This window comes from Lagenorhynchus albirostris, chromosome 1, assembly GCF_949774975.1.
Source record: "Lagenorhynchus albirostris chromosome 1, mLagAlb1.1, whole genome shotgun sequence".
NCBI lineage: Eukaryota > Metazoa > Chordata > Mammalia > Artiodactyla > Delphinidae > Lagenorhynchus > Lagenorhynchus albirostris.
This window is the reverse complement of record NC_083095.1, coordinates 102383694-102455782: the sequence shown is the minus strand read 5'-3', so window position 1 is coordinate 102455782 and position 72089 is coordinate 102383694.

The following is a 72089-nucleotide window of genomic DNA, read 5'->3' as shown; positions in this document are numbered from 1 at the left end:
ATATTGAAGTAAGGCTGCCAACAGCACTTGAAAGCGGGGCAGAATTGCAGGACACCGATTTCAGGAGGTAGACTGGAATTGCATGAAAAGCATAGGAAAAGAGGCAGAACGTCCACAATGATGCACTTGGCCAAAAAGGGCGTATGCGTTTTTTCCTGAATATATTCAGGAAAAAACGCATACGCCCTTTTTGGCCAACCAAGCAAGCTTGCAAAGGAAATCTGCACTACAATGAAGTCTCACTGCCCCACGGGCAAAAGGGCCATCTGAAAAAAGTGTAAAATCCAGAAAGGCAGGACAGGCCATGGAGAACTGGGAGCCTTGTTATGCTGATGGGCGGGATGTAAATTGCCAACAGCCACTCTGGAGAAGTGTATGGTGTTTCCTGAAACATCTAAAAAACAAAGCAACAGAGCCTAGGGCACTTCCACTTATGCTCCTATAGCTTAGGGAAATTCAAATCAAAAAGTCACAGCCACCCCAAAGTTTGGGACCGCTCTGTTTACAAGATCCTCGTTTATGGTACAAGTTCAATATCACAGAAAGCGAAAAATGAATAAAGAATTTGTGGTATTTACGTACAATGCAATATCACTCAGCAATGAAATCTATGTCAACAGGCCCGTAGCAGCATAATGAGTGGACTCAGGTACGATGATTCTAAGTGAAATAAGTCACACAGAAAAAGAAACATCATAAGATATCACTAATACACGGAATGTAAACTTGGCTACCCAGGAACTGAATTACAAAACAGAACAGGGTCTCAAATGTAGAAAACCAACTTATGCTTGCTTAAGGGAAAGGTGAGTTGGGGTGCTGCATAAAACCAGAGATTGAAATTAGCACAGATACCGTTCCATAAGCCAAATATGTAACAGACAAGAGCTACTCCTTGCTCAACGAAGTGGACTCAACACCCCTTATTAATCGCCTAAGAATATAACTGACTAGTAAGAATCTTAAAACCTATGGATTTATATGTCTCCGAAAAGGAATCAAGCATGTGTACAGCAGCATAAACGCAGCACTGATAGGATTGGTGAGGTTCGGTGAGCAAATGCAGACCCTTGGAGTCATATAGCATGGTACCCATTCCATGGGTCTCAACTCTCCAGCTTTAAGGGATTCTTCCTTCAGCTAAAACATGCATGTGGAACCCAGAGTATGATCCACCGTGTGATCGGGAAATGTGTTCAAATATGTCTCAGTTTAAGTCCCCTGGTACTCGGGTGCAACATTCCAGACGCTTTACTAACAGTCTCCCCACTTGGAGAGTCAGTGCCTTTAACCTCCTGTTTGGCCCAGTTTGCAATTTCTGCGGGAAATGAACAGGAATAGGGAGAACCAATGAGAGACTAGCTGGAGGTGTCTGGACGTGCAAATTTAACTCTCATTTCCCACCAGGAAGAGGAATTAACCAAAGGCTCAGCTTGCCGTGCCGGAACCACACTAGGGCCTGAAGCAATCTTGCGGTGTTGCGGCCAGCTCACAATAAAGAGAGTTGAAGAAAGGAGCTCAGGGTCACTGTAATTCACAAACCTGCAGAGTTATAAATGACAGCTATCGTCCAAAAATATATTGAAGTAAGGCTGCCAAGAGGACTTGAAAGCGGGGCAGAATTGCAGGAAACCGATTTCAGGAGGTAGACTGGAAATGCATGAAAAGCATAGGAAAAGAGGCAGAACGTCCACAATGATGCACTTGGCCAAAAAGGGCGTATGCGTTTTTTCCTGAATATATTCAGGAAAAAACGCATACGCCCTTTTTGGCCAACCAAGCAAGCTTGCAAAGGAAATCTGCACTACAATGAAGTCTCACTGCCCCACGGGCAAAAGGGCCATCTGAAAAAAGTGTAAAATCCAGAAAGGCAGGACAGGCCATGGAAAACTGGGAGCCTTGTTATGCTGATGGGCGGGATGTCAATTGCCAACAGCCACTCTGAAGAAGTGTATGGTGTTTCCTGAAACATCTAAAAAACAAAGCAACAGAGCCTAGGGCACTTCCACTTATGCTCCTATAGCTTAGGGAAATTCAAATCAAAAAGTCACAGCCACCCCAAAGTTTGGGACGGCTCTGTTTACAAGAACCTCGTTTATGGTACAAGTTCAATATCACAGAAAGCGAAAAATGAATAAAGAATTTGTGGTACTTATGTACAATGCAATACCACTCAGCAATGAAATCTATGTCATCAGACCCGTAGCAGCATAATGAGTGGACTCAGGTACGATGATTCTAAGAGAAATAAGTCACACAGAAAAAGAAATATCATAAGGTATCACTAATACACGGAATGTAAACTTGGCTACCCAGGAACTGAATTACAAAACAGAACAGGGTCTGAAATGTAGAAAACCAACTTATGCTTGCTTAAGGGGAAAGGTGAGTTGGGGTGCTGCATAAAACCAGAGATTGAAATTAGCACAGATACCATTCCATAAGCCAAATATGTAATAGACAAGAGCTACTCCTTGCTCAATGAAGTGGACTCAACACCCCATATTAAACGCCTAAGAATATACCTGACTAGTAAGAATCTTAAAACCTATGGATTTACATGTCTCCAAAAGAGAATCAAGCGTGTGTACAGCAGCATAAACGCAGCAGTGATAGGATTAGTGAGGTTCGGTGAGCAAATGCAGACCCTTTGAAGTCATATTGCATGGTACCCATTCCATGGGTCTCAACTCTCCAGGTTTAAGGGATTCTTCCTTCAGCTAAAACATGCATGTGGAACCCAGAGTATGATCCACTGTGTGATCGGGAAACGTGTTCATATATGTCTCAGTTTTCGTCCCCTGGTACTCGGGTGCAACATTCCAGACGCTTTACTAACACTCTCCCCACTTGGAGAGTCAGTGCCTTTAACCTCCTGTTTGGCCCAGCTTGCAATTTCTGCGGGAAATGAACAGGAATAGGGAGAACCAATGAGAGACTAGCTGGAGGTGTCTGGACGGGCAAATTTAACTCTCATTTCCCACCAGGAAGAGGAATTAACCAAAGGCTCAGCTTGCCGAGCCGGAACCACACTAGGGCCTGAAGCAATCCTGCGGTGTTGCGGCCAGCTCACAATAAAGAGAGTTGAAGAAAGGAGCTCAGGGGCACTGTCATTCACAAACCTGCAGAGTTATAAATGACAGCTATCGTCCAAAAATATATTGAAGTAAGGCTGCCAAGAGCACTTGAAAGCGGGGCAGAATTGCAGGAAACCAATTTCAGGAGGTAGACAGGAATTGCATGAAAAGCATAGGAAAAGAGGCAGAACGTCCACAATGATGCACTTGGCCAAAAAGGGCGTATGCGTTTTTTCCCGAATATATTCAGGAAAAAACGCATACGCCCTTTTTGGCCAACCAAGCAAGCTTGCAAAGGAAATCTGCACTACAATGAAGTCTCACTGCCCCCTGGGCAAAAGGGCCATCTGAAAAAAGTGTAAAATCCAGAAAGGCAGGACAGGCCATGGAGAACTGGGAGCCTTGTTATGCTGATGGGCGGGATGTAAATTGCCAACAGCCACTCTGGAGAAGTGTATGGTGTTTCCTGAAACATGTAAAAAACAAAGCAACAGAGCCTAGGGCACTTCCACTTATGCTCCTATAGCTTAGGGAAATTCAAATCAAAAAAACACAGCCACCCCAACGTTTGGGACGGCTCTGTTTACAAGATCCTCGTTTACGGTACAAGTTCAATATCACAGAAAGCGAAAAATGAATAAAGAATTTGTGGTATTTACGTACAATGCAATATCACTCAGCAATGAAATCTATGTCATCAGACCCGTAGCAGCATAATGAGTGGACTCAGGTACGATGATTCTAAGAGAAATAGGTCACACAGAAAAAGAAATATCATAAGTTATCACTAATACACGGAATGTAAACTTGGCTACCCAGGAACTGAATTACAAAACAGAACAGGGTCTGAAATGTAGAAAACCAACTTATGCTTGCTTAAGGGGAAAGGTGAGTTAGGGTGCTTCATAAAACCAGAGCTTGAAATTAGTACAGATACCGTTCCATAAGCCAAATATGTAATAGACAAGAGCTACTCCTTGCTCAACGAAGTGGACTCAACACCCCATATTAAACGCCTAAGAATATACCTGACTAGTAAGAATCTTAAAACCTATGGATTTACATGTCTCCGAAAGAGAATCAAGCGTGTGTACAGCAGCATAAACGCAGCAGTGATAGGATTGGTGAGTTTCGGTGAGGAAATGCAGACCCTTTGAAGTCATATTGCATGGTACCCATTCCATGGGTCTCAACTCTCCAGGTTTAAGGGATTCTTCCTTCAGCTAAAACATGCATATGGAACCCAGAGTATGATCCACCGTGTGATCAGGAAACGTGTTCAAATGTGTCTCAGTTTTCGTCCCCTGGTACTCGGGTGCAACATTCCAGACGCTTTACTAACACTCTCCCCACTTGGAGAGTCAGTGCCTTTAACGTCGTGTTTGGACCAGTTTGCAATTTCTGCGGAAAATGAACAGGAATAGGGAGAACCAATGAGAGACTAGCTGGAGGTGTCTGGACGTGCAAATTTAACTCTCATTTCCCACCAGGAAGAGGAATTAACCAAAGGCTCAGCTTGCCGTGCCGGAACCACACTAGGGCCTGAAGCAATCCTGCGGTGTTGCGGCCAGCTCACAAGAAAGCGAGTTGAACAAAGGAGCTCAGGGGCACTGTCATTCACAAACCTGCAGAGTTATAAATGACAGCTATCGTCCAAAAATATATTGAAGTAAGGCTGCCAACAGCACTTGAAAGCGGGGCAGAATTGCAGGACACCGATTTCAGGAGGTAGACTGGAATTGCATGAAAAGCATAGGAAAAGAGGCAGAACGTCCACAATGATGCACTTGGCCAAAAAGGGCGTATGCGTTTTTTCCTGAATATATTCAGGAAAAAACGCATACGCCCTTTTTGGCCAACCAAGCAAGCGTGCAAAGGAAATCTGCACTACAATGAAGTCTCACTGCCCCACGGGCAAAAGGGCCATCTGAAAAAAGTGTAAAATCCAGAAAGGCAGGACAGGCCATGGAGAACTGGGAGCCTTGTTATGCTGATGGGCGGGATGTAAATTGCCAACAGCCACTCTGGAGAAGTGTATGGTGTTTCCTGAAACATGTAAAAAACAAAGCAACAGAGCCTAGGGCACTTCCACTTATGCTCCTATAGCTTAGGGAAATTCAAATCAAAAAGTCACAGCCACCCCAAAGTTTGTGACGGCTCTGTTTACAAGATCCTCGTTTATGGTACAAGTTCAATATCACAGAAAGCGAAAAATGAATAAAGAATTTGTGGTATTTACGTACAATGCAATATCACTCAGCAATGAAATCTATGTCAACAGGCCCGTAGCAGCATAATGAGTGGACTCAGGTACGATGATTCTAAGTGAAATAAGTCACACAGAAAAAGAAACATCATAAGATATCACTAATACACGGAATGTAAACTTGGCTACCCAGGAACTGAATTACAAAACAGAACAGGGTCTCAAATGTAGAAAACCAACTTATGCTTGCTTAAGGGAAAGGTGAGTTGGGGTGCTGCATAAAACCAGAGATTGAAATTAGCACAGATACCGTTCCATAAGCCAAATATGTAATAGACAAGAGCTACTCCTTGCTCAACGAAGTGGACTCAACACCCCATATTAAACGCCTAAGAATATACCTGACTAGTAAGAATCTTAAAACCTATGGATTTACATGTCTCCGAAAGAGAATCAAGCGTGTGTACAGCAGCATAAACGCAGCAGTGATAGGATTGGTGAGTTTCGGTGAGGAAATGCAGACCCTTTGAAGTCATATTGCATGGTACCCATTCCATGGGTCTCAACTCTCCAGGTTTAAGGGATTCTTCCTTCAGCTAAAACATGCATATGGAACCCAGAGTATGATCCACCGTGTGATCGGGAAACGTGTTCAAATGTGTCTCAGTTTTCGTCCCCTGGTACTCGGGTGCAACATTCCAGACGCTTTACTAACACTCTCCCCTCTTGGAGAGTCAGTGCCTTTAACGTCGTGTTTGGACCAGTTTGCAATTTCTGCGGAAAATGAACAGGAATAGGGAGAACCAATGAGAGACTAGCTGGAGGTGTCTGGACGTGCAAATTTAACTCTCATTTCCCACCAGGAAGAGGAATTAACCAAAGGCTCAGCTTGCCGTGCCGGAACCACACTAGGGCCTGAAGCAATCCTGCGGTGTTGCGGCCAGCTCACAAGAAAGCGAGTTGAACAAAGGAGCTCAGGGGCACTGTCATTCACAAACCTGCAGAGTTATAAATGACAGCTATCGTCCAAAAATATATTGAAGTAAGGCTGCCAAGAGGACTTGAAAGCGGGGCAGAATTGCAAGAAACCGATTTCAGGAGGTAGACTGGAATTGCATGAAAAGCATAGGAAAAGAGGCAGAACGTCCACAATGATGCACTTGGCCAAAAAGGGCGTATGCGTTTTTTCCTGAATATATTCAGGAAAAAACGCATACGCACTTTTTGGCCAACCAAGCAAGCGTGCAAAGGAAATCTGCACTACAATGAAGTCTCACAGCCCGCCGGGCAAAAGGGCCATCTGAAAAAAGTGTAAAATCCAGAAAGGCAGGACAGGCCATGGAGAACTGGGAGCCTTGTTATGCTGATGGGCGGGATGTAAATTGCCAACAGCCACTCTGGAGAAGTGTATGGTGTTTCCTGAAACATGTAAAAAACAAAGCAACAGAGCCTAGGGCACTTCCACTTATGCTCCTATACCTTAGGGAAATTCAAATCAAAAAGTCACAGCCACCCCAAAGTTTGTGACGGCTCTGTTTACAAGATCCTCGTTTATGGTACAAGTTCAATATCACAGAAAGCGAAAAATGAATAAAGAATTTGTGGTATTTACGTACAATGCAATATCACTCAGCAATGAAATCTATGTCAACAGGCCCGTAGCAGCATAATGAGTGGACTCAGGTACGATGATTCTAAGTGAAATAAGTCACACAGAAAAAGAAACATCATAAGATATCACTAATACACGGAATGTAAACTTGGCTACCCAGGAACTGAATTACAAAACAGAACAGGGTCTCAAATGTAGAAAACCAACTTATGCTTGCGTAAGGGAAAGGTGAGTTGGGGTGCTGCATAAAACCAGAGATTGAAATTAGCACAGATACCGTTCCATAAGCCAAATATGTAATAGACAAGAGCTACTCCTTGCTCAACGAAGTGGACTCAACACCCCATATTAAACGCCTAAGAATATACCTGACTAGTAAGAATCTTAAAACCTATGGATTTACATGTCTCCGAAAGAGAATCAAGCGTGTGTACAGCAGCATAAACGCAGCAGTGATAGGATTGGTGAGTTTCGGTGAGGAAATGCAGACCCTTTGAAGTCATATTGCATGGTACCCATTCCATGGGTCTCAACTCTCCAGGTTTAAGGGATTCTTCCTTCAGCTAAAACATGCATATGGAACCCAGAGTATGATCCACCGTGTGATCGGGAAACGTGTTCAAATGTGTCTCAGTTTTCGTCCCCTGGTACTCGGGTGCAACATTCCAGACGCTTTACTAACACTCTCCCCACTTGGAGAGTCAGTGCCTTTAACGTCGTGTTTGGACCAGTTTGCAATTTCTGCGGAAAATGAACAGGAATAGGGAGAACCAATGAGAGACTAGCTGGAGGTGTCTGGACGTGCAAATTTAACTCTCATTTCCCACCAGGAAGAGGAATTAACCAAAGGCTCAGCTTGCCGTGCCGGAACCACACTAGGGCCTGAAGCAATCCTGCGGTGTTGCGGCCAGCTCACAAGAAAGCGAGTTGAACAAAGGAGCTCAGGGGCACTGTCATTCACAAACCTGCAGAGTTATAAATGACAGCTATCGTCCAAAAATATATTGAAGTAAGGCTGCCAAGAGCACTTGAAAGCGGGGCAGAATTGCAGGACACCGATTTCAGGAGGTAGACTGGAATTGCATGAAAAGCATAGGAAAAGAGGAAGAACGTCCACAATGATGCACTTGGCCAAAAAGGGCGTATGCGTTTTTTCCTGAATATATTCAGGAAAAAACGCATACGTCCTTTTTGGCCAACCAAGCAAGCTTGCAAAGGAAATCTGCACTACAATGAAGTCTCACTGCCCCACGGGCAAAAGGGCCATCTGAAAAAAGTGTAAAATCCAGAAAGGCAGGACAGGCCATGGAGAACTGGGAGCCTTGTTATGCTGATGGGCGGGATGTAAATTGCCAACAGCCACTCTGGAGAAGTGTATGGTGTTTCCTGAAACATCTAAAAAACAAAGCAACAGAGCCTAGGGCACTTCCACTTATGGTCCTATAGCTTAGGGAAATTCAAATCAAAAAGACACAGCCACCCCAAAATTTGGGACGGCTCTGTTTAGAAGAACCTCGTTTATGGTACAAGTTCATTATCACAGAAAGCGGAAAATGAATAAAGAATTTGTGGTACTTACGTACAATGCAATATCACTCAGCAATGAAATCTATGTCATCAGGCCCGTAGCAGCATAATGAGTGGATTCAGGTACGATGATTCTAAGTGAAATATGTCACACAGAAAAAGAAATATCATAAGGTATCACTAATACACGGAATGTAAACTTGGCTACCCAGGAACTGAATTACAAAACAGAACAGGGTCTCAAATGTAGAAAACCAACTTATGCTTGCTTCAGGGAAAGTTGAGTTGAGGTGCTGCATAAAACCAGAGATTGAAATTAGCACAGATACCGTTCCATAAGCCAAATATGTAATAGAGAAGAGCTACTCCTTGCTCAACGAAGTGGACTCAACACCCCATATTAAACGCCTAAGAATTTACCTGACTAGTAAGAATCTTAAATCCTATGGATTTACATGTCTCCAAAAGAGAATCAAGTGTGTGTACAGCAGCATAAAAGCAGCAGTGATAGGATTAGTGAGGTTCGGTGAGCAAATGCAGACCCTTTGAAGTCATATTGCATGGCACCCATTCCATGGGTCTCAACTCTCCAGGTTTAAGGGATTCTTCCTTCAGCTAAAACATGCATGTGGAACCCAGAGTATGATCCACCGTGTGATCGGGAAACGTGTTCAAATGTGTCTCAGTTTTCGTCCCCTGGTACTCGGGTGCAACATTCCAGACGCTTTACTAACACTCTCCCCACTTGGAGAGTCAGTGCCTTTAACCTCCTGTTTGGCCCAGTTTGCAATTTCTGCGGGAAATGAACAGGAATAGGGAGAACCAATGAGAGACTAGCTGGAGGTGTCTGGACGGGCAAATTTAACTCTCATTTCCCACCAGGAAGAGGAATTAACCAAAGGCTCAGCTTGCCGTGCCGGAACCACACTAGGGTCTAAAGCAATCCTGCGGTGTTGCGGCCAGCTCACAATAAAGAGAGTTGAAGAAAGGAGCTCAGGGGCACTGTCATTCACAAACCTGCAGAGTTATAAATGACAGCTATCGTCCAAAAATATATTGAAGTAAGGCTGCCAAGAGCACTTGAAAGCGGGGCAGAATTGCAGGACACCGATTTCAGGAGGTAGACTGGAATTGCATGAAAAGCATAGGAAAAGAGGCAGAACGTCCACAATGATGCACTTGGCCAAAAAGGGCGTATGCGTTTTTTCCTGAATATATTCAGGAAAAAACGCATACGCCCTTTTTGGCCAACCAAGCAAGCTTGCAAAGGAAATCTGCACTACAATGAAGTCTCACTGCCCCACGGGCAAAAGGGCCATCTGAAAAAGGTGTAAAATCCAGAAAGGCAGGACAGGCCATGGAGAACTGGGAGCCTTGTTATGCTGATGGGCGGGATGTAAATTGCCAACAGCCACTCTGGAGAAGTGTATGGTGTTTCCTGAAACATCTAAAAAACAAAGCAACAGAGCCTAGGGCACTTCCACTTATGGTCCTATAGCTTAGGGAAATTCAAATCAAAATGACACAGCCACCCCAAAATTTGGGACGGCTCTGTTTACAAGAACCTCGTTTATGGTACAAGTTCATTATCACAGAAAGCGAAAAATGAATAAAGAATTTGTGGTACTTACGTACAATGCAATATCACTCAGCAATGAAATCTATGTCATCAGGCCCATAGCAGCATAATGAGTGGATTCAGGTACGATGATTCTAAGTGAAATATGTCACACAGAAAAAGAAATATCATAAGGTATCACTAATACACGGAATGTAAACTTGGCTACACAGGAACTGAATTACAAAACAGAACAGGGTCTCAAATGTAGAAAACCAACTTATGCTTGCTTCAGGGAAAGGTGAGTTGAGGTGCTGCAAAGAACCAGAGATTGAAATTAGCACAGATACCGTTCCATAAGCCAAATATGTAATAGAGAAGAGCTACTCCTTGCTCAACGAAGTGGACTCAACACCCCATATTAAACGCCTAAGAATATACCTGTCTAGTAAGAATCTTAAAACCTATGGATTTACATGTCTCCAAAAGAGAATCAAGCGTGTGTACAGCAGCATAAACGCAGCAGTGATAGGATTGGTGAGGTTCGGTGAGCAAATGCAGACCCTTTGAAGTCATATTGCATGGTACCCATTCCATGGGTCTCAACTCTCCAGGTTTAAGGGATTCTTCCTTCAGCTAAAACATGCATGTGGAACCCAGAGTATGACCCACTGTGTGATCGGGAAACGTGTTCAAATATGTCTCAGTTTAAGTCCCCTGGTACTCGGGTGCAACATTCCAGACGCTTTACTAACAGTCTCCCCACTTGGAGAGTCAGTGCCTTTAACCTCCTGTTTGGCCCAGTTTGCAATTTCTGCGGGAAATGAACAGGAATAGGGAGAACCAATGAGAGACTAGCTGGAGGTGTCTGGACGTGCAAATTTAACTCTCATTTCCCACCAGGAAGAGGAATTAACCAAAGGCTCAGCTTGCCGTGCCGGAACCACACTAGGGCCTGAAGCAATCTTGCGGTGTTGCGGCCAGCTCACAATAAAGAGAGTTGAAGAAAGGAGCTCAGGGTCACTGTAATTCACAAACCTGCAGAGTTATAAATGACAGCTATCGTCCAAAAATATATTGAAGTAAGGCTGCCAAGAGGACTTGAAAGCGGGGCAGAATTGCAGGAAACCGATTTCAGGAGGTAGACTGGAAATGCATGAAAAGCATAGGAAAAGAGGCAGAACGTCCACAATGATGCACTTGGCCAAAAAGGGCGTATGCGTTTTTTCCTGAATATATTCAGGAAAAAACGCATACGCCCTTTTTGGCCAACCAAGCAAGCTTGCAAAGGAAATCTGCACTACAATGAAGTCTCACTGCCCCACGGGCAAAAGGGCCATCTGAAAAAAGTGTAAAATCCAGAAAGGCAGGACAGGCCATGGAAAACTGGGAGCCTTGTTATGCTGATGGGCGGGATGTCAATTGCCAACAGCCACTCTGAAGAAGTGTATGGTGTTTCCTGAAACATCTAAAAAACAAAGCAACAGAGCCTAGGGCACTTCCACTTATGCTCCTATAGCTTAGGGAAATTCAAATCAAAAAGTCACAGCCACCCCAAAGTTTGGGACGGCTCTGTTTACAAGAACCTCGTTTATGGTACAAGTTCAATATCACAGAAAGCGAAAAATGAATAAAGAATTTGTGGTACTTATGTACAATGCAATACCACTCAGCAATGAAATCTATGTCATCAGACCCGTAGCAGCATAATGAGTGGACTCAGGTACGATGATTCTAAGAGAAATAAGTCACACAGAAAAAGAAATATCATAAGGTATCACTAATACACGGAATGTAAACTTGGCTACCCAGGAACTGAATTACAAAACAGAACAGGGTCTGAAATGTAGAAAACCAACTTATGCTTGCTTAAGGGGAAAGGTGAGTTGGGGTGCTGCATAAAACCAGAGATTGAAATTAGCACAGATACCATTCCATAAGCCAAATATGTAATAGACAAGAGCTACTCCTTGCTCAATGAAGTGGACTCAACACCCCATATTAAACGCCTAAGAATATACCTGACTAGTAAGAATCTTAAAACCTATGGATTTACATGTCTCCAAAAGAGAATCAAGCGTGTGTACAGCAGCATAAACGCAGCAGTGATAGGATTAGTGAGGTTCGGTGAGCAAATGCAGACCCTTTGAAGTCATATTGCATGGTACCCATTCCATGGGTCTCAACTCTCCAGGTTTAAGGGATTCTTCCTTCAGCTAAAACATGCATGTGGAACCCAGAGTATGATCCACTGTGTGATCGGGAAACGTGTTCATATATGTCTCAGTTTTCGTCCCCTGGTACTCGGGTGCAACATTCCAGACGCTTTACTAACACTCTCCCCACTTGGAGAGTCAGTGCCTTTAACCTCCTGTTTGGCCCAGCTTGCAATTTCTGCGGGAAATGAACAGGAATAGGGAGAACCAATGAGAGACTAGCTGGAGGTGTCTGGACGGGCAAATTTAACTCTCATTTCCCACCAGGAAGAGGAATTAACCAAAGGCTCAGCTTGCCGAGCCGGAACCACACTAGGGCCTGAAGCAATCCTGCGGTGTTGCGGCCAGCTCACAATAAAGAGAGTTGAAGAAAGGAGCTCAGGGGCACTGTCATTCACAAACCTGCAGAGTTATAAATGACAGCTATCGTCCAAAAATATATTGAAGTAAGGCTGCCAAGAGCACTTGAAAGCGGGGCAGAATTGCAGGAAACCGATTTCAGGAGGTAGACAGGAATTGCATGAAAAGCATAGGAAAAGAGGCAGAACGTCCACAATGATGCACTTGGCCAAAAAGGGCGTATGCGTTTTTTCCCGAATATATTCAGGAAAAAACGCATACGCCCTTTTTGGCCAACCAAGCAAGCTTGCAAAGGAAATCTGCACTACAATGAAGTCTCACTGCCCCCTGGGCAAAAGGGCCATCTGAAAAAAGTGTAAAATCCAGAAAGGCAGGACAGGCCATGGAGAACTGGGAGCCTTGTTATGCTGATGGGCGGGATGTAAATTGCCAACAGCCACTCTGGAGAAGTGTATGGTGTTTCCTGAAACATGTAAAAAACAAAGCAACAGAGCCTAGGGCACTTCCACTTATGCTCCTATAGCTTAGGGAAATTCAAATCAAAAAGTCACAGCCACCCCAAAGTTTGTGACGGCTCTGTTTACAAGATCCTCGTTTATGGTACAAGTTCAATATCACAGAAAGCGAAAAATGAATAAAGAATTTGTGGTATTTACGTACAATGCAATATCACTCAGCAATGAAATCTATGTCAACAGGCCCGTAGCAGCATAATGAGTGGACTCAGGTACGATGATTCTAAGTGAAATAAGTCACACAGAAAAAGAAACATCATAAGATATCACTAATACACGGAATGTAAACTTGGCTACCCAGGAACTGAATTACAAAACAGAACAGGGTCTCAAATGTAGAAAACCAACTTATGCTTGCTTAAGGGAAAGGTGAGTTGGGGTGCTGCATAAAACCAGAGATTGAAATTAGCACAGATACCGTTCCATAAGCCAAATATGTAATAGACAAGAGCTACTCCTTGCTCAACGAAGTGGACTCAACACCCCATATTAAACGCCTAAGAATATACCTGACTAGTAAGAATCTTAAAACCTATGGATTTACATGTCTCCGAAAGAGAATCAAGCGTGTGTACAGCAGCATAAACGCAGCAGTGATAGGATTGGTGAGTTTCGGTGAGGAAATGCAGACCCTTTGAAGTCATATTGCATGGTACCCATTCCATGGGTCTCAACTCTCCAGGTTTAAGGGATTCTTCCTTCAGCTAAAACATGCATATGGAACCCAGAGTATGATCCACCGTGTGATCGGGAAACGTGTTCAAATGTGTCTCAGTTTTCGTCCCCTGGTACTCGGGTGCAACATTCCAGACGCTTTACTAACACTCTCCCCTCTTGGAGAGTCAGTGCCTTTAACGTCGTGTTTGGACCAGTTTGCAATTTCTGCGGAAAATGAACAGGAATAGGGAGAACCAATGAGAGACTAGCTGGAGGTGTCTGGACGTGCAAATTTAACTCTCATTTCCCACCAGGAAGAGGAATTAACCAAAGGCTCAGCTTGCCGTGCCGGAACCACACTAGGGCCTGAAGCAATCCTGCGGTGTTGCGGCCAGCTCACAAGAAAGCGAGTTGAACAAAGGAGCTCAGGGGCACTGTCATTCACAAACCTGCAGAGTTATAAATGACAGCTATCGTCCAAAAATATATTGAAGTAAGGCTGCCAAGAGGACTTGAAAGCGGGGCAGAATTGCAAGAAACCGATTTCAGGAGGTAGACTGGAATTGCATGAAAAGCATAGGAAAAGAGGCAGAACGTCCACAATGATGCACTTGGCCAAAAAGGGCGTATGCGTTTTTTCCTGAATATATTCAGGAAAAAACGCATACGCACTTTTTGGCCAACCAAGCAAGCGTGCAAAGGAAATCTGCACTACAATGAAGTCTCACAGCCCGCCGGGCAAAAGGGCCATCTGAAAAAAGTGTAAAATCCAGAAAGGCAGGACAGGCCATGGAGAACTGGGAGCCTTGTTATGCTGATGGGCGGGATGTAAATTGCCAACAGCCACTCTGGAGAAGTGTATGGTGTTTCCTGAAACATGTAAAAAACAAAGCAACAGAGCCTAGGGCACTTCCACTTATGCTCCTATACCTTAGGGAAATTCAAATCAAAAAGTCACAGCCACCCCAAAGTTTGTGACGGCTCTGTTTACAAGATCCTCGTTTATGGTACAAGTTCAATATCACAGAAAGCGAAAAATGAATAAAGAATTTGTGGTATTTACGTACAATGCAATATCACTCAGCAATGAAATCTATGTCAACAGGCCCGTAGCAGCATAATGAGTGGACTCAGGTACGATGATTCTAAGTGAAATAAGTCACACAGAAAAAGAAACATCATAAGATATCACTAATACACGGAATGTAAACTTGGCTACCCAGGAACTGAATTACAAAACAGAACAGGGTCTCAAATGTAGAAAACCAACTTATGCTTGCGTAAGGGAAAGGTGAGTTGGGGTGCTGCATAAAACCAGAGATTGAAATTAGCACAGATACCGTTCCATAAGCCAAATATGTAATAGACAAGAGCTACTCCTTGCTCAACGAAGTGGACTCAACACCCCATATTAAACGCCTAAGAATATACCTGACTAGTAAGAATCTTAAAACCTATGGATTTACATGTCTCCGAAAGAGAATCAAGCGTGTGTACAGCAGCATAAACGCAGCAGTGATAGGATTGGTGAGTTTCGGTGAGGAAATGCAGACCCTTTGAAGTCATATTGCATGGTACCCATTCCATGGGTCTCAACTCTCCAGGTTTAAGGGATTCTTCCTTCAGCTAAAACATGCATATGGAACCCAGAGTATGATCCACCGTGTGATCGGGAAACGTGTTCAAATGTGTCTCAGTTTTCGTCCCCTGGTACTCGGGTGCAACATTCCAGACGCTTTACTAACACTCTCCCCACTTGGAGAGTCAGTGCCTTTAACGTCGTGTTTGGACCAGTTTGCAATTTCTGCGGAAAATGAACAGGAATAGGGAGAACCAATGAGAGACTAGCTGGAGGTGTCTGGACGTGCAAATTTAACTCTCATTTCCCACCAGGAAGAGGAATTAACCAAAGGCTCAGCTTGCCGTGCCGGAACCACACTAGGGCCTGAAGCAATCCTGCGGTGTTGCGGCCAGCTCACAAGAAAGCGAGTTGAACAAAGGAGCTCAGGGGCACTGTCATTCACAAACCTGCAGAGTTATAAATGACAGCTATCGTCCAAAAATATATTGAAGTAAGGCTGCCAAGAGCACTTGAAAGCGGGGCAGAATTGCAGGACACCGATTTCAGGAGGTAGACTGGAATTGCATGAAAAGCATAGGAAAAGAGGAAGAACGTCCACAATGATGCACTTGGCCAAAAAGGGCGTATGCGTTTTTTCCTGAATATATTCAGGAAAAAACGCATACGTCCTTTTTGGCCAACCAAGCAAGCTTGCAAAGGAAATCTGCACTACAATGAAGTCTCACTGCCCCACGGGCAAAAGGGCCATCTGAAAAAAGTGTAAAATCCAGAAAGGCAGGACAGGCCATGGAGAACTGGGAGCCTTGTTATGCTGATGGGCGGGATGTAAATTGCCAACAGCCACTCTGGAGAAGTGTATGGTGTTTCCTGAAACATCTAAAAAACAAAGCAACAGAGCCTAGGGCACTTCCACTTATGGTCCTATAGCTTAGGGAAATTCAAATCAAAAAGACACAGCCACCCCAAAATTTGGGACGGCTCTGTTTAGAAGAACCTCGTTTATGGTACAAGTTCATTATCACAGAAAGCGGAAAATGAATAAAGAATTTGTGGTACTTACGTACAATGCAATATCACTCAGCAATGAAATCTATGTCATCAGGCCCGTAGCAGCATAATGAGTGGATTCAGGTACGATGATTCTAAGTGAAATATGTCACACAGAAAAAGAAATATCATAAGGTATCACTAATACACGGAATGTAAACTTGGCTACCCAGGAACTGAATTACAAAACAGAACAGGGTCTCAAATGTAGAAAACCAACTTATGCTTGCTTCAGGGAAAGTTGAGTTGAGGTGCTGCATAAAACCAGAGATTGAAATTAGCACAGATACCGTTCCATAAGCCAAATATGTAATAGAGAAGAGCTACTCCTTGCTCAACGAAGTGGACTCAACACCCCATATTAAACGCCTAAGAATTTACCTGACTAGTAAGAATCTTAAATCCTATGGATTTACATGTCTCCAAAAGAGAATCAAGTGTGTGTACAGCAGCATAAAAGCAGCAGTGATAGGATTAGTGAGGTTCGGTGAGCAAATGCAGACCCTTTGAAGTCATATTGCATGGCACCCATTCCATGGGTCTCAACTCTCCAGGTTTAAGGGATTCTTCCTTCAGCTAAAACATGCATGTGGAACCCAGAGTATGATCCACCGTGTGATCGGGAAACGTGTTCAAATGTGTCTCAGTTTTCGTCCCCTGGTACTCGGGTGCAACATTCCAGACGCTTTACTAACACTCTCCCCACTTGGAGAGTCAGTGCCTTTAACCTCCTGTTTGGCCCAGTTTGCAATTTCTGCGGGAAATGAACAGGAATAGGGAGAACCAATGAGAGACTAGCTGGAGGTGTCTGGACGGGCAAATTTAACTCTCATTTCCCACCAGGAAGAGGAATTAACCAAAGGCTCAGCTTGCCGTGCCGGAACCACACTAGGGTCTAAAGCAATCCTGCGGTGTTGCGGCCAGCTCACAATAAAGAGAGTTGAAGAAAGGAGCTCAGGGGCACTGTCATTCACAAACCTGCAGAGTTATAAATGACAGCTATCGTCCAAAAATATATTGAAGTAAGGCTGCCAAGAGCACTTGAAAGCGGGGCAGAATTGCAGGACACCGATTTCAGGAGGTAGACTGGAATTGCATGAAAAGCATAGGAAAAGAGGCAGAACGTCCACAATGATGCACTTGGCCAAAAAGGGCGTATGCGTTTTTTCCTGAATATATTCAGGAAAAAACGCATACGCCCTTTTTGGCCAACCAAGCAAGCTTGCAAAGGAAATCTGCACTACAATGAAGTCTCACTGCCCCACGGGCAAAAGGGCCATCTGAAAAAGGTGTAAAATCCAGAAAGGCAGGACAGGCCATGGAGAACTGGGAGCCTTGTTATGCTGATGGGCGGGATGTAAATTGCCAACAGCCACTCTGGAGAAGTGTATGGTGTTTCCTGAAACATCTAAAAAACAAAGCAACAGAGCCTAGGGCACTTCCACTTATGGTCCTATAGCTTAGGGAAATTCAAATCAAAATGACACAGCCACCCCAAAATTTGGGACGGCTCTGTTTACAAGAACCTCGTTTATGGTACAAGTTCATTATCACAGAAAGCGAAAAATGAATAAAGAATTTGTGGTACTTACGTACAATGCAATATCACTCAGCAATGAAATCTATGTCATCAGGCCCATAGCAGCATAATGAGTGGATTCAGGTACGATGATTCTAAGTGAAATATGTCACACAGAAAAAGAAATATCATAAGGTATCACTAATACACGGAATGTAAACTTGGCTACACAGGAACTGAATTACAAAACAGAACAGGGTCTCAAATGTAGAAAACCAACTTATGCTTGCTTCAGGGAAAGGTGAGTTGAGGTGCTGCAAAGAACCAGAGATTGAAATTAGCACAGATACCGTTCCATAAGCCAAATATGTAATAGAGAAGAGCTACTCCTTGCTCAACGAAGTGGACTCAACACCCCATATTAAACGCCTAAGAATATACCTGTCTAGTAAGAATCTTAAAACCTATGGATTTACATGTCTCCAAAAGAGAATCAAGCGTGTGTACAGCAGCATAAACGCAGCAGTGATAGGATTGGTGAGGTTCGGTGAGCAAATGCAGACCCTTTGAAGTCATATTGCATGGTACCCATTCCATGGGTCTCAACTCTCCAGGTTTAAGGGATTCTTCCTTCAGCTAAAACATGCATGTGGAACCCAGAGTATGATCCACCGTGTGATCGGGAAACGTGTTCAAATGTGTCTCAGTTTTCGTCCCCTGGTACTCGGGTGCAACATTCCAGACGCTTTACTAACACTCTCCCCACTTGGAGAGTCAGTGCCTTTAACGTCGTGTTTGGCCCAGTTTGCAATTTCTGCGGGAAATGAACAGGAATAGGGAGAACCAATGAGAGACTAGCTGGAGGTGTCTGGACGGGCAAATTTAACTCTCATTTCCCACCAGGAAGAGGAATTAACCAAAGGCTCAGCTTGCCGTGCCGGAACCACACTAGGGCCTGAAGCAATCCTGCGGTGTTGCGGCCAGCTCACAATAAAGAGAATTGAAGAAAGGAGCTCAGGGGCACTGTCATTCACAAACCTGCAGAGTTATAAATGACAGCTATCATCCAAAAATATATTGAAGTAAGGCTGCCAAGAGCACTTGAAAGCGGGGCAGAATTTCAGGACACCGATTTCAGGAGGTAGACTGGAATTGCATGAAAAGCATAGGAAAAGAGGCAGAACGTCCACAATGATGCACTTGGCCAAAAAGTGCGTATGCGTTTTTTCCTGAATATATTCAGGAAAAAACGCATACGCCCTTTTTGGCCAACCAAGCAAGCTTGCAAAGGAAATCTGCACTACAATGAAGTCTCACTGCCCCATGGGCAAAAGGGCCATCTGAAAAAGGTGTAAAATCCAGAAAGGCAGGACAGGCCATGGAGAACTGGAAGCCTTGTTATGCTGATGGGCGGGATGTAAATTGCCAACAGCCACTCTGGAGAAGTGTATGGTGTTTCCTGAAACATCTAAAAAACAAAGCAACAGAGCCTAGGGCACTTCCACTTATGCTCCTATAGCTTAGGGAAATTAAAATAAAAATGACACAGCCAACCCAAAGTTTGGGACGGCTCTGTTTACAAGAACCTCGTTTATGGTACAAGTTCAATATCACAGAAAGCGAAAAATGAATAAAGAATTTGTGGTACTTACGTACAATGCAATATCACTCAGCAATGAAATCTATGTCATCAGGCCCGTAGCAGCATAATGAGTGGACTCAGGTACGATGATTCTAAGAGAAATAAGCCACACAGAAAAAGAAATATCATAAGGTATCACTATTACACGGAATGTAAACTTGGCTACACAGGAACTGAATTACAAAACAGAACAGGGTCTCAAATGTAGAAAACCAACTTATGCTTGCTTAAGGGGAAAGGTGAGTTGGGGTGCTGCATAAAACCAGAGATTGAAATTAGCACAGATACCGTTCCATAAGCCAAATATGTAATAGACAAGAGCTACTCCTTCCTCAACGAAGTGGACTCAACACCCCATATTAAACGCCTAAGAATATACCTGACTAGTAAGTATCTTCAAACCTATGGATTTACATGTCTCCGAAAGAGAATCAAGCGTGTGTACAGCAGCATAAACGCAGCAGTGATAGGATTAGTGAGGTTCGGTGAGCAAATGCAGACCCTTTGAAGTCATATTGCATGGTACCCATTCCATGGGTCTCAACTCTCCAGGTTTAAGGGATTCTTCCTTCAGCTAAAACATGCATGTGGAACCCAGAGTATGATCCACCGTGTGATCGGGAAACGTGTTCAAATGTGTCTCAGTTTTCGTCCCCTGGTACTCGGGTGCAACATTCCAGACGCTTTACTAACACTCTCCCCACTTGGAGAGTCAGTGCCTTTAACCTCCTTTTGGGCCAGTTTGCAATTTCTGCGGGAAATGAACAGGAATAGGCAGAACCAATGAGAAACTAGCTGGAGGTGTCTGGACGGGTAAATTTAACTCTCATTTCCCACCAGGAAGAGGAATTAACCAAAGGCTCAGCTTGCCGTGCCGGAACCACACTAGGGCCTGAAGCAATCTTGCGGTGTTGCGGCCAGCTCACAAGAAAGCGAGTTGAACAAAGGAGCTCAGGGGCACTGTCATTCACAAACTTGCAGAGTTATAAATGACAGCTATCGTCCAAAAATATATGGAAGTAAGGCTGCCAAGAGGACTTGAAAGCGGGGCAGAATTGCAGGAAACCGATTTCAGGTGGTAGACTGGAATTGCAAGAAAAGCATAGGAATAGAGGCAGAACGTCCACAATGATGCACTTGGACAGAAAGTGCGTATGCGTTTTTTCCTGAATATATTCAGGAAAAAACGCATACGCCCTTTTTGGCCAAGCAAGCAAGCTTGCAAAGGAAATCTGCACTACAATGAAGTCTCACTGCCCCCCGGGCAAAAGGGCCATCTGAAAAAAGTGTAAAATCCAGAAAGGCAGGACAGGCCATGGAGAACTGGGAGCCTTGTTATGCTGATGGGCGGGATGAAAATTGCCAACAGCCACTCGGAAGAAGTGTATGGTGTTTCCTGAAACATCTAAAAAACAAAGCAACAGAGCCTAGGGCACTTCTACTTATGCTCCTGTAGCTTAGGGAAATTAAAATCAAAAAGACACAGCCACCCCAAAGTTTGGGACGGCTCTGTTTACAAGAACCTCGTTTATGGTACAAGTTCAATATCACAGAAAGCGAAAAATGAATAAAGAATTTGTGGTATTTACGTACAATGCAATATCACTCAGCAATGAAATCTATGTCATCAGGCCCGTAGCAGCATAATGTGTGGACTCAGGTACCATGATTCTAAGAGAAATAAGTCACACAGGAAAAGAAATATCATAAGGTATCACTAATACACGGAATGTAAACTTGGCTACCCAGGAACTGAATTACAAAACAGAACAGGGTCTCAAATGTAGAAAACCAACATATGCTTGCTTAAGGGGAAAGGAGAGTTGGGGTGCTGCATAAAACCAGAGATTGAAATTAGCACAGATACCGTTCCATAAGCCAAATATGTAATAGACAAGAGCTACTCCTTCCTCAACGAAGTGGACTCAACACCCCATATTAAACGCCTAAGAATACACCTAACTAGTAAGAAATTTAAAACCTATGGATTTACATGTCTCCAAAAGAGAATCAAGCGTGTGTACAGCAGCATAAACGCAGCAGTGATAGGATTAGTGAGGTTCGGTGAGCAAATGCAGACCCTTTGAAGTCATATTGCATGGTACCCATTCCATGGGTCTCAACTCTCCAGGTTTAAGGGATTCTTCCTTCAGCTAAAACATGCATGTGGAACCCAGAGTATGATCCACCGTGTGATCAGGAAACGTGTTCAAATATGTCTCAGTTTAAGTCCCCTGGTACTCGGGTGCAACATTCCAGACGCTTTACTAACACTCTCCCCACTTGGAGAGTCAGTGCCTTTAACCTCCTGTTTGGCCCAGTTTGCAATTTCTGCGGGAAATGAACAGGAATAGGGAGAACCAATGAGAGATTAGCTGGAGGTGTCTGGACGGGCAAATTTAACTCTCATTTCCAACAAGGAAGAGGAATTAACCAAAGGCTCAGCTTGCCGTGCCGGAACCACACTAGGGCCTGAAGCAATCCTGCGGTGTTGCGGCCAGCTCACAAGAAAGCGAGTTGAACAAAGGAGCTCAGGGGCACTGTCATTCACAAACCTGCAGAGTTATAAATGACAGCTATCGTCCAAAAATATATTGAAGTTAGGCTGCCAAGAGCACTTGAAATCGGGGCAGAATTGCAGGATACCGATTTCAGGAGGTAGACTGGAATTGCATGAAAAGCATAGGAAAAGAGGCAGAACGTCCACAATGATGCACTTGGCCAAAAAGGGCGTATGCGTTTTTTCCTGAATATATTCAGGAAAAAACGCATACGCCCTTTTTGGCCAACCAAGCAAGCTTGCAAAGGAAATCTGCACTACAATGAAGTCTCACTGCCCCCCGGGCAAAAGGGCCATCTGAAAAAAGTGTAAAATCCAGAAAGGCAGGACAGGCCATGGAGAACTGGGAGCCTTGTTATGCTGATGGGCGGGATGTAAATTGCCAACAGCCACTCTGGAGAAGTGTATGGTGTTTCCTGAAACATCTAAAAAACACAGCAACAGAGCCTACGGCATTTCCACTTATGCTCCTATAGCTTAGGGAAATTAAAATCAAAAAGACACAGCCACCCCAAAATTTGGGACGGCTCTGTTTACAAGAACCTCGTTTATGGTACACGTTCATTATCACAGAAAGCGAAAAATGAATAAAGAATTTGTGGTACTTACGTACAATGCAATATCACTCAGCAATGAAATCTATGTCATCAGGCCCGTAGCAGCATAATGAGTGGATTCAGGTACGATGATTCTAAGTGAAATATGTCACACAGAAAAAGAAATATCATAAGGTATCACTAATACACGGAATGTAAACTTGGCTACACAGGAACTGAATTACAAAACAGAACAGGGTCTCAAATTAGAAAACCAACTTATGCTTGCTTAAGGGAAAGGTGAGTATGGGTGCTGCATAAAACCAGAGATTGAAATTAGCACAGATACCGTTCCATAAGCCAAATATGTAATAGACAAGAGCTACTCCTTGCTCAACGAAGTGGACTCAACACCCCATAGTAAACGCCTAAGAATATACCTGACTAGTAAGAATCTTAAAACCTATGGATTTACATGTCTCTGAAAGAGAATCAAGCATGTGTACAGCAGCATAAATGCAGCAGTGATAGGATTGGTGAGGATCGGTGAGCAAATGCAGACCCTTTGAAGTTATATAGCATGGTACCCATTCCATGGGTCTCAACTCTCCAGGTTTAAGGGATTCTTCCTTCAGCTAAAACATGCATGTGGAACCCAGAGTATGATCCACCGTGTGATCGGGAAACGTGTTCAAATGTGTCTCAGTTTTCGTCCCCTGGTACTCGGGTGCAACATTCCAGACGCTTTACTAACACTCTCCCCACTTGGAGAGTCAGTGCCTTTAACGTCGTGTTTGGCCCAGTTTGCAATTTCTGCGGGAAATGAACAGGAATAGGGAGAACCAATGAGAGACTAGCTGGAGGTGTCTGGATGGGCAAATTTAACTCTCATTTCCCACCAGGAAGAGGAATTAACCAAAGGCTCAGCTTGCCGTGCCGGAACCACACTAGGGCCTGAAGCAATCCTGCGGTGTTGTGGCCAGCTCACATAAAGAGAGTTGAAGAAAGGAGCTCAGGGGCACTGTCATTCACAAACCTGCAGAGTTATAAATGACAGCTATCGTCCAAAAATATATTGAAGTAAGGCTGCCAAGAGCACTTGAAAGCGGGGCAGAATTGCAGGAAACCGATTTCAGGAGGTAGACTGGAATTGCATGAAAAGCATAGGAAAAGAGGCAGAACGTCCACAATGATGCACTTGGCCAAAAAGGGCGTATGCGTTTTTTCCTGAATATATTCACGAAAAAACGCATACGCCCTTTTTGGCCAACCAAGCAAGCTTGCAAAGGAAATCTGCACTACAATGAAGTCTCACTGCCCCACGGGCAAAAGGGCCATCTGAAAAAGGTGTAAAATCCAGAAAGGCAGGACAGGCCATGGAGAACTGGGAGCCTTGTTATGCTGATGGGCGGGATGTAAATTGCCAACAGCCACTCTGGAGAAGTGTATGGTGTTTCCTGAAACATCTAAAAAACAAAGCAACAGAGCCTAGGGCATTTCCACTTATGCTCCTATAGCTTAGGGAAATTCAAATCAAAAAGACACAGCCACCCCAAAATTTGGGACGGCTCTGTTTACAAGAACCTCGTTTATGGTACAAGTTCATTATCACAGAAAGTGAAAAATGAATAAAGAATTTGTGCTACTTACGTACAATGCAATATCACTCAGCAATGAAATCTATGTCATCAGACCCGTAGCAGCATAATGAGTGGACTCAGGTACGATGATTCTAAGAGAAATAAGTCACACAGAAAAAGAAATATCATAAGGTATCACTAATACACGGAATGTAAACTTGGCTACCCAGGAACTGAATTACAAAACAGAACAGGGTCTCAAATGTAGAAAACCAACTTATGCTTGCTTAAGGGGAAAGGTGAGTTGGGGTGCTGCATAAAACCAGAGATTGAAATTAGCACAGATACCATTCCATAAGCCAAATATGTAATAGACAAGAGCTACTCCTTGCTCAACGAAGTGGACTCAACACCCCATATTAAACGCCTAAGAATATACCTGACTAGTAAGAATCTTAAAACCTATGGATTTACATGACTCAAAAAGAGAATCAAGCGTGTGTACAGCAGCATAAACGCAGCAGTGATAGGATTGGTGAGGTTCGGTGAGCAAATGCAGACCCTTTGAAGTCATATTGCATGGTACCCATTCCATGGGTCTCAACTCTCCAGGTTTAAGGGATTCTTCCTTCAGCTAAAACATGCATGTGGAACCCAGAGTATGATCCACCGTGTGATCGGGAAACATGTTCAAATATGTCTCAGTTTAAGTCCCCTGGTACTCGGGTGCAACATTCCAGACGCTTTACTAACACTCTCCCCACTTGGAGAGTCAGTGCCTTTAACCTCCTCTTTGGCCCAGTTTGCAATTTCTGCGGGAAATGAACAGGAATAGGGAGAACCAATGAGAGACTAGCTGGAGGTGTCTGGACAGGCAAATTTAACTCTCATTTCCCACCAGGAAGAGGAATTAACCAAAGGCTCAGCTGGCCGTGCTGGAACCACACTAGGGCCTGAAGCAATCTTGCGGTGTTGCGGCCAGCTCACAAGAAAGCGAGTTGAACAAAGGAGCTCAGGGGCACTGTCATTCACAAACCTGCAGAGTTATAAATGACAGCTATCGTCCAAAAATATATTGAAGTAAGGCTGCCAAGAGCACTTGAAAGCAGGGCAGAATTGCAGGAAACCGATTTCAGGAGGTAGACTGGAATTGCATGAAAAGCATAGGAAAAGAGGCAGAACGTCCACAATGATGCACTTGGCCAAAAAGGGCGTATGCGTTTTTTCCTGAATATATTCAGGAAAAAACGTATACGCACTTTTTGGCCAACCAAGCAAGCTTGCAAAGGAAATCTGCACTACAATGAAGTCTCACTGCCCACGGGCAAAAGGGCCATCTGAAAAAAGTGTAAAATCCAGAAAGGCAGGACAGGCCATGGAGAACTGGGAGCCTTGTTATGCTGATGGGCAGGATGTAAATTGCCAACAGCCACTCTGGAGAAGTGTATGGTGTTTCCTGAAACATCTAAAAAACAAAGCAACAGAGCCTAGGGCACTTCCACTTATGCTCCTATAGCTTAGGGAAATTAAAATAAAAAAAAACACAGCCACCCCAAAATTTGGGACGGCTCTGTTTACAAGAACCTCGTTTATGGTACAAGTTCAATATCACAGAAAGCGAAAAATGAATAAAGAATTTGTGGTACTTACGTACAAAGCAATATCACTCAGCAATGAATTCTATGTCATCAGGCCCGTAGCAGCATAATGAGTGGATTCAGGTCCGATGATTCTAAGTGAAATATGTCACACAGAAAAAGAAATATCATAAGGTATCACTAATACACGGAATGTAAACTTGGCTACACAGGAACTGAATTACAAAACAGAACAGGGTCTCAAATGTAGAAAACCAACTTATGCTTGCTTCAGGGAAAGGTGAGTTGAGGTGCTGCATAAAACCAGAGATTGAAATTAGCACAGATACCGTTCCATAAGCCAAATATGTAGTAGAGAAGAGCTACTCCTTGCTCAACGAAGTGGACTCAACACCCCATATTAAACGCCTAAGAATATACCTGACTAGTAAGAATCTTAAAACCTATGGATTTACATGTCTCCAAAAGAGAATCAAGCGTGTGTACAGCAGCATAAACGCAGCAGTTATAGGATTAGTGAGGTTCGGTGAGCAAATGCAGACCCTTTGAAGTCATATTGCATGGTACCCATTCCATGGGTCTCAACTCTCCAGGTTTAAGGGATTCTTCCTTCAGCTAAAACATGCATGTGGAACCCAGAGTATGATCCACCGTGTGATCGGGAAACATGTTCAAATATGTCTCAGTTTAAGTCCCCTGGTACTCGGGTGCAACATTCCAGACGCTTTACTAACACTCTCCCCACTTGGAGAGTCAGTGCCTTTAACCTCCTCTTTGGCCCAGTTTGCAATTTCTGCGGGAAATGAACAGGAATAGGGAGAACCAATGAGAGACTAGCTGGAGGTGTCTGGACGGGCAAATTTAACTCTCATTTCCCACCAGGAAGAGGAATTAACCAAAGGCTCAGCTGGCCATGCCGGAACCACACTAGGGCCTGAATCAACATTGCGGTGTTGCGGCCAGCTCACAAAAAGCGAGTAGAACAAAGGAGCTCAGGGGCACTGTCATTCACAAACCTGCAGAGTTGTAAATGACAGCTATCGTCCAAAAATATATTGAAGTAAGGCTGCCAAGAGCACTTGAAAGCGGGGCAGAATTGCAGGAAACCGATTTCAGGAGGTAGACTGGAATTGCATGAAAAGCATAGGAAAAGAGGCAGAACGTCCACAATGATGCACTTGGCCAAAAAGGGCGTATGCGTTTTTTCCTGAATATATTCAGGAAAAAACGCATACGCCCTTTTTGGCCAACCAAGCAAGCTTGCAAAGGAAATCTGCACTACAATGAAGTCTCACTGCCCCACGGGCAAAAGGGCCATCTGAAAAAAGTGTAAAATCCAGAAAGGCAGGACAGGCCATGGAGAACTGGGAGCCTTGTTATGCTGATGGGCGGGATGTAAATTGCCAACAGCCACTCTGGAGAAGTGTATGGTGTTTCCTGAAACATCTAAAAAACAAAGCAACAGAGCCTAGGGCACTTCCATTTATGCTCCTATAGCTTAGGGAAATTCAAATCAAAAAGACACAGCCACCCCAAAATTTGGGACGGCTCTGTTTACAAGAACCTCGTTTATGGTACAAGTTCATTATCACAGAAAGCGAAAAATGAATAAAGAATTTGTGGTACTTACGTACAATGCAATATCACTCAGCAATGAAATCTATGTCATCAGGCCCGTAGCAGCATAATGAGTGGATTCAGGTACGATGATTCTAAGTGAAATATGTCACACAGAAAAAGAAATATCATAAGGTATCACTAATACACGGAATGTAAACTTGGCTACACAGGAACTGAATTACAAAACAGAACAGGGTCTCAAATGTAGAAAACCAACTTATGCTTGCTTCAGGGAAAGGTGAGTTGAGGTGATGCATAAAACCAGAGATTGAAATTAGCACAGATACCGTTCCATAAGCCAAATATGTAATAGACAAGAGCTACTCCTTGCTCAACGAAGTGGACTCAACACCCCATATTAAACGCCTAAGAATATACCTGACTAGTAAGAATCTTAAAACCTATGGATTTACATGTCTCCAAAAGAGAATCAAGCGTGTGTACAGCAGCATAAACGCAGCAGTGATAGGATTAGTGAGGTTCGGTGAGCAAATGCAGACCCTTTGAAGTCATATTGCATGGTACCCATTCCATGGGTCTCAACTCTCCAGGTTTAAGGGATTCTTCCTTCAGCTAAAACATGCATGTGGAACCCAGAGTATGATCCACCGTGTGATCGGGAAACGTGTTCAAATATGTCTCAGTTTTCTTCCCCTGGTACTCGGGTGCAACATTCCAGACGCTTTACTAACACTCTCCCCACTTGGAGAGTCAGTGCCTTTAACCTCCTGTTTGGCCCAGTTTGCAATTTCTGCGGGAAATGAACAGGAATAGGGAGAACCAATGAGAGACTAGCTGGAGGTGTCTGGACGGGCAAATTTAACTCTCATTTCCCACCAGGAAGAGGAATTAACCAAAGGCTCAGCTTGCTGTGCCGGAACCACACTAGGGCCTGAAGCAATCCTGCGGTGTTGCGGCCAGCTCACAATAAAGAGAGTTGAAGAAAGGAGCTCAGGGGCACTGTCATTCACAAACCTGCAGAGTTATAAATGACAGCTATCGTCCAAAAATATATTGAAGTAAGGCTGCCAAGAGCACTTGAAAGCGGGGCAGAATTGCAGGACACCGATTTCAGGAGGTAGACTGGAATTGCATGAAAAGCATAGGAAAAGAGGCAGAACGTCCACAATGATGCACTTGGCCAAAAAGGGCGTATGCGTTTTTTCCTGAATATATTCAGGAAAAAACGCATACGCCCTTTTTGGCCAACCAAGCAAGCTTGCAAAGGAAATCTGCACTACAATGAAGTCTCACTGCCCCACGGGCAAAAGGGCCATCTGAAAAAGGTGTAAAATCCAGAAAGGCAGGACAGGCCATGGAGAACTGGGAGCCTTGTTATGCTGATGGGCGGGATGTAAATTGCCAACAGCCACTCTGGAGAAGTGTATGGTGTTTCCTGAAACATCTAAAAAACAAAGCAACAGAGCCTAGGGCACTTCCACTTATGCTCCTATAGCTTAGGGAAATTCAAATCAAAAAGACACAGCCACCCCAAAATTTGGGACGGCTCTGTTTACAAGAACCTCGTTTATGGTACAAGTTCAATATCACAGAAAGCAAAAAATGAATAAAGAATTTGTGGTACTTACGTACAATGCAATATCACTCAGCAATGAAATCTATGTCATCAGACCCGTAGCAGCATAATGAGTGGACTCAGGTACGATGATTCTAAGAGAAATAAGTCACACAGAAAAAGAAATATCATAAGGTATCACTAATACACGGAATGTAAACTTGGCTACCCAGGAACTGAATTACAAAACAGAACAGGGTCTCAATGTAGAAAAACAACTTATGCTTGCTTAAGGGGAAAGGTGAGTTGGGGTGCTGCATAAAACCAGAGATTGAAATTAGCACAGATACCATTCCATAAGCCAAATATGTAATAGACAAGAGCTACTCCTTGCTCAACGAAGTGGACTCAACACCCGATATTAAACGCCTAAGAATATACCTGACTAGTAAGAATCTTAAAACCTATGGATTTACATGTCTCCAAAAGAGAATCAAGCGTGTGTACAACAGCATAAACGCAGCAGTGATAGGATTAGTGAGGTTCGGTGAGCAAATGCAGACCCTTTGAAGTCATATTGCATGGTACCCATTCCATGGGTCTCAACTCTCCAGGTTTAAGGGATTCTTCCTTCAGCTAAAACATGCATGTGGAACCCAGAGTATGATCCACCGTGTGATCGGGAAACATGTTCAAATATGTCTCAGTTTAAGTCCCCTGGTACTCGGGTGCAACATTCCAGACGCTTTACTAACACTCTCCCCACTTGGAGAGTCAGTGCCTTTAACCTCCTCTTTGGCCCAGTTTGCAATTTCGGCGGAAATGAACAGGAATAGGGAGAACCAATGAGAGACTAGCTGGAGGTGTCTGGACGGGCAAATTTAACTCTCATTTCCCACCAGGAAGAGGAATTAACCAAAGGCTCAGCTGGCCGTGCCTGAACCACACTAGGGCCTGAATCAATATAGCGGTGATGCGGCCAGCTCACAAGAAAGCGAGTTGAACAAAGGAGCTCAGGGGCACTGTCATTCACAAACCTGCAGAGTTGTAAATGACAGCTATCGTTCAAAAATATATTGAAGTAAGGCTGCCAAGAGCACTTGAAAGTGGGGCAGAATTTCAGGACACCGATTTCAGGAGGTAGACTGGAATTGCATGAAAAGCATAGGAAAAGAGGCAGAACGTCCACAATGATGCACTTGGCCAAAAAGGGTGTATGCGTGTTTTCCTGAATATATTCAGGAAAAAACGCATATGCCCTTTTTGGCCAACCAAGCAAGCTTGCAAAGGAAATCTGCACTACAATGAAGTCTCACTGCCCCACGGGCAAAAGGGCCATCTGAGAAAAGTGTAAAATCCAGAAAGGCAGGACAGGCCATGGAGAACTGGGAGCCTTGTTATGCTGATGGGCGGGATGTAAATTGCCAACAGCCACTCTGGAGAAGTGTATGGTATTTCCTGAAACATCTAAAAAACAAAGCAACAGAGCCTAGGGCACTTCCACTTATGCTCCTATAGCTTAGGGAAATTCAAATCAAAAAGACACAGCCACCCCAAAATTTGGGACGGCTCTGTTTACAAGAACCTCGTTTATGGTACAAGTTCATTATCACAGAAAGCGGAAAATGAATAAAGAATTTGTGGTACTTACGTACAATGCAATATCACTCAACAATGAAATCTATGTCATCAGGCCCGTAGCAGCATAATGAGTGGATTCAGGTACGATGATTCTAAGTGAAATATGTCACACAGAAAAAGAAATATCATAAGGTATCACTAATACACGGAATGTAAACTTGGCTACCCAGGAACTGAATTACAAAACAGAACAGGGTCTCAAATGTAGAAAACCAACTTATGCTTGCTTAAGGGGAAAGGTGAGTTGGGGTTCTGTATAAAACCAGAGATTGAAATTAGCACAGATACCGTTCCATAAGCCAAATATGTAATAGACAAGAGCTACTCCTTGCTCAACGAAGTGGACTCAACACCCGATATTAAACGGCTAAGAATATACCTGACTAGTAAGAATCTTAAAACCTATGGATTTACATGTCTCCAAAAGAGAATCAAGCGTGTGTACAGCAGCATAAACTCAGCAGTGATAGGATTGGTGAGGTTCGGTGAGCAAATGCAGACCCTTTGAAGTCATATAGCATGGTACCCATTCCATGGGTCTCAACTCTCCAGGTTTAAGGGATTCTTCCTTCAGCTAAAACATGCATGTGGAACCCAGAGTATGATCCACCGTGTGATCGGGAAACGTGTTCAAATGTGTCTCAGTTTTCGTCCCCTGGTACTCGGGTGCAACATTCCACACGCTTTACTAACACTCTCCCCACTTGGAGAGTCAGTGCCTTTAAACTCCTGTTTGGCCCAGTTTGCAATTTCTGCGGGAAATGAACAGGAATAGGGAGAACCAATGAGAGACTAGCTGGAGGTGTCTGGACGGGCAAATTTAACTCTCATTTCCCACCAGGAAGAGGAATTAACCAAAGGCTCAGCTTGCCGTGCCGGAACAACACTAGGGTCTAAAGCAATCCTGCGGTGTTGCGGCCAGCTCACAATAAAGAGAGTTGAAGAAAGGAGCTCAGGGGCACTGTGTTCACAAACCTGCAGAGTTATAAATGACAGCTATCGTCCAAAAATATATTGAAGTAAGGCTGCCAAGAGCACTTGAAAGCGGGGCAGAATTTCAGGACACCGATTTCAGGAGGTAGACTGGAATTGCATGAAAAGCATAGGAAAAGAGGCAGAACGTCCACAATGATGCACTTGGCCAAAAAGGGTGTATGCGTGTTTTCCTGAATATATTCAGGAAAAAACGCATATGCCCTTTTTGGCCAACCAAGCAAGCTTGCAAAGGAAATCTGCACTACAATGAAGTCTCACTGCCCCACGGGCAAAAGGGCCCTCTGAAAAAAGTGTAAAATCCAGAAAGGCAGGACAGGCCATGGAGAACTGGGAGCCTTGTTATGCTGATGGGCGGGATGTAAATTGCCAACAGCCACTCTGGAGAAGTGTACGGTATTTCCTGAAACATCTAAAAAACAAAGCAACAGAGCCTAGGGCACTTCCACTTATGCTCCTATAGCTTAGGGAAATTCAAATCAAAAAGACACAGCCACCCCAAAATTTGGGACGGCTCTGTTTACAATAACCTCGTTTATGGTACAAGTTCATTATCACAGAAAGTGAAAAATGAATAAAGAATTTGTGGTACTTACGTACAACGCAATATCACTCAGCAATGAAATCTATGTCATCAGACCCGTAGCAGCATAATGAGTGGACTCAGGTAAGATGATTCTAAGAGAAATAAGTCACACAGAAAAAGAAATATCATAAGGTATCACTAATACACGGAATGTAAACTTGGCTACCCAGGAACTGAATTACAAAACAGAACAGGGTCTCAAATGTAGAAAACCAACTTATGTTTGCTTAAGGGGAAAGGTGGGTTGGGGTTCTGTATAAAACCAGAGATTGAAATTAGCACAGATACCGTTCCATAAGCCAAATATATAATAGACAAGAGCTACTCCTTGCTCAACGAAGTGGACTCAACACCCGATATTAAACGCCTAAGAATATACCTGACTAGTAAGAATCTTAAAACCTATGGATTTACATGTCTCCAAAAGAGAATCAAGCGTGTGTACAGCAGCATAAATGCAGCAGTGATAGGATTGGTGAGGTTCGGTGAGCAAATGCAGACCCTTTGAAGTCATATTGCATGGTACCCATTCCATGGGTCTCAACTCTCCAGGTTTAAGGGATTCTTCCTTCAGCTAAAACATGCATGTGGAACCCAGAGTATGATCCACCGTGTGATCGGGAAACGTGTTCAAATGTGTCTCAGTTTTCATCCCCTGATACTCGGGTGCAACATTCCAGAAGCTTTACTAACACTCTCCCCACTTGGAGAGTCAGGGCCTTTAACGTCGTGTTTGGCCCAGTTTGCAATTTCTGCGGGAAATGAACAGGAATAGGGAGAACCAATGAGAGACTAGCTGGAGGTGTCTGGACGGGCAAATTTAACTCTCATTTCCCACCAGGAAGAGGAATTAACCAAAGGCTCAGCTTGCCGTGCCGGAACCACACTAGGGCCTGAAGCAATCCTGCGGTGTTGCGGCCAGCTCACAATAAAGAGAATTGAAGAAAGGAGCTCAGGGGCACTGTCATTCACAAACCTGCAGAGTTATAAATGACAGCTATCGTCCAAAAATATATTGAAGTAAGGCTGCCAAGAGCACTTGAAAGCGGGGCAGAATTTCAGGACACCGATTTCAGGAGGTAGACAGGAATTGCATGAAAAGCATAAGAAAAGAGGTAGAACGGCCACAATGATGCACTTGGCCAAAAAGGGCGTATGCGTTTTTTCCTGAATATATTCAGGAAAAAACGCATACGCCCTTTTTGGCCAACCAAGCAAGCTTGCAAAGGAAATCTGCACTACAATGAAGTCTCACTGCCCCACGGGCAAAAGGGCCATCTGAAAAAGGTGTAAAATCCAGAAAGGCAGGACAGGCCATGGAGAACTGGGAGCCTTGTTATGCTGATGGGCAGGATGTAAATTGCCAACAGCCACTCTGGAGAAGTGTATGGTGTTTCCTGAAACATCTAAAAAACAAAGCAACAGAGCCTAGGGCACTTCCACTTATGCTCGTATAGCTTAGGGAAATTAAAATCAAAAAGACACAGCCACCCCAAAATTTGGGACGGCTCTGTTTACAAGAACCTCGTTTATGGTACAAGTTCATTATCACAGAAAGCGAAAAATGAATAAAGAATTTGTGGTACTTACGTACAATGCAATATCACTCAGCAATGAAATCTATGTCATCAGGCCCGTAGCAGCATAATGAGTGGACTCAGGTACGATGATTCTAAGAGAAATAACTCACACAGAAAAACAAATATCATAAGGTATCACTAATACAGGAATGTAAACTTGGCTACCCAGGAACTGAATTACAAAACAGAACAGGGTCTCAAATGTAGAAAACCAACTTATGCTTGCTTAAGGGGAAAGGTGAGTTAGGGTGCTGCATAAAACCAGAGATTGAAATTAGTACAGATACCGTTCCATAAGCCAAATATGTAATAGACAAGAGCTACTCCTTCCTCAACGAAGTGGACTCACCACCCCATATTAAACGCCTAAGAATATACCTGACTAGTAAGAATCTTAAAACCTATGGATTTACATGCCTCCGAAAGAGAATCAAGCATGTGTACAGCAGCATAAATGCAGCAGTGATAGGATTGGTGAGGTTCAGTGAGCAAATGCAGACCCTTTGAAGTCATATTGCATGGTACTCATTCCATGGGTCTCAACTCTCCAGGTTTAAGGGATTCTTCCTTCAGCTAAAACATGCATATGGAACCCAGAGTATGATCCACCGTGTGATCGGGAAACGTGTTCAAATGTGTCTCAGTTTTCGTCCCCTGGTACTCGGGTGCAACATTCCAGACGCTTTACTAACACTCTCCCCACTTGGAGAGTCAGTGCCTTTAACCTCCTGTTTGGCCCAGTTTGCAATTTCTGCGGGAAATGAACAGGAATAGGGAGAACCAATGAGAGACTAGCTGGAGGTGTCTGGATGGGCAAATTTAACTCTCATTTCCCACCAGGAAGAGGAATTAACCAAAGGCTCAGCTGGCCGTGCCGGAACCACACTAGGGCCTGAAGCAATCTTGCGGTGCTGCGGTCAGCTCACAAGAAAGCGAGTTGAACAAAGGAGCTCAGGGGCACTGTCATTCACAAACCTGCATTGTTATAAATGACAGCTATCGTCCAAAAATATATTGAAGTAAGGCTGCCAAGAGCACTTGAAAGTGGGGCAGAATTGCAGGAAACCGATTTCAGGAGGTAGACTGGAATTGCATGAAAAGCATAGGAAAAGAGGCAGAACGTCCACAATGATGCACTTGGCCAAAAAGGGCGTATGCGTTTTTTCCTGAATATATTCAGGAAAAAACGCATACGCCCTTTTTGGCCAACCAAGCAAGATTGCAAAGGAAATCTGCACTACAATGAAGTCTCACTGCCCCACGGGCAAAAGGGCCATCTGAAAAAAGTGTAAAATCCAGAAAGGCAGGACAGGCCATGGAGAACTGGGAGCCTTGTTATGCTGATGGGCGGGATGTAAATTGCCAACAGCCACTCTGGAGAAGTGTATGGTGTTTCCTGAAACATCTAAAAATCCAGGCAACAGAGCCTAGGGCACTTCCACTTATGGTCCTATAGCTTAGGGAAATTAAAATCAAAAAGACACAGCCACCCCAAAATTTGGGACGGCTCTGTTTACAAGAACCTCGTTTATGGTACACGTTCATTATCACAGAAAGCGAAAAATGAATAAAGAATTTGTGGTACTTAAGTACAATGCAATATCACTCAGCAATGAAATCTATGTCATCAGGCCCGTAGCAGCATAATGAGTGGACTCAGGTACGATGATTCTAACAGAAATAACTCACACAGAAAAAGAAATATCATAAGGTATCACTAGTACAGGAATGTAAACTTGGCTACCCAGGAACTGAATTACAAAACAGAACAGGGTCTCAAATGTAGAAAACCAGCTTATGCTTGCTTAAGGGGAAAGGTGAGTTAGGTTGCTGCATAAAACCAGAGATTGAAATTAGTACAGATACCGTTCCATAAGCCAAATATGTAATAGACAAGAGCTACTCCTTCCTCAACGAAGTGGACTCACCACCCCATATTAAACGCCTAAGAATATACCTGACTAGTAAGAATCTTAAAACCTATGGATTTACATGTCTCCGAAAGAGAATCAAGCATGTGTACAGCAGCATAAACGCAGCAGTGATAGGATTGGTGAGGTTCGGTGAGCAAATGCAGACCCTTTGAAGTCATATTGCATGGTACCCATTCCATGGGTCTCAACTCTCCAGGTTTAAGGGATTCTTCCTTCAGCTAAAACATGCATATGGAACGCAGAGTATGATCCACCGTGTGATCGGGAAACGTGTTCAAATGTGTCTCAGTTTTCGTCCCCTGGTACTCGGGTGCAACATTCCAGACGCTTTACTAACACTCTCCCCACTTGGAGAGTCAGTGCCTTTAACGTCGTGTTTGGCCCAGTTTGCAATTTCTGCGGGAAATGAACAGGAATAGGGAGAACCAATGAGAGACTAGCTGGAGGTGTCTGTACGGGCAAATTTAACTCTCATTTCCCACCAGGAAGAGGAATTAACCAAAGGCTCAGCTTGCCGTGCCGGAACCACACAAGGGCCTGAAGCAATCTTGCGGTGTTGCGGCCAGCTCACATAAAGAGAGTTGAAGAAAGGAGCTCAGGGGCACTGTCATTCACAAACCTGCAGAGTTATAAATGACAGCTATCGTCCAAAAATATATTGAAGTAAGGATGCCAAGAGCACTTGAAAGCGGGGCAGAATTGCAGGACACCGATTTCAGGAGGTAGACTGGAATTGCATGAAAAGCATAGGAAAAGAGGCAGAATGTCCACAATGATGCACTTGGCCAAAAAGGGCGTATGCGTTTTTTCCTGAATATATTCAGGAAAAAACGCATACGCCCTTTTTGGCCAACCGAGCAAGCTTGCAAAGAAATCTGCACTAGAATGAAGTCTCACTGCCCCCCGGGCTAAAGGGCCATCTGAAAAATGTGTAAAATCCAGAAAGGCAGGACAGGCCATGGAGAACTGGGAGCCTTGTTATGCTGATGGGCGGGATGTAAATTGCCAACAGCCACTCTGGAGAAGTGTATGGTGTTTCCTGAAACATCTAAAAAACAAAGCAACAGAGCCTAGGGCACTTCCACTTATGCTCCTATAGCTTAGGGAAATTAAAATCAAAAAGACACAGCCACCCCAAATTTTGGGACGGCTCTGTTTACAAGAACCTCGTTTATGGTACAAGTTCAATATCACAGAAAGCGAAAAATGAATAAAGAATTTGTGGTACTTACGTACAATGCAATATCACACAGCAATGAAATCTATGTCATCAGGCCCGTAGCAGCATAATGAGTGGACTCAGGTACGATGATTCTAAGAGAAATAACTCACACAGAAAAACAAATATCATAAGGTATCACTAATACAGGAATGTAAACTTGGCTACCCAGGAACTGAATTACAAAACAGAACAGGGTCTCAAATGTAGAAAACCAACTTATGCTTGCTTAAGGGGAAAGGTGAGTTAGGGTGCTGCATAAAACCAGAGATTGAAATTAGTACAGATACCGTTCCATAAGCCAAATATGTAATAGACAAGAGCTACTCCTTCCTCAAAGAAGTGGACTCACCACCCCATATTAAACGCCTAAGAATATACCTGACTAGTAAGAATCTTAAAACCTATGGATTTATATGTCTCCGAAAAGGAATCAAGCGTGTGTACAGCAGCATAAACGCAGCAGTGATAGGATTGGTGAGTTTCGGTGAGCAAATGCAGACGCTTTTCGTCATATTGCATGGTACCCATTCCAATGGTCACAACTCTCCAGGTTTAAGGGATTCCTCCTTCAGGTAAAACATGAATGTGGAACCCAGAGTATGATCCACCATGTGATCGGGAAACGTGTTCAAATGTGTCTCAGTTTTCGTCCCCTGGTACTCGGGTGCAACATTCCAGACGCTTTACTAACACTCTCCCCACTTGGAGAGTCAGTGCCTTTAACGTCCTGTTTGGCCCAGTTTGCAATTTCTGTGGGAAATGAACAGGAATAGGGAGAACCAATGAGAGACTAGCTGGAGGTGTCTGGACGGACAAATTTAACTCTCATTTCCCACCAGGAAGAGGAATTAACCAAAGGCTCAGCTTGCCGTGCCGGAACCACACTAGGGCCTGAAGCAATCTTGCGGTGTTGCGGCCATCTCACAAGAAAGCCAGTTGAAGAAAGGAGCTCAGGGGCACTGTCATTCACAAACCTGCAGAGTTATAAATGACAGCTATCGTCCAAAAATATATTGAAGTAAGGCTGCCAAGAGCACTTGAAAGCGGGGCAGAATTGCAGGAAACCGATTTCAGGAGGTAGACTGGAATTGAATGAAAAGCATAGGAAAAGAGGCAGAACGTCCACAATGATGCACTTGGCCAAAAAGGGCGTATGCGTTTTTTCCTGAATATATTCAGGAAAAAACACATACGCCCTTTTTGGCCAACCAAGCAAGCTTGCAAAGGAAATCTGCACTACAATGAAGTCTCACTGCCCCCCGGGCTAAAGGGCCATCTGAAAAATGTGTAAAATCCAGAAAGGCAGGACAGGCCATGGAGAACTGGGAGCCTTGTTATGCTGATGGGCGGGATGTAAATTGCCAACAGCCACTCTGGAGAAGTGTATGGTGTTTCCTGAAACATCTAAAAAACAAAGCAACAGAGCCTAGGGCACTTCCACTTATGCTCCTATAGCTTAGGGAAATTGAAATCAAAAAGACACAGCCACCCCAAAATTTGGGATGGCTCTGTTTACAAGATCCTCGTTTACGGTACAAGTTCAATATCACAGAAAGCGAAAAATGAATAAAGAATTTGTGGTATTTACGTACAATGCAATATCACTCAGCAATGAAATCTATGTCATCAGGCCCGTAGCACCATAATGAGTGGATTCAGGTACAATGATTCTAAGTGAAATAAGTCACACAGAAAAAGAAACATCATAAGATATCACTAATACATGGAATGTAAACTTGGCTACCCAGGAACTGAATTACAAAACAGAACAGGGTCTCAAATGTAGAAAACCAACTTATGCTTGCTTAAGGGGAAAGGTGAGTTGGCGTGCCGCATAAAACCAGAGATTGAAATTAGCACAGATACCGTTCCATAAGCCAAATATGTAATAGACAAGAGCTACTCCTTGCTCAACGAAGTGGACTCAACACCCCATATTAAACGCCTAAGTATATACCTGACTAGTAAGAATCTTAAAACCTATGGATTTACATGTCTCCAAAAGAGAATCAAGCGTGTGTACAGCAGCATAAGTGCAGCAGTGATAGGATTAGTGAGGTTCGGTGAGAAAATGCAGACCCTTTGAAGTCATATTGCATGGTACCCATTCCATGGGTCTCAACTCTCCAGGATTAAGGGATTCTTCCTTCAGCTAAAACATGCATGTGGCACCCAGAGTATGATCCACCGTGTGATCGGGAAACGTGTTCAAATATGTCTCAGTTTTCGTCCCCTGGTACTCGGGTGCAACATTCCAGACCCTTTACTAACACTCTCCCCACTTGGAGAGTCAGTGCCTTTAACCTCCTGTTTGGCCCAGTTTGCAATTTCTGCGGGAAATGAACAGGAATAGGGAGAACCAATGAGAGACTAGCTGGAGGTGTCTGGACGGGCAAATTTAACTCTCATTTCCCACCAGGAAGAGGAATTAACCAAAGGCTCAGCTTGCCGTGCTGGAACCACACTAGGGCCTGAAGCAATCTTGCGGTGTTGCGGCCAGCTCACAAGAAAGCGAGTTGAAGAAAGGAGCTCAGGGGCACTGTCATTCACAAACCTGCAGAGTTATAAATGACAGCTATCGTCCAAAAATATATTGAAGTAAGGCTGCCAAGAGGACTTGAAAGCGGGGCAGAATTGCAGGAAACCGATTTCAGGAGGTAGACTGGAATTGCATGAAAAGCATAGGAAAAGAGGCAGAACGTCCACAATGATGCACTTGGCCAAAAAGGGCGTATGCGTTTTTTCCTGAATATATTCAGGAAAAAACGCATACGCCCTTTTTGGCCAACCAAGCAAGCTTGCAAAGGAAATCTGCACTAAAATGAAGTCTCACTGCTCCCTGGTCAAAAGGGCCATCTGCAAAAATTGTAAAATCCCAAAGGCAGGACAGGCCATGGAGAACTGGGAGCCTTGTTATGCTGATGGGCGGGATGTTAATTGCCAACAACCACTCTGGAGAAATGTATGGTGTTTCCTGAAACACCTAAAAAACAAAGCAACAGAGCCTAGGGCACTTCCACTTATGCTCCTATAGCTTAGGGAAATTCAAATCAAAAAGACACAGCCACCCCAACGTTTGGGACAGCTCTGTTTACAAGATCCTCGTTTATGGTACAAGTTCAATATCACAGAAACCGAAAAATGAATAAAGAATTTGTGGTATTTACGTACAATGCAATATCACTCAGCAATGAAATCTATGTCATCAGGCCCGTAGCACCATAATGAGTGGATTCAGATACAATGATTCTAAGAGAAATAAGTCACACAGAAAAAGAAACATCATAAGATATCACTAATACACGGAATGTAAACTTGGCTACTGAATTACAAATCAGAACAGGGTCTCAAATGTAGAAAACCAACTTATGCTTGCTTAAGGGGAAAGGTGCGTTGGGGTGCTGCATAAAACCAGATATTGAAATTAGCACAGATACCGTTCCATAAGCCAAATATGTAATAGACAAGAGCTACTCCTTGCTCAACGAAGTGGACTCAACACCCCATATTAAACGCCTAAAAATATACCTGACTAGTAAGAATCTTAAAACCTATGGATTTATATGTCTCTGAAAAGGAATCAAGCGTGTGTACAGCAACATAAACGCAGCAGTGATAGGATTGGTGAGTTTCGGTGAGCAAATGCAGACCATTTGAAGTCATATTGCATGGTACCCATTCCATGGGACACAACTCTCCAGGTAAGGGATTCTTCCTTCAGCTAAAACATGCATGTGGAACCCAGAGTATGATCCACCATGTGATCGGGAAACGTGTTCAAATGTGTCTCAGTTTTCGTCCCCTGGTACTCGGGTGCAACATTCCAGACGCTTTACTAACACTCTCCCCACTTGGAGAGTGAGTGCCTTTAACCTCCTGTTTGGCCCAGTTTGCAATTTCTGTGGGAAATGAACAGGAATAGGGAGAACCAATGAGAGACTAGCTGGAGGTGTCTGGACGGGCAAATTTAACTCTCATTTCCCACCAGGAAGAGGAATTAACCAAAGGCTCAGCTTGCCGTCCGGGAACCACACTAGGGCCTGAAGCAATCCTGTGGTGTTGCGGCCAGCTCACAATAAAGAGAGTTGAAGAAAGGATCTCAGGGGCCCTGTCATTCACAAACCTGCAGAGTTATAAATGACAGCTATCGTCCAAAAATATATTGAAGTAAGGCTGCCAAGAGCACTTGAAAGCGGGGCAGAATTGCAGGAAACCGATTTCAGGAGGTAGACTGGAATTGCATGAAAAGCATAGGAAAAGAGGCAGAACGTCCACAATGATGCACTTGGCCAAAAAGGGCGTATGCGTTTTTTCCTGAATATATTCAGGAGAAAACGCATACGCCCTTTTTGGCCAACCAAGCAAGCTTGCAAAGGAAATCTGCACTACAATGAAGTCTCACTGCCCCACGGGCAAAAGGGCCATCTGAAAAAAGTGTAAAATCCAGAAAGGCAGGACAGGCCATGGAAAACTGGGAGCCTTGTTATGCTGATGGGCGGGATGTCAATTGCCAACAGCCACTCTGAAGAAGTGTATGGTGTTTCCTGAAACATCTAAAAAACAAAGCAACAGAGCCTAGGGCACTTCCACTTATGCTCCTATAGCTTAGGGAAATTAAAATCAAAAAGACACAGCCACCCCAAAGTTTGGGACGGCTCTGTTTACAAGATCCTCGTTTATGGTACAAGTTCAATATCACAGAAAGCGAAAAATGAATAAAGAATTTGTGGTATTTACGTACAATGCAATATCACTCAGCAATAAAATCTATGTCATCAGGCCTGTAGCACCATAATGAGTGGATTCAGATACGATGATTCTAAGTGAAATAAGTCACACAGAAAAAGAAACATCATAAGATATCACTAATACACGGAATGTAAACTTGGCTACCCAGGAACTGAATTACAAAACAGAACAGGGTCTCAAATGCAGAAAACCAACTTATGCTTGCTTAAGGGGAAAGGTGAGTTGGCGTGCCGCATAAAACCAGAGATTGAAATTAGCACAGATACCGTTCCATAAGCCAAATATGTAATAGACAAGAGCTACTCCTTGCTCAACGAAGTGGACTCAACACCCCATATTAAACGCCTAAGTATATACCTGACTAGTAAGAATCTTAAAACCTATGGATTTACATGTCTCCAAAAGAGAATCAAGCGTGTGTACAGCAGCATAAGTGCAGCAGTGATAGGATTAGTGAGTTTCGGTGAGCAAATGCAGACCCTTTGAAGTCATATTGCATGGTACCCATTCCATGGGTCTCAACTCTCCAGGATTAAGGGATTCTTCCTTCAGCTAAAACATGCATGTGGCACCCAGAGTATGATCCACCGTGTGATCGGGAAACGTGTTCAAATATGTCTCAGTTTTCGTCCCCTGGTACTCGGGTGCAACATTCCAGACCCTTTACTAACACTCTCCCCACTTGGAGAGTCAGTGCCTTTAACCTCCTGTTTGGCCCAGTTTGCAATTTCTGCGGGAAATGAACAGGAATAGGGAGAACCAATGAGAGACTAGCTGGAGGTGTCTGGACGGGCAAATTTAACTCTCATTTCCCACCAGGAAGAGGAATTAACCAAAGGCTCAGCTTGCCGTGCTGGAACCACACTAGGGCCTGAAGCAATCTTGCGGTGTTGCGGCCAGCTCACAAGAAAGCGAGTTGAAGAAAGGAGCTCAGGGGCACTGTCATTCACAAACCTGCAGAGTTATAAATGACAGCTATCGTCCAAAAATATATTGAAGTAAGGCTGCCAAGAGGACTTGAAAGCGGGGCAGAATTGCAGGAAACCGATTTCAGGAGGTAGACTGGAATTGCATGAAAAGCATAGGAAAAGAGGCAGAACGTCCACAATGATGCACTTGGCCAAAAAGGGCGTATGCGTTTTTTCCTGAATATATTCAGGAAAAAACGCATACGCCCTTTTTGGCCAACCAAGCAAGCTTGCAAAGGAAATCTGCACTAAAATGAAGTCTCACTGCTCCCTGGTCAAAAGGGCCATCTGCAAAAATTGTAAAATCCAGAAAGGCAGGACAGGCCATGGAGAACTGGGAGCCTTGTTATGCTGATGGGCGGGATGTTAATTGCCAACAACCACTCTGGAGAAATGTATGGTGTTTCCTGAAACACCTAAAAAACAAAGCAACAGAGCCTAGGGCACTTCCACTTATGCTCCTATAGCTTAGGGAAATTCAAATCAAAAAGACACAGCCACCCCAACGTTTGGGACAGCTCTGTTTACAAGATCCTCGTTTATGGTACAAGTTCAATATCACAGAAACCGAAAAATGAATAAAGAATTTGTGGTATTTACGTACAATGCAATATCACTCAGCAATGAAATCTATGTCATCAGGCCCGTAGCACCATAATGAGTGGATTCAGATACAATGATTCTAAGAGAAATAAGTCACACAGAAAAAGAAACATCATAAGATATCACTAATACACGGAATGTAAACTTGGCTACTGAATTACAAATCAGAACAGGGTCTCAAATGTAGAAAACCAACTTATGCTTGCTTAAGGGGAAAGGTGCGTTGGGGTGCTGCATAAAACCAGATATTGAAATTAGCACAGATACCGTTCCATAAGCCAAATATGTAATAGACAAGAGCTACTCCTTGCTCAACGAAGTGGACTCAACACCCCATATTAAACGCCTAAAAATATACCTGACTAGTAAGAATCTTAAAACCTATGGATTTATATGTCTCTGAAAAGGAATCAAGCGTGTGTACAGCAACATAAACGCAGCAGTGATAGGATTGGTGAGTTTCGGTGAGCAAATGCAGACCATTTGAAGTCATATTGCATGGTACCCATTCCATGGGACACAACTCTCCAGGTAAGGGATTCTTCCTTCAGCTAAAACATGCATGTGGAACCCAGAGTATGATCCACCATGTGATCGGGAAACGTGTTCAAATGTGTCTCAGTTTTCGTCCCCTGGTACTCGGGTGCAACATTCCAGACGCTTTACTAACACTCTCCCCACTTGGAGAGTGAGTGCCTTTAACCTCCTGTTTGGCCCAGTTTGCAATTTCTGTGGGAAATGAACAGGAATAGGGAGAACCAATGAGAGACTAGCTGGAGGTGTCTGGACGGGCAAATTTAACTCTCATTTCCCACCAGGAAGAGGAATTAACCAAAGGCTCAGCTTGCCGTCCGGGAACCACACTAGGGCCTGAAGCAATCCTGTGGTGTTGCGGCCAGCTCACAATAAAGAGAGTTGAAGAAAGGATCTCAGGGGCCCTGTCATTCACAAACCTGCAGAGTTATAAATGACAGCTATCGTCCAAAAATATATTGAAGTAAGGCTGCCAAGAGCACTTGAAAGCGGGGCAGAATTGCAGGAAACCGATTTCAGGAGGTAGACTGGAATTGCATGAAAAGCATAGGAAAAGAGGCAGAACGTCCACAATGATGCACTTGGCCAAAAAGGGCGTATGCGTTTTTTCCTGAATATATTCAGGAGAAAACGCATACGCCCTTTTTGGCCAACCAAGCAAGCTTGCAAAGGAAATCTGCACTACAATGAAGTCTCACTGCCCCACGGGAAAAGGGCCATCTGAAAAAAGTGTAAAATCCAGAAAGGCAGGACAGGCCATGGAGAACTGGGAGCCTTGTTATGCTGATGGGCGGGATGTCAATTGCCAACAGCCACTCTGGAGAAGTGTATGGTGTTTCCTGAAACATCTAAAAAACAAAGCAACAGAGCCTAGGGCACTTCCACTTATGCTCCTATAGTTTAGGGAAATTAAAATCAAAAAGACACAGCCACCCCAAAGTTTGGGACGGCTCTGTTTACAAGAACCTCGTTTATGGTACAAGTTCATTATCAGAGAAAGCGAAAAATGAATAAAGAATTTGTGGTACTTACGTACAATGCAATATCACTCAGCAATGAATTCTATGTCATCAGACCCATAGCAGCATAATGAGTGGACTCAGGTACGATGATTCTAAGAGAAATAAGTCACACAGAAAAAGAAATATCATAAGGTATCACTAATACACGGAATGTAAGCTTGGCTACCCAGGAACAGAATTACAAAACAGAACAGGGTCTCAAATGTAGAAAACCAACTTATGCTTGCTTAAGGGGAAAGGTGAGTTGGGGTGCTGCATAAAACCAGAGATTGAAATTAGCACAGATACCATTCCATAAGCCAAATATGTAATAGACAAGAGCTACTCCTTGCTCAACGAAGTGGACTCAACACCCCATATTAAACGCCTAAAAATATACCTGAATAGTAAGAATCTTAAAACCTATGGATTTATATGTCTCCGAAAGAGAATCAAGCGTCTGTACAGCAGCATAAACGCAGCAGTGATAGGATTGGTGAGTTTCGGTGAGCAAATGCAGACGCTTTTCGTCATATTGCATGGTACCCATTCCAATGGTCACAACTCTCCAGGTTTAAGGGATTCCTCCTTCAGGTAAAACATGAATGTGGAACCCAGAGTATGATCCACCATGTGATCGGGAAACGTGTTCAAATGTGTCTCAGTTTTCGTCCCCTGGTACTCGGGTGCAACATTCCAGACGCTTTACTAACACTCTCCCCACTTGGAGAGTCAGTGCCTTTAACGTCCTGTTTGGCCCAGTTTGCAATTTCTGCGGGAAATGAACAGGAATAGGGAGAACCAATGAGAGACTAGCTGGAGGTGTCTGGACGTGCAAATTTAACTCTCATTTCCCACCAGGAAGAGGAATTAACCAAAGGCTCAGCTGGCCGTGCCGGAACCACACTAGGGCCTGAAGCAATCCTGCGGTGTTGCGGCCAGCTCACAAGAAAGCGAGTTGAACAAAGGAGCTCAGGGGCACTGTCATTCACAAACCTGCAGAGTTATAAATGACACCTATCGTCCAAAAATATATTGAAGTAAGGCTGCCAACAGCACTTGAAAGCGGGGCAGAATTGCAGGACACCGATTTCAGGAGGTAGACTGGAATTGCATGAAAAGCATAGGAAAAGAGGCAGAACGTCCACAATGATGCACTTGGCCAAAAAGGGCGTATGCGTTTTTTCCTGAATATATTCAGGAAAAAACGCATACGCCCTTTTTGGCCAACCAAGCAAGCTTGCAAAGGAAATCTGCACTACAATGAAGTCTCACTGCCCCCCGGGCAAAAGGGCCATCTGAAAAAAGTGTAAAATCCAGAAAGGCAGGACAGGCCATGGAGAACTGGGAGCCTTGTTATGCTGATGGGCGGGATGTAAATTGCCAACAGCCACTCTGGAGAAGTGTATGGTGTTTCCTGAAACATCTAAAAATCCAGGCAACAGAGCCTAGGGCACTTCCACTTATGCTCCTATAGCTTAGGGAAATTAAAATCAAAAAGACACAGCCACCCCAAAATTTGGGACGGCTCTGTTTACAAGAACCTCGTTTATGGTACACGTTCATTATCACAGAAAGCGAAAAATGAATAAAGAATTTGTGGTACTTAAGTACAATGCAATATCACTCAGCAATGAAATCTATGTCATCAGGCCCGTAGCAGCATAATGAGTGGACTCAGGTACGATGATTCTAACAGAAATAACTCACACAGAAAAAGAAATATCATAAGGTATCACTAGTACAGGAATGTAAACTTGGCTACCCAGGAACTGAATTACAAAACAGAACAGGGTCTCAAATGTAGAAAACCAGCTTATGCTTGCTTAAGGGGAAAGGTGAGTTAGGTTGCTGCATAAAACCAGAGATTGAAATTAGTACAGATACCGTTCCATAAGCCAAATATGTAATAGACAAGAGCTACTCCTTCCTCAACGAAGTGGACTCACCACCCCATATTAAACGCCTAAGAATATACCTGACTAGTAAGAATCTTAAAACCTATGGATTTACATGTCTCCGAAAGAGAATCAAGCATGTGTACAGCAGCATAAACGCAGCAGTGATAGGATTGGTGAGGTTCGGTGAGCAAATGCAGACCCTTTGAAGTCATATTGCATGGTACCCATTCCATGGGTCTCAACTCTCCAGGTTTAAGGGATTCTTCCTTCAGCTAAAACATGCATATGGAACGCAGAGTATGATCCACCGTGTGATCGGGAAACGTGTTCAAATGTGTCTCAGTTTTCGTCCCCTGGTACTCGGGTGCAACATTCCAGACGCTTTACTAACACTCTCCCCACTTGGAGAGTCAGTGCCTTTAACGTCGTGTTTGGCCCAGTTTGCAATTTCTGCGGGAAATGAACAGGAATAGGGAGAACCAATGAGAGACTAGCTGGAGGTGTCTGTACGGGCAAATTTAACTCTCATTTCCCACCAGGAAGAGGAATTAACCAAAGGCTCAGCTTGCCGTGCCGGAACCACACAAGGGCCTGAAGCAATCTTGCGGTGTTGCGGCCAGCTCACATAAAGAGAGTTGAAGAAAGGAGCTCAGGGGCACTGTCATTCACAAACCTGCAGAGTTATAAATGACAGCTATCGTCCAAAAATATATTGAAGTAAGGATGCCAAGAGCACTTGAAAGCGGGGCAGAATTGCAGGACACCGATTTCAGGAGGTAGACTGGAATTGCATGAAAAGCATAGGAAAAGAGGCAGAATGTCCACAATGATGCACTTGGCCAAAAAGGGCGTATGCGTTTTTTCCTGAATATATTCAGGAAAAAACGCATACGCCCTTTTTGGCCAACCGAGCAAGCTTGCAAAGAAATCTGCACTAGAATGAAGTCTCACTGCCCCCCGGGCTAAAGGGCCATCTGAAAAATGTGTAAAATCCAGAAAGGCAGGACAGGCCATGGAGAACTGGGAGCCTTGTTATGCTGATGGGCGGGATGTAAATTGCCAACAGCCACTCTGGAGAAGTGTATGGTGTTTCCTGAAACATCTAAAAAACAAAGCAACAGAGCCTAGGGCACTTCCACTTATGCTCCTATAGCTTAGGGAAATTAAAATCAAAAAGACACAGCCACCCCAAATTTTGGGACGGCTCTGTTTACAAGAACCTCGTTTATGGTACAAGTTCAATATCACAGAAAGCGAAAAATGAATAAAGAATTTGTGGTACTTACGTACAATGCAATATCACACAGCAATGAAATCTATGTCATCAGGCCCGTAGCAGCATAATGAGTGGACTCAGGTACGATGATTCTAAGAGAAATAACTCACACAGAAAAACAAATATCATAAGGTATCACTAATACAGGAATGTAAACTTGGCTACCCAGGAACTGAATTACAAAACAGAACAGGGTCTCAAATGTAGAAAACCAACTTATGCTTGCTTAAGGGGAAAGGTGAGTTAGGGTGCTGCATAAAACCAGAGATTGAAATTAGTACAGATACCGTTCCATAAGCCAAATATGTAATAGACAAGAGCTACTCCTTCCTCAAAGAAGTGGACTCACCACCCCATATTAAACGCCTAAGAATATACCTGACTAGTAAGAATCTTAAAACCTATGGATTTATATGTCTCCGAAAAGGAATCAAGCGTGTGTACAGCAGCATAAACGCAGCAGTGATAGGATTGGTGAGTTTCGGTGAGCAAATGCAGACGCTTTTCGTCATATTGCATGGTACCCATTCCAATGGTCACAACTCTCCAGGTTTAAGGGATTCCTCCTTCAGGTAAAACATGAATGTGGAACCCAGAGTATGATCCACCATGTGATCGGGAAACGTGTTCAAATGTGTCTCAGTTTTCGTCCCCTGGTACTCGGGTGCAACATTCCAGACGCTTTACTAACACTCTCCCCACTTGGAGAGTCAGTGCCTTTAACGTCCTGTTTGGCCCAGTTTGCAATTTCTGTGGGAAATGAACAGGAATAGGGAGAACCAATGAGAGACTAGCTGGAGGTGTCTGGACGGGCAAATTTAACTCTCATTTCCCACCAGGAAGAGGAATTAACCAAAGGCTCAGCTTGCCGTGCCGGAACCACACTAGGGCCTGAAGCAATCTTGCGGTGTTGCGGCCATCTCACAAGAAAGCCAGTTGAAGAAAGGAGCTCAGGGGCACTGTCATTCACAAACCTGCAGAGTTATAAATGACAGCTATCGTCCAAAAATATATTGAAGTAAGGCTGCCAAGAGCACTTGAAAGCGGGGCAGAATTGCAGGAAACCGATTTCAGGAGGTAGACTGGAATTGAATGAAAAGCATAGGAAAAGAGGCAGAACGTCCACAATGATGCACTTGGCCAAAAAGGGCGTATGCGTTTTTTCCTGAATATATTCAGGAAAAAACACATACGCCCTTTTTGGCCAACCAAGCAAGCTTGCAAAGGAAATCTGCACTACAATGAAGTCTCACTGCCCCCCGGGCTAAAGGGCCATCTGAAAAATGTGTAAAATCCAGAAAGGCAGGACAGGCCATGGAGAACTGGGAGCCTTGTTATGCTGATGGGCGGGATGTAAATTGCCAACAGCCACTCTGGAGAAGTGTATGGTGTTTCCTGAAACATCTAAAAAACAAAGCAACAGAGCCTAGGGCACTTCCACTTATGCTCCTATAGCTTAGGGAAATTGAAATCAAAAAGACACAGCCACCCCAAAATTTGGGATGGCTCTGTTTACAAGATCCTCGTTTACGGTACAAGTTCAATATCACAGAAAGCGAAAAATGAATAAAGAATTTGTGGTATTTACGTACAATGCAATATCACTCAGCAATGAAATCTATGTCATCAGGCCCGTAGCACCATAATGAGTGGATTCAGGTACAATGATTCTAAGTGAAATAAGTCACACAGAAAAAGAAACATCATAAGATATCACTAATACATGGAATGTAAACTTGGCTACCCAGGAACTGAATTACAAAACAGAACAGGGTCTCAAATGTAGAAAACCAACTTATGCTTGCTTAAGGGGAAAGGTGAGTTGGCGTGCCGCATAAAACCAGAGATTGAAATTAGCACAGATACCGTTCCATAAGCCAAATATGTAATAGACAAGAGCTACTCCTTGCTCAACGAAGTGGACTCAACACCCCATATTAAACGCCTAAGTATATACCTGACTAGTAAGAATCTTAAAACCTATGGATTTACATGTCTCCAAAAGAGAATCAAGCGTGTGTACAGCAGCATAAGTGCAGCAGTGATAGGATTAGTGAGGTTCGGTGAGAAAATGCAGACCCTTTGAAGTCATATTGCATGGTACCCATTCCATGGGTCTCAACTCTCCAGGATTAAGGGATTCTTCCTTCAGCTAAAACATGCATGTGGCACCCAGAGTATGATCCACCGTGTGATCGGGAAACGTGTTCAAATATGTCTCAGTTTTCGTCCCCTGGTACTCGGGTGCAACATTCCAGACCCTTTACTAACACTCTCCCCACTTGGAGAGTCAGTGCCTTTAACCTCCTGTTTGGCCCAGTTTGCAATTTCTGCGGGAAATGAACAGGAATAGGGAGAACCAATGAGAGACTAGCTGGAGGTGTCTGGACGGGCAAATTTAACTCTCATTTCCCACCAGGAAGAGGAATTAACCAAAGGCTCAGCTTGCCGTGCTGGAACCACACTAGGGCCTGAAGCAATCTTGCGGTGTTGCGGCCAGCTCACAAGAAAGCGAGTTGAAGAAAGGAGCTCAGGGGCACTGTCATTCACAAACCTGCAGAGTTATAAATGACAGCTATCGTCCAAAAATATATTGAAGTAAGGCTGCCAAGAGGACTTGAAAGCGGGGCAGAATTGCAGGAAACCGATTTCAGGAGGTAGACTGGAATTGCATGAAAAGCATAGGAAAAGAGGCAGAACGTCCACAATGATGCACTTGGCCAAAAAGGGCGTATGCGTTTTTTCCTGAATATATTCAGGAAAAAACGCATACGCCCTTTTTGGCCAACCAAGCAAGCTTGCAAAGGAAATCTGCACTAAAATGAAGTCTCACTGCTCCCTGGTCAAAAGGGCCATCTGCAAAAATTGTAAAATCCAGAAAGGCAGGACAGGCCATGGAGAACTGGGAGCCTTGTTATGCTGATGGGCGGGATGTTAATTGCCAACAACCACTCTGGAGAAATGTATGGTGTTTCCTGAAACACCTAAAAAACAAAGCAACAGAGCCTAGGGCACTTCCACTTATGCTCCTATAGCTTAGGGAAATTCAAATCAAAAAGACACAGCCACCCCAACGTTTGGGACAGCTCTGTTTACAAGATCCTCGTTTATGGTACAAGTTCAATATCACAGAAACCGAAAAATGAATAAAGAATTTGTGGTATTTACGTACAATGCAATATCACTCAGCAATGAAATCTATGTCATCAGGCCCGTAGCACCATAATGAGTGGATTCAGATACAATGATTCTAAGAGAAATAAGTCACACAGAAAAAGAAACATCATAAGATATCACTAATACACGGAATGTAAACTTGGCTACTGAATTACAAATCAGAACAGGGTCTCAAATGTAGAAAACCAACTTATGCTTGCTTAAGGGGAAAGGTGCGTTGGGGTGCTGCATAAAACCAGATATTGAAATTAGCACAGATACCGTTCCATAAGCCAAATATGTAATAGACAAGAGCTACTCCTTGCTCAACGAAGTGGACTCAACACCCCATATTAAACGCCTAAAAATATACCTGACTAGTAAGAATCTTAAAACCTATGGATTTATATGTCTCTGAAAAGGAATCAAGCGTGTGTACAGCAACATAAACGCAGCAGTGATAGGATTGGTGAGTTTCGGTGAGCAAATGCAGACCATTTGAAGTCATATTGCATGGTACCCATTCCATGGGACACAACTCTCCAGGTAAGGGATTCTTCCTTCAGCTAAAACATGCATGTGGAACCCAGAGTATGATCCACCATGTGATCGGGAAACGTGTTCAAATGTGTCTCAGTTTTCGTCCCCTGGTACTCGGGTGCAACATTCCAGACGCTTTACTAACACTCTCCCCACTTGGAGAGTGAGTGCCTTTAACCTCCTGTTTGGCCCAGTTTGCAATTTCTGTGGGAAATGAACAGGAATAGGGAGAACCAATGAGAGACTAGCTGGAGGTGTCTGGACGGGCAAATTTAACTCTCATTTCCCACCAGGAAGAGGAATTAACCAAAGGCTCAGCTTGCCGTCCGGGAACCACACTAGGGCCTGAAGCAATCCTGTGGTGTTGCGGCCAGCTCACAATAAAGAGAGTTGAAGAAAGGATCTCAGGGGCCCTGTCATTCACAAACCTGCAGAGTTATAAATGACAGCTATCGTCCAAAAATATATTGAAGTAAGGCTGCCAAGAGCACTTGAAAGCGGGGCAGAATTGCAGGAAACCGATTTCAGGAGGTAGACTGGAATTGCATGAAAAGCATAGGAAAAGAGGCAGAACGTCCACAATGATGCACTTGGCCAAAAAGGGCGTATGCGTTTTTTCCTGAATATATTCAGGAGAAAACGCATACGCCCTTTTTGGCCAACCAAGCAAGCTTGCAAAGGAAATCTGCACTACAATGAAGTCTCACTGCCCCACGGGCAAAAGGGCCATCTGAAAAAAGTGTAAAATCCAGAAAGGCAGGACAGGCCATGGAAAACTGGGAGCCTTGTTATGCTGATGGGCGGGATGTCAATTGCCAACAGCCACTCTGAAGAAGTGTATGGTGTTTCCTGAAACATCTAAAAAACAAAGCAACAGAGCCTAGGGCACTTCCACTTATGCTCCTATAGCTTAGGGAAATTAAAATCAAAAAGACACAGCCACCCCAAAGTTTGGGACGGCTCTGTTTACAAGATCCTCGTTTATGGTACAAGTTCAATATCACAGAAAGCGAAAAATGAATAAAGAATTTGTGGTATTTACGTACAATGCAATATCACTCAGCAATAAAATCTATGTCATCAGGCCTGTAGCACCATAATGAGTGGATTCAGATACGATGATTCTAAGTGAAATAAGTCACACAGAAAAAGAAACATCATAAGATATCACTAATACACGGAATGTAAACTTGGCTACCCAGGAACTGAATTACAAAACAGAACAGGGTCTCAAATGCAGAAAACCAACTTATGCTTGCTTAAGGGGAAAGGTGAGTTGGCGTGCCGCATAAAACCAGAGATTGAAATTAGCACAGATACCGTTCCATAAGCCAAATATGTAATAGACAAGAGCTACTCCTTGCTCAACGAAGTGGACTCAACACCCCATATTAAACGCCTAAGTATATACCTGACTAGTAAGAATCTTAAAACCTATGGATTTACATGTCTCCAAAAGAGAATCAAGCGTGTGTACAGCAGCATAAGTGCAGCAGTGATAGGATTAGTGAGTTTCGGTGAGCAAATGCAGACCCTTTGAAGTCATATTGCATGGTACCCATTCCATGGGTCTCAACTCTCCAGGATTAAGGGATTCTTCCTTCAGCTAAAACATGCATGTGGCACCCAGAGTATGATCCACCGTGTGATCGGGAAACGTGTTCAAATATGTCTCAGTTTTCGTCCCCTGGTACTCGGGTGCAACATTCCAGACCCTTTACTAACACTCTCCCCACTTGGAGAGTCAGTGCCTTTAACCTCCTGTTTGGCCCAGTTTGCAATTTCTGCGGGAAATGAACAGGAATAGGGAGAACCAATGAGAGACTAGCTGGAGGTGTCTGGACGGGCAAATTTAACTCTCATTTCCCACCAGGAAGAGGAATTAACCAAAGGCTCAGCTTGCCGTGCTGGAACCACACTAGGGCCTGAAGCAATCTTGCGGTGTTGCGGCCAGCTCACAAGAAAGCGAGTTGAAGAAAGGAGCTCAGGGGCACTGTCATTCACAAACCTGCAGAGTTATAAATGACAGCTATCGTCCAAAAATATATTGAAGTAAGGCTGCCAAGAGGACTTGAAAGCGGGGCAGAATTGCAGGAAACCGATTTCAGGAGGTAGACTGGAATTGCATGAAAAGCATAGGAAAAGAGGCAGAACGTCCACAATGATGCACTTGGCCAAAAAGGGCGTATGCGTTTTTTCCTGAATATATTCAGGAAAAAACGCATACGCCCTTTTTGGCCAACCAAGCAAGCTTGCAAAGGAAATCTGCACTAAAATGAAGTCTCACTGCTCCCTGGTCAAAAGGGCCATCTGCAAAAATTGTAAAATCCAGAAAGGCAGGACAGGCCATGGAGAACTGGGAGCCTTGTTATGCTGATGGGCGGGATGTTAATTGCCAACAACCACTCTGGAGAAATGTATGGTGTTTCCTGAAACACCTAAAAAACAAAGCAACAGAGCCTAGGGCACTTCCACTTATGCTCCTATAGCTTAGGGAAATTCAAATCAAAAAGACACAGCCACCCCAACGTTTGGGACAGCTCTGTTTACAAGATCCTCGTTTATGGTACAAGTTCAATATCACAGAAACCGAAAAATGAATAAAGAATTTGTGGTATTTACGTACAATGCAATATCACTCAGCAATGAAATCTATGTCATCAGGCCCGTAGCACCATAATGAGTGGATTCAGATACAATGATTCTAAGAGAAATAAGTCACACAGAAAAAGAAACATCATAAGATATCACTAATACACGGAATGTAAACTTGGCTACTGAATTACAAATCAGAACAGGGTCTCAAATGTAGAAAACCAACTTATGCTTGCTTAAGGGGAAAGGTGCGTTGGGGTGCTGCATAAAACCAGATATTGAAATTAGCACAGATACCGTTCCATAAGCCAAATATGTAATAGACAAGAGCTACTCCTTGCTCAACGAAGTGGACTCAACACCCCATATTAAACGCCTAAAAATATACCTGACTAGTAAGAATCTTAAAACCTATGGATTTATATGTCTCTGAAAAGGAATCAAGCGTGTGTACAGCAACATAAACGCAGCAGTGATAGGATTGGTGAGTTTCGGTGAGCAAATGCAGACCATTTGAAGTCATATTGCATGGTACCCATTCCATGGGACACAACTCTCCAGGTAAGGGATTCTTCCTTCAGCTAAAACATGCATGTGGAACCCAGAGTATGATCCACCATGTGATCGGGAAACGTGTTCAAATGTGTCTCAGTTTTCGTCCCCTGGTACTCGGGTGCAACATTCCAGACGCTTTACTAACACTCTCCCCACTTGGAGAGTGAGTGCCTTTAACCTCCTGTTTGGCCCAGTTTGCAATTTCTGTGGGAAATGAACAGGAATAGGGAGAACCAATGAGAGACTAGCTGGAGGTGTCTGGACGGGCAAATTTAACTCTCATTTCCCACCAGGAAGAGGAATTAACCAAAGGCTCAGCTTGCCGTCCGGGAACCACACTAGGGCCTGAAGCAATCCTGTGGTGTTGCGGCCAGCTCACAATAAAGAGAGTTGAAGAAAGGATCTCAGGGGCCCTGTCATTCACAAACCTGCAGAGTTATAAATGACAGCTATCGTCCAAAAATATATTGAAGTAAGGCTGCCAAGAGCACTTGAAAGCGGGGCAGAATTGCAGGAAACCGATTTCAGGAGGTAGACTGGAATTGCATGAAAAGCATAGGAAAAGAGGCAGAACGTCCACAATGATGCACTTGGCCAAAAAGGGCGTATGCGTTTTTTCCTGAATATATTCAGGAGAAAACGCATACGCACTTTTTGGCCAACCAAGCAAGCTTGCAAAGGAAATCTGCACTACAATGAAGTCTCACTGCCCCACGGGAAAAGGGCCATCTGAAAAAAGTGTAAAATCCAGAAAGGCAGGACAGGCCATGGAGAACTGGGAGCCTTGTTATGCTGATGGGCGGGATGTCAATTGCCAACAGCCACTCTGGAGAAGTGTATGGTGTTTCCTGAAACATCTAAAAAACAAAGCAACAGAGCCTAGGGCACTTCCACTTATGCTCCTATAGTTTAGGGAAATTAAAATCAAAAAGACACAGCCACCCCAAAGTTTGGGACGGCTCTGTTTACAAGAACCTCGTTTATGGTACAAGTTCATTATCAGAGAAAGCGAAAAATGAATAAAGAATTTGTGGTACTTACGTACAATGCAATATCACTCAGCAATGAATTCTATGTCATCAGACCCATAGCAGCATAATGAGTGGACTCAGGTACGATGATTCTAAGAGAAATAAGTCACACAGAAAAAGAAATATCATAAGGTATCACTAATACACGGAATGTAAGCTTGGCTACCCAGGAACAGAATTACAAAACAGAACAGGGTCTCAAATGTAGAAAACCAACTTATGCTTGCTTAAGGGGAAAGGTGAGTTGGGGTGCTGCATAAAACCAGAGATTGAAATTAGCACAGATACCATTCCATAAGCCAAATATGTAATAGACAAGAGCTACTCCTTGCTCAACGAAGTGGACTCAACACCCCATATTAAACGCCTAAAAATATACCTGAATAGTAAGAATCTTAAAACCTATGGATTTATATGTCTCCGAAAGAGAATCAAGCGTCTGTACAGCAGCATAAACGCAGCAGTGATAGGATTGGTGAGTTTCGGTGAGCAAATGCAGACGCTTTTCGTCATATTGCATGGTACCCATTCCAATGGTCACAACTCTCCAGGTTTAAGGGATTCCTCCTTCAGGTAAAACATGAATGTGGAACCCAGAGTATGATCCACCATGTGATCGGGAAACGTGTTCAAATGTGTCTCAGTTTTCGTCCCCTGGTACTCGGGTGCAACATTCCAGACGCTTTACTAACACTCTCCCCACTTGGAGAGTCAGTGCCTTTAACGTCCTGTTTGGCCCAGTTTGCAATTTCTGTGGGAAATGAACAGGAATAGGGAGAACCAATGAGAGACTAGCTGGAGGTGTCTGGACGGACAAATTTAACTCTCATTTCCCACCAGGAAGAGGAATTAACCAAAGGCTCAGCTTGCCGTGCCGGAACCACACTAGGGCCTGAAGCAATCTTGCGGTGTTGCGGCCATCTCACAAGAAAGCCAGTTGAAGAAAGGAGCTCAGGGGCACTGTCATTCACAAACCTGCAGAGTTATAAATGACAGCTATCGTCCAAAAATATATTGAAGTAAGGCTGCCAAGAGCACTTGAAAGCGGGGCAGAATTGCAGGAAACCGATTTCAGGAGGTAGACTGGAATTGAATGAAAAGCATAGGAAAAGAGGCAGAACGTCCACAATGATGCACTTGGCCAAAAAGGGCGTATGCGTTTTTTCCTGAATATATTCAGGAAAAAACACATACGCCCTTTTTGGCCAACCAAGCAAGCTTGCAAAGGAAATCTGCACTACAATGAAGTCTCACTGCCCCCGGTCAAAAGGGCCATCTGAAAAAAGTGTAAAATCCAGAAAGGCAGGACAGGCCATGGAGAACTGGGAGCCTTGTTTTGCTGATGGGCGGGATGTAAATTGCCAACAGCCACTCTGGAGAAATGTATGGTGTTTCCTGAAACATCTAAAAAACAAAGCAACAGAGCCTAGGGCACTTCCACTTATGCTCCTATAGCTTAGGGAAATTGAAATCAAAAAGACACAGCCACCCCAAAATTTGGGATGGCTCTGTTTACAAGATCCTCGTTTACGGTACAAGTTCAATATCACAGAAAGCGAAAAATGAATAAAGAATTTGTGGTATTTACGTACAATGCAATATCACTCAGCAATGAAATCTATGTCATCAGGCCCGTAGCACCATAATGAGTGGATTCAGGTACAATGATTCTAAGTGAAATAAGTCACACAGAAAAAGAAACATCATAAGATATCACTAATATATGGAATGTAAACTTGGCTACCCAGGAACTGAATTACAAAACAGAACAGGGTCTCAAATGTAGAAAACCAACTTATGCTTGCTTAAGGGGAAAGGTGAGTTGGCGTGCCGCATAAAACCAGAGATTGAAATTAGCACAGATACCGTTCCATAAGCCAAATATGTAATAGACAAGAGCTACTCCTTGCTCAACGAAGTGGACTCAACACCCCATATTAAACGCCTAAGTATATACCTGACTAGTAAGAATCTTAAAACCTATGGATTTACATGTCTCCAAAAGAGAATCAAGCGTGTGTACAGCAGCATAAGTGCAGCAGTGATAGGATTAGTGAGTTTCGGTGAGCAAATGCAGACCCTTTGAAGTCATATTGCATGGTACCCATTCCATGGGTCTCAACTCTCCAGGTTTAAGGGATTCTTCCTTCAGCTAAAACATGCATGTGGAACCCAGAGTATGATCCACCGTGTGATCGGGAAACGTGTTCAAATATGTCTCAGTTTAAGTCCCCTGGTACTCGGGTGCAACATTCCAGACGCTTTACTAACACTCTCCCCACTTGGAGAGTCAGTGCCTTTAACCTCCTGTTTGGCCCAGTTTGCAATTTCTGCGGGAAATGAACAGGAATAGGGAGAACCAATGAGAGACTAGCTGGAGGTGTCTGGACGGGCAAATTTAACTCTCATTTCCCACCAGGAAGAGGAATTAACCAAAGGCTCAGCTTGCCGTGCCGGAACCACTCTAGGGCCTGAAGCAATCTTGCGGTGTTGCGGCCAGCTCACAAGAAAGCGAATTGAACAAAGGAGCTCAGGGGCACTGTCATTCACAAACCTGCAGAGTTATAAATGACAGCTATCGTCCAAAAATATATTGAAGTAAGGCTGCCAAGAGCACTTGAAAGCGGGGCAGAATTTCAGGACACCGATTTCAGGAGGTAGACAGGAATTGCATGAAAAGCATAGGAAAAGAGGTAGAACGGCCACAATGATGCACTTGGCCAAAAAGGGCGTATGCGTTTTTTCCTGAATATATTCAGGAAAAAACGCATACGCCGTTTTTGGCCAACCAAGCAAGCTTGCAAAGGAAATCTGCACTACAATGAAGTCTCACTGCCCCACGGGCAAAAGGGCCATCTGAAAAAGGTGTAAAATCCAGAAAGGCAGGACAGGCCATGGAGAACTGGGAGCCTTGTTATGCTGATGGGCAGGATGTAAATTGCCAACAGCCACTCTGGAGAAGTGTATGGTGTTTCCTGAAACATCTAAAAAACAAAGCAACAGAGCCTAGGGCACTTCCACTTATGCTCCTATAGCTTAGGGAAATTAAAATCAAAAAGACACAGCCACCCCAAAATTTGGGACGGCTCTGTTTACAAGAACCTCGTTTATGGTACAAGTTCATTATCACAGAAAGCGAAAAATGAATAAAGAATTTGTGGTACTTACGTACAATGCAATATCACTCAGCAATGAAATCTATGTCATCAGGCCCGTAGCAGCATAATGAGTGGACTCAGGTACGATGATTCTAAGAGAAATAACTCACACAGAAAAACAAATATCATAAGGTATCACTAATACAGGAATGTAAACTTGGCTACCCAGGAACTGAATTACAAAACAGAACAGGGTCTCAAATGTAGAAAACCAACTTATGCTTGCTTAAGGGGAAAGGTGAGTTAGGGTGCTGCATAAAACCAGAGATTGAAATTAGTACAGATACCGTTCCATAAGCCAAATATGTAATAGACAAGAGCTACTCCTTCCTCAACGAAGTGGACTCACCACCCCATATTAAACGCCTAAGAATATACCTGACTAGTAAGAATCTTAAAACCTATGGATTTACATGCCTCCGAAAGAGAATCAAGCATGTGTACAGCAGCATAAATGCAGCAGTGATAGGATTGGTGAGGTTCAGTGAGCAAATGCAGACCCTTTGAAGTCATATTGCATGGTACTCATTCCATGGGTCTCAACTCTCCAGGTTTAAGGGATTCTTCCTTCAGCTAAAACATGCATATGGAACCCAGAGTATGATCCACCGTGTGATCGGGAAACGTGTTCAAATGTGTCTCAGTTTTCGTACCCTGGTACTCGGGTGCAACATTCCAGACGCTTTACTAACACTCTCCCCACTTGGAGAGTCAGTGCCTTTAACCTCCTGTTTGGCCCAGTTTGCAATTTCTGCGGGAAATGAACAGGAATAGGGAGAACCAATGAGAGACTAGCTGGAGGTGTCTGGATGGGCAAATTTAACTCTCATTTCCCACCAGGAAGAGGAATTAACCAAAGGCTCAGCTGGCCGTGCCGGAACCACACTAGGGCCTGAAGCAATCTTGCGGTGTTGCGGTCAGCTCACAAGAAAGCGAGTTGAACAAAGGAGCTCAGGGGCACTGTCATTCACAAACCTGCATTGTTATAAATGACAGCTATCGTCCAAAAATATATTGAAGTAAGGCTGCCAAGAGCACTTGAAAGTGGGGCAGAATTGCAGGAAACCGATTTCAGGAGGTAGACTGGAATTGCATGAAAAGCATAGGAAAAGAGGCAGAACGTCCACAATGATGCACTTGGCCAAAAAGGGCGTATGCGTTTTTTCCTGAATATATTCAGGAAAAAACGCATACGCCCTTTTTGGCCAACCAAGCAAGATTGCAAAGGAAATCTGCACTACAATGAAGTCTCACTGCCCCACGGGCAAAAGGGCCATCTGAAAAAAGTGTAAAATCCAGAAAGGCAGGACAGGCCATGGAGAACTGGGAGCCTTGTTATGCTGATGGGCGGGATGTAAATTGCCAACAGCCACTCTGGAGAAGTGTATGGTGTTTCCTGAAACATCTAAAAATCCAGGCAACAGAGCCTAGGGCACTTCCACTTATGCTCCTATAGCTTAGGGAAATTAAAATCAAAAAGACACAGCCACCCCAAAATTTGGGACGGCTCTGTTTACAAGAACCTCGTTTATGGTACACGTTCATTATCACAGAAAGCGAAAAATGAATAAAGAATTTGTGGTACTTAAGTACAATGCAATATCACTCAGCAATGAAATCTATGTCATCAGGCCCGTAGCAGCATAATGAGTGGACTCAGGTACGATGATTCTAACAGAAATAACTCACACAGAAAAAGAAATATCATAAGGTATCACTAGTACAGGAATGTAAACTTGGCTACCCAGGAACTGAATTACAAAACAGAACAGGGTCTCAAATGTAGAAAACCAGCTTATGCTTGCTTAAGGGGAAAGGTGAGTTAGGTTGCTGCATAAAACCAGAGATTGAAATTAGTACAGATACCGTTCCATAAGCCAAATATGTAATAGACAAGAGCTACTCCTTCCTCAACGAAGTGGACTCACCACCCCATATTAAACGCCTAAGAATATACCTGACTAGTAAGAATCTTAAAACCTATGGATTTACATGTCTCCGAAAGAGAATCAAGCATGTGTACAGCAGCATAAACGCAGCAGTGATAGGATTGGTGAGGTTCGGTGAGCAAATGCAGACCCTTTGAAGTCATATTGCATGGTACCCATTCCATGGGTCTCAACTCTCCAGGTTTAAGGGATTCTTCCTTCAGCTAAAACATGCATATGGAACCCAGAGTATGATCCACCGTGTGATCGGGAAACGTGTTCAAATGTGTCTCAGTTTTCGTCCCCTGGTACTCGGGTGCAACATTCCAGACGCTTTACTAACACTCTCCCCACTTGGAGAGTCAGTGCCTTTAACGTCGTGTTTGGCCCAGTTTGCAATTTCTGCGGGAAATGAACAGGAATAGGGAGAACCAATGAGAGACTAGCTGGAGGTGTCTGTACGGGCAAATTTAACTCTCATTTCCCACCAGGAAGAGGAATTAACCAAAGGCTCAGCTTGCCGTGCCGGAACCACACAAGGGCCTGAAGCAATCTTGCGGTGTTGCGGCCAGCTCACATAAAGAGAGTTGAAGAAAGGAGCTCAAGGGCACTGTCATTCACAAACCTGCAGAGTTATAAATGACAGCTATCGTCCAAAAATATATTGAAGTAAGGATGCCAAGAGCACTTGAAAGCGGGGCAGAATTGCAGGACACCGATTTCAGGAGGTAGACTGGAATTGCATGAAAAGCATAGGAAAAGAGGCAGAATGTCCACAATGATGCACTTGGCCAAAAAGGGCGTATGCGTTTTTTCCTGAATATATTCAGGAAAAAACGCATACGCCCTTTTTGGCCAACCGAGCAAGCTTGCAAAGAAATCTGCACTAGAATGAAGTCTCACTGCCCCCCGGGCTAAAGGGCCATCTGAAAAATGTGTAAAATCCAGAAAGGCAGGACAGGCCATGGAGAACTGGGAGCCTTGTTATGCTGATGGGCGGGATGTAAATTGCCAACAGCCACTCTGGAGAAGTGTATGGTGTTTCCTGAAACATCTAAAAAACAAAGCAACAGAGCCTAGGGCACTTCCACTTATGCTCCTATAGCTTAGGGAAATTAAAATCAAAAAGACACAGCCACCCCAAATTTTGGGACGGCTCTGTTTACAAGAACCTCGTTTATGGTACAAGTTCAATATCACAGAAAGCGAAAAATGAATAAAGAATTTGTGGTACTTACGTACAATGCAATATCACACAGCAATGAAATCTATGTCATCAGGCCCGTAGCAGCATAATGAGTGGACTCAGGTACGATGATTCTAAGAGAAATAACTCACACAGAAAAACAAATATCATAAGGTATCACTAATACAGGAATGTAAACTTGGCTACCCAGGAACTGAATTACAAAACAGAACAGGGTCTCAAATGTAGAAAACCAACTTATGCTTGCTTAAGGGGAAAGGTGAGTTAGGGTGCTGCATAAAACCAGAGATTGAAATTAGTACAGATACCGTTCCATAAGCCAAATATGTAATAGACAAGAGCTACTCCTTCCTCAAAGAAGTGGACTCACCACCCCATATTAAACGCCTAAGAATATACCTGACTAGTAAGAATCTTAAAACCTATGGATTTATATGACTCCGAAAAGGAATCAAGCGTGTGTACAGCAGCATAAACGCAGCAGTGATAGGATTGGTGAGTTTCGGTGAGCAAATGCAGACGCTTTTCGTCATATTGCATGGTACCCATTCCAATGGTCACAACTCTCCAGGTTTAAGGGATTCCTCCTTCAGGTAAAACATGAATGTGGAACCCAGAGTATGATCCACCATGTGATCGGGAAACGTGTTCAAATGTGTCTCAGTTTTCGTCCCCTGGTACTCGGGTGCAACATTCCAGACGCTTTACTAACACTCTCCCCACTTGGAGAGTCAGTGCCTTTAACGTCCTGTTTGGCCCAGTTTGCAATTTCTGTGGGAAATGAACAGGAATAGGGAGAACCAATGAGAGACTAGCTGGAGGTGTCTGGACGGACAAATTTAACTCTCATTTCCCACCAGGAAGAGGAATTAACCAAAGGCTCAGCTTGCCGTGCCGGAACCACACTAGGGCCTGAAGCAATCTTGCGGTGTTGCGGCCATCTCACAAGAAAGCCAGTTGAAGAAAGGAGCTCAGGGGCACTGTCATTCACAAACCTGCAGAGTTATAAATGACAGCTATCGTCCAAAAATATATTGAAGTAAGGCTGCCAAGAGCACTTGAAAGCGGGGCAGAATTGCAGGAAACCGATTTCAGGAGGTAGACTGGAATTGAATGAAAAGCATAGGAAAAGAGGCAGAACGTCCACAATGATGCACTTGGCCAAAAAGGGCGTATGCGTTTTTTCCTGAATATATTCAGGAAAAAACACATACGCCCTTTTTGGCCAACCAAGCAAGCTTGCAAAGGAAATCTGCACTACAATGAAGTCTCACTGCCCCCGGTCAAAAGGGCCATCTGAAAAAAGTGTAAAATCCAGAAAGGCAGGACAGGCCATGGAGAACTGGGAGCCTTGTTTTGCTGATGGGCGGGATGTAAATTGCCAACAGCCACTCTGGAGAAATGTATGGTGTTTCCTGAAACATCTAAAAAACAAAGCAACAGAGCCTAGGGCACTTCCACTTATGCTCCTATAGCTTAGGGAAATTGAAATCAAAAAGACACAGCCACCCCAAAATTTGGGATGGCTCTGTTTACAAGATCCTCGTTTACGGTACAAGTTCAATATCACAGAAAGCGAAAAATGAATAAAGAATTTGTGGTATTTACGTACAATGCAATATCACTCAGCAATGAAATCTATGTCATCAGGCCCGTAGCACCATAATGAGTGGATTCAGGTACAATGATTCTAAGTGAAATAAGTCACACAGAAAAAGAAACATCATAAGATATCACTAATACATGGAATGTAAACTTGGCTACCCAGGAACTGAATTACAAAACAGAACAGGGTCTCAAATGTAGAAAACCAACTTATGCTTGCTTAAGGGGAAAGGTGAGTTGGCGTGCCGCATAAAACCAGAGATTGAAATTAGCACAGATACCGTTCCATAAGCCAAATATGTAATAGACAAGAGCTACTCCTTGCTCAACGAAGTGGACTCAACACCCCATATTAAACGCCTAAGTATATACCTGACTAGTAAGAATCTTAAAACCTATGGATTTACATGTCTCCAAAAGAGAATCAAGCGTGTGTACAGCAGCATAAGTGCAGCAGTGATAGGATTAGTGAGTTTCGGTGAGCAAATGCAGACCCTTTGAAGTCATATTGCATGGTACCCATTCCATGGGTCTCAACTCTCCAGGATTAAGGGATTCTTCCTTCAGCTAAAACATGCATGTGGCACCCAGAGTATGATCCACCGTGTGATCGGGAAACGTGTTCAAATATGTCTCAGTTTTCGTCCCCTGGTACTCGGGTGCAACATTCCAGACCCTTTACTAACACTCTCCCCACTTGGAGAGTCAGTGCCTTTAACCTCCTGTTTGGCCCAGTTTGCAATTTCTGCGGGAAATGAACAGGAATAGGGAGAACCAATGAGAGACTAGCTGGAGGTGTCTGGACGGGCAAATTTAACTCTCATTTCCCACCAGGAAGAGGAATTAACCAAAGGCTCAGCTTGCCGTGCTGGAACCACACTAGGGCCTGAAGCAATCTTGCGGTGTTGCGGCCAGCTCACAAGAAAGCGAGTTGAAGAAAGGAGCTCAGGGGCACTGTCATTCACAAACCTGCAGAGTTATAAATGACAGCTATCGTCCAAAAATATATTGAAGTAAGGCTGCCAAGAGGACTTGAAAGCGGGGCAGAATTGCAGGAAACCGATTTCAGGAGGTAGACTGGAATTGCATGAAAAGCATAGGAAAAGAGGCAGAACGTCCACAATGATGCACTTGGCCAAAAAGGGCGTATGCGTTTTTTCCTGAATATATTCAGGAAAAAACGCATACGCCCTTTTTGGCCAACCAAGCAAGCTTGCAAAGGAAATCTGCACTAAAATGAAGTCTCACTGCTCCCTGGTCAAAAGGGCCATCTGCAAAAATTGTAAAATCCAGAAAGGCAGGACAGGCCATGGAGAACTGGGAGCCTTGTTATGCTGATGGGCGGGATGTTAATTGCCAACAACCACTCTGGAGAAATGTATGGTGTTTCCTGAAACACCTAAAAAACAAAGCAACAGAGCCTAGGGCACTTCCACTTATGCTCCTATAGCTTAGGGAAATTCAAATCAAAAAGACACAGCCACCCCAACGTTTGGGACAGCTCTGTTTACAAGATCCTCGTTTATGGTACAAGTTCAATATCACAGAAACCGAAAAATGAATAAAGAATTTGTGGTATTTACGTACAATGCAATATCACTCAGCAATGAAATCTATGTCATCAGGCCCGTAGCACCATAATGAGTGGATTCAGATACAATGATTCTAAGAGAAATAAGTCACACAGAAAAAGAAACATCATAAGATATCACTAATACACGGAATGTAAACTTGGCTACTGAATTACAAATCAGAACAGGGTCTCAAATGTAGAAAACCAACTTATGCTTGCTTAAGGGGAAAGGTGCGTTGGGGTGCTGCATAAAACCAGATATTGAAATTAGCACAGATACCGTTCCATAAGCCAAATATGTAATAGACAAGAGCTACTCCTTGCTCAACGAAGTGGACTCAACACCCCATATTAAACGCCTAAAAATATACCTGACTAGTAAGAATCTTAAAACCTATGGATTTATATGTCTCTGAAAAGGAATCAAGCGTGTGTACAGCAACATAAACGCAGCAGTGATAGGATTGGTGAGTTTCGGTGAGCAAATGCAGACCATTTGAAGTCATATTGCATGGTACCCATTCCATGGGACACAACTCTCCAGGTAAGGGATTCTTCCTTCAGCTAAAACATGCATGTGGAACCCAGAGTATGATCCACCATGTGATCGGGAAACGTGTTCAAATGTGTCTCAGTTTTCGTCCCCTGGTACTCGGGTGCAACATTCCAGACGCTTTACTAACACTCTCCCCACTTGGAGAGTGAGTGCCTTTAACCTCCTGTTTGGCCCAGTTTGCAATTTCTGTGGGAAATGAACAGGAATAGGGAGAACCAATGAGAGACTAGCTGGAGGTGTCTGGACGGGCAAATTTAACTCTCATTTCCCACCAGGAAGAGGAATTAACCAAAGGCTCAGCTTGCCGTCCGGGAACCACACTAGGGCCTGAAGCAATCCTGTGGTGTTGCGGCCAGCTCACAATAAAGAGAGTTGAAGAAAGGATCTCAGGGGCCCTGTCATTCACAAACCTGCAGAGTTATAAATGACAGCTATCGTCCAAAAATATATTGAAGTAAGGCTGCCAAGAGCACTTGAAAGCGGGGCAGAATTGCAGGAAACCGATTTCAGGAGGTAGACTGGAATTGCATGAAAAGCATAGGAAAAGAGGCAGAACGTCCACAATGATGCACTTGGCCAAAAAGGGCGTATGCGTTTTTTCCTGAATATATTCAGGAGAAAACGCATACGCCCTTTTTGGCCAACCAAGCAAGCTTGCAAAGGAAATCTGCACTACAATGAAGTCTCACTGCCCCACGGGAAAAGGGCCATCTGAAAAAAGTGTAAAATCCAGAAAGGCAGGACAGGCCATGGAGAACTGGGAGCCTTGTTATGCTGATGGGCGGGATGTAAATTGCCAACAGCCACTCTGGAGAAATGTATGGTGTTTCCTGAAACATCTAAAAAACAAAGCAACAGAGCCTAGGGCACTTCCACTTATGCTCCTATAGCTTAGGGAAATTGAAATCAAAAAGACACAGCCACCCCAAAATTTGGGATGGCTCTGTTTACAAGATCCTCGTTTACGGTACAAGTTCAATATCACAGAAAGCGAAAAATGAATAAAGAATTTGTGGTATTTACGTACAATGCAATATCACTCAGCAATGAAATCTATGTCATCAGGCCCGTAGCACCATAATGAGTGGATTCAGGTACAATGATTCTAAGTGAAATAAGTCACACAGAAAAAGAAACATCATAAGATATCACTAATACATGGAATGTAAACTTGGCTACCCAGGAACTGAATTACAAAACAGAACAGGGTCTCAAATGTAGAAAACCAACTTATGCTTGCTTAAGGGGAAAGGTGAGTTGGCGTGCCGCATAAAACCAGAGATTGAAATTAGCACAGATACCGTTCCATAAGCCAAATATGTAATAGACAAGAGCTACTCCTTGCTCAACGAAGTGGACTCAACACCCCATATTAAACGCCTAAGTATATACCTGACTAGTAAGAATCTTAAAACCTATGGATTTACATGTCTCCAAAAGAGAATCAAGCGTGTGTACAGCAGCATAAGTGCAGCAGTGATAGGATTAGTGAGTTTCGGTGAGCAAATGCAGACCCTTTGAAGTCATATTGCATGGTACCCATTCCATGGGTCTCAACTCTCCAGGATTAAGGGATTCTTCCTTCAGCTAAAACATGCATGTGGCACCCAGAGTATGATCCACCGTGTGATCGGGAAACGTGTTCAAATATGTCTCAGTTTTCGTCCCCTGGTACTCGGGTGCAACATTCCAGACCCTTTACTAACACTCTCCCCACTTGGAGAGTCAGTGCCTTTAACCTCCTGTTTGGCCCAGTTTGCAATTTCTGCGGGAAATGAACAGGAATAGGGAGAACCAATGAGAGACTAGCTGGAGGTGTCTGGACGGGCAAATTTAACTCTCATTTCCCACCAGGAAGAGGAATTAACCAAAGGCTCAGCTTGCCGTGCTGGAACCACACTAGGGCCTGAAGCAATCTTGCGGTGTTGCGGCCAGCTCACAAGAAAGCGAGTTGAAGAAAGGAGCTCAGGGGCACTGTCATTCACAAACCTGCAGAGTTATAAATGACAGCTATCGTCCAAAAATATATTGAAGTAAGGCTGCCAAGAGGACTTGAAAGCGGGGCAGAATTGCAGGAAACCGATTTCAGGAGGTAGACTGGAATTGCATGAAAAGCATAGGAAAAGAGGCAGAACGTCCACAATGATGCACTTGGCCAAAAAGGGCGTATGCGTTTTTTCCTGAATATATTCAGGAAAAAACGCATACGCCCTTTTTGGCCAACCAAGCAAGCTTGCAAAGGAAATCTGCACTAAAATGAAGTCTCACTGCTCCCTGGTCAAAAGGGCCATCTGCAAAAATTGTAAAATCCAGAAAGGCAGGACAGGCCATGGAGAACTGGGAGCCTTGTTATGCTGATGGGCGGGATGTTAATTGCCAACAACCACTCTGGAGAAATGTATGGTGTTTCCTGAAACACCTAAAAAACAAAGCAACAGAGCCTAGGGCACTTCCACTTATGCTCCTATAGCTTAGGGAAATTCAAATCAAAAAGACACAGCCACCCCAACGTTTGGGACAGCTCTGTTTACAAGATCCTCGTTTATGGTACAAGTTCAATATCACAGAAACCGAAAAATGAATAAAGAATTTGTGGTATTTACGTACAATGCAATATCACTCAGCAATGAAATCTATGTCATCAGGCCCGTAGCACCATAATGAGTGGATTCAGATACAATGATTCTAAGAGAAATAAGTCACACAGAAAAAGAAACATCATAAGATATCACTAATACACGGAATGTAAACTTGGCTACTGAATTACAAATCAGAACAGGGTCTCAAATGTAGAAAACCAACTTATGCTTGCTTAAGGGGAAAGGTGCGTTGGGGTGCTGCATAAAACCAGATATTGAAATTAGCACAGATACCGTTCCATAAGCCAAATATGTAATAGACAAGAGCTACTCCTTGCTCAACGAAGTGGACTCAACACCCCATATTAAACGCCTAAAAATATACCTGACTAGTAAGAATCTTAAAACCTATGGATTTATATGTCTCTGAAAAGGAATCAAGCGTGTGTACAGCAACATAAACGCAGCAGTGATAGGATTGGTGAGTTTCGGTGAGCAAATGCAGACCATTTGAAGTCATATTGCATGGTACCCATTCCATGGGACACAACTCTCCAGGTAAGGGATTCTTCCTTCAGCTAAAACATGCATGTGGAACCCAGAGTATGATCCACCATGTGATCGGGAAACGTGTTCAAATGTGTCTCAGTTTTCGTCCCCTGGTACTCGGGTGCAACATTCCAGACGCTTTACTAACACTCTCCCCACTTGGAGAGTGAGTGCCTTTAACCTCCTGTTTGGCCCAGTTTGCAATTTCTGTGGGAAATGAACAGGAATAGGGAGAACCAATGAGAGACTAGCTGGAGGTGTCTGGACGGGCAAATTTAACTCTCATTTCCCACCAGGAAGAGGAATTAACCAAAGGCTCAGCTTGCCGTCCGGGAACCACACTAGGGCCTGAAGCAATCCTGTGGTGTTGCGGCCAGCTCACAATAAAGAGAGTTGAAGAAAGGATCTCAGGGGCCCTGTCATTCACAAACCTGCAGAGTTATAAATGACAGCTATCATCCAAAAATATATTGAAGTAAGGCTGCCAAGAGCACTTGAAAGCGGGGCAGAATTGCAGGAAACCGATTTCAGGAGGTAGACTGGAATTGCATGAAAAGCATAGGAAAAGAGGCAGAACGTCCACAATGATGCACTTGGCCAAAAAGGGCGTATGCGTTTTTTCCTGAATATATTCAGGAGAAAACGCATACGCCCTTTTTGGCCAACCAAGCAAGCTTGCAAAGGAAATCTGCACTACAATGAAGTCTCACTGCCCCACGGGAAAAGGGCCATCTGAAAAAAGTGTAAAATCCAGAAAGGCAGGACAGGCCATGGAGAACTGGGAGCCTTGTTATGCTGATGGGCGGGATGTAAATTGCCAACAGCCACTCTGGAGAAATGTATGGTGTTTCCTGAAACATCTAAAAAACAAAGCAACAGAGCCTAGGGCACTTCCACTTATGCTCCTATAGCTTAGGGAAATTGAAATCAAAAAGACACAGCCACCCCAAAATTTGGGATGGCTCTGTTTACAAGATCCTCGTTTACGGTACAAGTTCAATATCACAGAAAGCGAAAAATGAATAAAGAATTTGTGGTATTTACGTACAATGCAATATCACTCAGCAATGAAATCTATGTCATCAGGCCCGTAGCACCATAATGAGTGGATTCAGGTACAATGATTCTAAGTGAAATAAGTCACACAGAAAAAGAAACATCATAAGATATCACTAATACATGGAATGTAAACTTGGCTACCCAGGAACTGAATTACAAAACAGAACAGGGTCTCAAATGTAGAAAACCAACTTATGCTTGCTTAAGGGGAAAGGTGAGTTGGCGTGCCGCATAAAACCAGAGATTGAAATTAGCACAGATACCGTTCCATAAGCCAAATATGTAATAGACAAGAGCTACTCCTTGCTCAACGAAGTGGACTCAACACCCCATATTAAACGCCTAAGTATATACCTGACTAGTAAGAATCTTAAAACCTATGGATTTACATGTCTCCAAAAGAGAATCAAGCGTGTGTACAGCAGCATAAGTGCAGCAGTGATAGGATTAGTGAGTTTCGGTGAGCAAATGCAGACCCTTTGAAGTCATATTGCATGGTACCCATTCCATGGGTCTCAACTCTCCAGGATTAAGGGATTCTTCCTTCAGCTAAAACATGCATGTGGCACCCAGAGTATGATCCACCGTGTGATCGGGAAACGTGTTCAAATATGTCTCAGTTTTCGTCCCCTGGTACTCGGGTGCAACATTCCAGACCCTTTACTAACACTCTCCCCACTTGGAGAGTCAGTGCCTTTAACCTCCTGTTTGGCCCAGTTTGCAATTTCTGCGGGAAATGAACAGGAATAGGGAGAACCAATGAGAGACTAGCTGGAGGTGTCTGGACGGGCAAATTTAACTCTCATTTCCCACCAGGAAGAGGAATTAACCAAAGGCTCAGCTTGCCGTGCTGGAACCACACTAGGGCCTGAAGCAATCTTGCGGTGTTGCGGCCAGCTCACAAGAAAGCGAGTTGAAGAAAGGAGCTCAGGGGCACTGTCATTCACAAACCTGCAGAGTTATAAATGACAGCTATCGTCCAAAAATATATTGAAGTAAGGCTGCCAAGAGGACTTGAAAGCGGGGCAGAATTGCAGGAAACCGATTTCAGGAGGTAGACTGGAATTGCATGAAAAGCATAGGAAAAGAGGCAGAACGTCCACAATGATGCACTTGGCCAAAAAGGGCGTATGCGTTTTTTCCTGAATATATTCAGGAAAAAACGCATACGCCCTTTTTGGCCAACCAAGCAAGCTTGCAAAGGAAATCTGCACTAAAATGAAGTCTCACTGCTCCCTGGTCAAAAGGGCCATCTGCAAAAATTGTAAAATCCAGAAAGGCAGGACAGGCCATGGAGAACTGGGAGCCTTGTTATGCTGATGGGCGGGATGTTAATTGCCAACAACCACTCTGGAGAAATGTATGGTGTTTCCTGAAACACCTAAAAAACAAAGCAACAGAGCCTAGGGCACTTCCACTTATGCTCCTATAGCTTAGGGAAATTCAAATCAAAAAGACACAGCCACCCCAACGTTTGGGACAGCTCTGTTTACAAGATCCTCGTTTATGGTACAAGTTCAATATCACAGAAACCGAAAAATGAATAAAGAATTTGTGGTATTTACGTACAATGCAATATCACTCAGCAATGAAATCTATGTCATCAGGCCCGTAGCACCATAATGAGTGGATTCAGATACAATGATTCTAAGAGAAATAAGTCACACAGAAAAAGAAACATCATAAGATATCACTAATACACGGAATGTAAACTTGGCTACTGAATTACAAATCAGAACAGGGTCTCAAATGTAGAAAACCAACTTATGCTTGCTTAAGGGGAAAGGTGCGTTGGGGTGCTGCATAAAACCAGATATTGAAATTAGCACAGATACCGTTCCATAAGCCAAATATGTAATAGACAAGAGCTACTCCTTGCTCAACGAAGTGGACTCAACACCCCATATTAAACGCCTAAAAATATACCTGACTAGTAAGAATCTTAAAACCTATGGATTTATATGTCTCTGAAAAGGAATCAAGCGTGTGTACAGCAACATAAACGCAGCAGTGATAGGATTGGTGAGTTTCGGTGAGCAAATGCAGACCATTTGAAGTCATATTGCATGGTACCCATTCCAT